The sequence below is a fragment of the Haemaphysalis longicornis genome, unplaced genomic scaffold (genome assembly GCF_048455015.1).
Source record: "Haemaphysalis longicornis isolate Haplotype H1 unplaced genomic scaffold, Haemaphysalis longicornis Haplotype H1 scaffold_4, whole genome shotgun sequence".
Taxonomy (NCBI): domain Eukaryota; kingdom Metazoa; phylum Arthropoda; class Arachnida; order Ixodida; family Ixodidae; genus Haemaphysalis; species Haemaphysalis longicornis.
Window position 1 is genome coordinate 103,126,521 of NW_027526361.1, and position 70,829 is coordinate 103,197,349.

Below are 70,829 nucleotides of genomic sequence, written 5' to 3' on the forward strand. Positions count from 1 at the left end.
CATTAGGTTACACACATTCTCGAAACGAAACAAATTTGACCGGGGCGCACTCCAAAGGAGCGCCCGAAACTTTTGCGTCTTGCTTGCCGGTGGTGTCCACGTGACTGGAAGCGGGGGTGGCGGTGTCGTGTTCGACGCTACACTTCCTACCCCTTCCCGACGTTTCCCCTGCTGCTGTTTTTTCGCCGCGTCATCTCCCCATCCTGTCGTAGCTAGTTAACGCTACGAGCACCGACGCCACCCTCTCTCCACCCCGTCAAGCGCCTTGGCTGCTGCCGCACCACGACCTCTCTCCCTACCCGGTTTTCTGTCCGCGGACATCTCCAGGCTCGCGTGCCCCGCCCTGTCAACGGATACGGAGGATGCATTTACGGGTCAGAATTAAACAGTAGCGCTGTATAAAGGTGCCAGGGCGGCAATACATAGTATAGTTTACACAGTGTCACGCGCGCGGCGTCTTTCATTTTGGTTCTTCCGGAAAGGCTGTATATGCCTGGCATTCCAGTATCTCACTCCGGGAATAGCAATTTACTCTGCAGCGCGTGTTCAGCGAAGGGAAAAATTTATAAAAATAAAACAGCTGTTTTAGGGCCCCCATGTTTTGATAAAAGACGGATAACACTTCCGCTTCAGAAATGCTTTTCCGCTATTGCAGTTGTGCTTAGAGGTGAAGACTACGCTTAGCGGGTCGGCGTAAGCTTGGTGTGTAAGCTGGCTTTCCCCACACTGTGTATTGCACAGTGAAGCTGGCCATCCACGGAAGGAGAATGGTTAACGCCCCACTTTACGGTCACCTGCGCCCCCGCTACCTCTTTCCCTGTCGCGTATGCTCTTCGCTACGTGCTGCGTCTCTCTCCCCCCTGGCATTGCGCACTGTCGCGCCCTGTTCGGCGGCCCCCTGTGCGACGCACTGGAGCCTGCGCTGTTATTAGTGCAGCCGCGCTGTAATAAAACGTCATTGTTTCTACCCACCAGATCCAGTGTGTCCTTTATCTGAAACGTAAAGCTCTAGCCAGTGTCCTGGTAAATCAGCATAGCAAATCCCCAATGTAGCTAAACCCCAACATAGCAAACCCAACCAGAGGGCCATCTTCGCTGCTGGGCAAGATGGAAGGTATCTTACTTTTAACGCAAAGCTTTACTACAGTGGACCCCCATAATACGAATTTCAAAGTACCACGAGAAAGCGTCGTATGACCGGGGTGTCATACGACCGGGGTACGCATAAATTCCGGCCTAGTAGACCGTCTCACGCGACTGGTGGGCTAAGAACTTCTTTAAACTTCCATGTTTAGCGCATTCTCGCATTATTTTCTGTCAGCTGAAATCCCAAGTTTAAAAGAAAGGAAAGAAACGCCTATGTTGTGCTCCCCCCTCTCCTCTACGGTGTCCGAGCTAGCCCACCAGCCAAACGCCGCGCGCTACGTGACACCCGTGCCATCCGGCGCTGTTTAAAGCCCGCCCGCTCGGCGCCTTGAGGCCGACGTGGTCGTGCAAATTGAGAGGTGAAAAAGCGAGTGCGAAACTGCCAAGGCTATGCGAAATGAACGATACTACAATTGCGGAGATGAAAAAAAATATATATTCCCGTACAGGCCGCGGATACCCTTTGAATGGTCCTGTGGCGTCGCTTTTGGGTCAAAGTACTCAACACATAGCTGTTTTCGTTTCCCACAGGACCCACTAGCGCGAAATAGATAAGATGATTCAAACTTCGCGAGTAAATCGCTTTGCGGCGAAAATTATAGTGCGGTCTTGCCGCAGTTACTTGCTGCGGCGGCCAGCGAGTGACCCAAAGTGGTGGCGCTAACGTATACGCGTCTCCCCCTTAAGGCGGGCGCGCGTAAATCGAGGTGACCTAGCAAATAAAGGAGCGAAGTGCCGACGTGGCTTTGAAACACAATAAGTAGAGAGCAGACATAGAGGGAGATAGAGCGTCGTGAAAGGAAGGAACTTGGATCGAGCAGGCGGGGCAGCGGGTGTTCGGTCATCGCCGTGTGGTCACGTCGTATGTGTTTTCGCATTCGTCAGCGGCTCGATTGGGAACTTCGAATTCACGATCGCCTTCCGACTTCTTGCGGTTGACGTGTTGGCGTGCTCCTGCCTCGTGGGGCCGTCGAAGGTTAGCTCCCGCTCACGAGTACCGGCCTGCTTGGTTGCGTACGTTCAGCAAGTGGTCTGGCTCGCCTGCGGGCCTTGGCACATCAAGCAGCGTCAAAAAGGTTCAGAATAAAGGAAATCGAGACGAGGCGGGGAAGCGGTGTAAAATATGGGAAAAACGCCGGTTTATCCGCGCAAGGGTCCGTCGTATGAAGCGGACCACGTGCACCCGAACGTCCTATCATCGGGGTTTTTAATGCACCGTCTCTATGGTGAGTTTGCCGGGACCGCGGTGATCCGTCGTAAGAAGCGGGTAGTCGTAAGTCCGGGGGACATATCAGAGGGGTTCCACTGTACTTTCGTCCAGCAATTTTGCGGACGATGCGCTAGGCGACCTTTTGACCGGAGACACACCCCCGGCGACACGCCCATCGAAGTGCATCGCGTGATTCTCTGGGCCCGCTGTAGGTGCTCTGCTGAAGGCGCTCTGTCGGCGCTCAAGCAGCTCAAGGCCACGTTATCAGTCGTTCTCTGCAGAACGAGCAGCGGTCGCCGCCGCCGCTGCGGCCGAGGCAGCCGACCAGCCCCGCAGCCTCCTATGCATGCGGCGCTGGATTGTGTTGGGCAACGGGACTCATTTCGCCCGGCGAAGTGAGTCGTCTCGCGCCGTCAATGAACGCCACCGCGTTCGCCCGGCCTCCTCACGTGAGCGTTGCACGGAAACGAACGGCTTTGAGACGTGGTCGCAATATAGCTACATCAAAGGTTAACCCAGCGAAACCAAGGCAACCAAGGCACAATCAGACTAAGCCAAGCCTTTCCTTTGCATATCCAAGGTTAGCTGAGCTTAGCCGCAGCCGTTTTTTTTTGTCTGCTGCGCTCACCGAAAGATTAGATGAGTGCTTCTGACAAGCACAATGGCATATATACGTCTGCGCCTAGCGCTAGTCGTTAAGTAACCGCGACGTAAGGGTTCGTTTGGAAGGCCAGTGTCAGCGCAGCAGGCATTAGTGACTTAACTGAGCTGTGCGCCATTGTTGTTGACTTAACAAATGCAAAGTAGCAGACGGTGTAAAACGCGCCCGACATCTTATCAATCTCGATTTCTTATGGGCTGCCAAAGGTGTCTTACGGTACTCATTCTCCAAGTCAAAAGAGCCGTGTAAGGAGTACCATGACATATGATATTTTGCTTTACATCTTTATGCTAGTTTTCGATCATCTCTGTCGCTAATGTCGGGTGCTGAAATGAAGCGCGTTGGCTTAGTGCAAGAACACAATCAGCTCCTTGTATTAATGTAATAAAAAAGTCTTTCGCGTGCGTGGCAAATATGATAAATTAAAGAATGCAAGGAAATAACGCGCAATTAACAAATATTTCCAAACCCTGCTTAAGAACGCGTCATGTGATTATCTTCTCTCCTTCTTTTTAAGCCTTACCAACGTCTTCGAGGAAGTTGACCAAGAATGTTTCAGCTGAAAGTCATGTGCTCTTCAGCAATAATCGCTGCGGTGTTCTTCGAAAGCATCGGCGGCCGTTCTTTGCAGACGCCGACGAACGAGGCGACCACAGGTAAGCTCAACGGGACACTAGTGTGTAAAAACCAGTTGGCCTGCATATGTACTTTAGAGTGCCGAAAATGCAAATGTACCGCCCTCAGGTGCAGCATTTCTTTAATAACTCGGAACATGTCAAAAGCCTGAAAAGAGCCATCGGCCTCTTATGCACACGCATTGTTATTGCGACGCATATTTTGGTATAGGCAAGAAGTTTCGCTGGGCACTGGGCGCCGCCACTTTTTAACGACCGGTCCGCCACCTGGCGGGCATTTCTTGGGGACTGCGTTGCAAGCAGACGATGCCGCAGTCACAAGCTGTTGTTCCGTGCCGTGCGTGGATATCAAAAGTCCCAGCGGCATCAAAAATCGGTAAGTTTCATTTATTCGGTATGTACCCTCCCCTTGCTTTCCGAGGTTTTCTTGACTGCCAACTCTTATTTCTGTGTTATTTTCAACGAGCCCCTCATCAGCAGTGCTAAGTTTAACAGTGCTTTAAATGAGCCATGAAGAGAAAATACAACTTCGTTTAATTTGAAAGAACTGGGATTCAGTATCTCACTCAGCTCCATTACAGCCACAAAAGATGTTTTTTAACGAAAAAAAGCAAGAAGTATTTAAAAACTTTCAAATTTTGCGCCACACTGACGTGTTATGAACAAGAATGACGTCATACGGGCAAACAATAAAACATAATTTTCAGTGCGTTAACTGCACGTTAGCATTCAAGTGATGCGGTCAAATGAAACTAGAGGCGCCATTACAGACGTCCAGTCATGTGTCCTCGCGACAGGTCAGTTAGGCGGCCGCCAATCGCACAAACAAGGTTCCGTGACGTCATAGAAAAGTTGCGGGAAATTGGCTAGGGGGTCGCGACTGCTTCAAACGTTTTCTTTAATATCTCCGTTATTTGTTCGAAGATTGCAATGATATTGGTATCATTGTTAACGGGACTAAGCAGTCTGTCTAATAAACCCAACTTGTATTTTGCCTTCATGACTACTTTAAGGAGAACGTTCAAAACGTCCGAGAGCTGTCAGGTTTGTCCATAAATTTCGTTCTCAACCCGCTAAAGCAGCGTGCCACCCAACGCACGCTTTGTTCTCACAGGGGTTGCCTATGAAACAACGTTTGGCCTCGCCAGCAGGGCATTCTCTGTTCATTTTATTGACGGGAAGCCAACCAAAATCAACCCGACTCACATATGCTGCAGCACAGGTACGCGAAAAAGGCGAGCCGAAAGCGAAATAGTAGCATCGCGGTGCCGGAGCACGCCAGGTGGTGTCGGTAATTAAATCGCTGTTGACGGTTCCCACCCGCCGCTGAAACGCAAAAGTTCTTTTGAGCAAGCAAACGGCCGTGAAATCTTGGTGTACCTAATACGTTGCTCCTGTGTTTGTAGCAGGAAATAGTGTTATGCGACGGGAAATATGCCTCCTGCGAATGCCTGATACACACGCTCAGACGTCAGTGGTTTGGTACATTCAGTGAATGCCACTGATCGTGCGGTACGGCAAATTTATAAGCATGGCATCCTGCTGCTGGTGCGCGAACGTGAGGCGGTTCTTAAACCAGGCCATGATAGATTCGATTTGCCAGTGCAGGGCGTAGACGTTACATGCTATAAAAGCAAAATATGTTTTAACAATATCTGCCGCCTCATAACATGCTTATAAATATGCGTAACATGTGTAACATGTTCAAAAAAACTTTTGCGTTTCAGCGGCGGGTGGGAACCGCCAACAGCAATTTAATTATCGGCACGACCGAGCATGCTCCGCCACTGCGACGCTGCAATTTCGCTTTCGGCTCGCCTTTTTCGCGTACCCATGCTGCAGCATATATGTGTCGGGTTGATTTTTGTTGGCTTCCCGTCAATAAAACGAACAGAGAATGCCTCCAGAGCACAGAAATTTGCTATAAAGATTGAGCATGAGGGTGAATCCAAAATCAGCGCGCGACCGTACTTGCCCTCGCAAATTTGCTAGGTTCGAAATCTTTCCGATTCAGCGCGACGACTCATTCACGGCGGCACTCAAGGGACGCAGGAAATTTGTGCAGCGAATAGACCCCACACATGCAGACACTTCTTTTGTCGTGGTCCACTTCGCACGTTTCTCGTACGAACACTTTGCGCTTGCGCGTAACAATCAGCGCTGATTGTGGGTGCAGCCAACAACGGCATAGTGACGCCCGGGCGGGTAGATTCTTTACATCGAAAGTACAGGCAATGACGGCAACCTGCCCATAATTAAGAAAATACATTTCAATTGGCGATAAAAAGTGGGGCGTCCTGCTGGCGCGGCGAAACGTAGCCTCACAGGCAACCCCCGTGAGAACAAAGCATGCGCAGGGTGGCAAGCCGCCTTATCGGGTTGAGAACAGAATTTATGGGCAAACCTGACAGCTCTCGGACGCTTTGAACTTTCTCCTTAAATAACTGTTAAACTTCGCACTGCTGACATACCGAATAAATTACACTTACCGATTTTTGATGCTCCTGGGACGTCTGATATCCACGCACTGCACGGTACAGCGTGTGCTGTTCCCGCCAGATGGCGCACCGCTGGCCGCAAAATGGCCGAATCGGCAAAATTCTGGTCTCTACCCGTGTTGGTGCTTTGGCTCAATTTCTGGGATGGCGCTTTCTAAACGAAGCTGATATGGCTATTGCTCTGTGCATTTTTCTTTAAGTACGCGAGCGAACACTATCGAGGCTGCACGTGTATTTGAAGGGCGAGACGTTTGGAAACGAACGTCCCGGTGCGTGTGCTATTGGCACGGGGTCAGCAATAAAACCGCACGCCCTTAAATACATTATTTGGACCCCGAAATTATACGTCTCACTTTTTGTATTATCATTTTGAGTAGATTAATTAGTTTGAGGCATCATATTCAACATCGGTGGAGTAAAAACAAAACTGAATGCGTGTATGTGTGTCTTCCTTGTGTATGACCGTCGTCAATTCTCGAGAGATAAAATTTGCTCCTACCTCTAACCTAAATTATTTACCACATCTACGACGTGCGCTAAAAAAATCGCTGGTCATCTTCATTCACGGAGCGGAATGGTTCATGAATTTTTGTAGCCGATGTTAGCTCAGTGTCCGTGCCATCCTAAATAATTAAAGGTAAATTCCCGCTAAGAAATTATGGGTTTGACGTACGCGACACATAGCAATAATAATAGCACATGGGGTGAGAACTGTTGCTAATTTCTAGCTTCACCGTGCGGCCAGACCAGCTTCCAATGGAACCTAATCTAATTCCATCCAAGCAAATCTCGCTCTTATCCCACTGCGTGCAATGCATGTATAGCAACCTTGGCGACACCAGCAAATCGCACCTAGCAGACATCGCCTAGCAGTAATAGTGTCTACACAGACATCAGATTTAATAATTGTAATTTTGAATTACGCGACACTCTCTCAGCATTTCATGCTCCTGAGAAACATCAGTGAGCAGAACAACACGCGGCCAGCCGCCCACACCTTCCTTTGCATGCGAAAACGACCATGCTTTGAAACGCAGCGTACAGCGTAGTCGCTCTACGATCGACTCCAAGGCGATCCAAGAAAATCACGCACTTTCTTATACCCAAACATGGAGATATTTCACGATGCCAAGGTATTAACATTTAGCGGAATTCACACAAACAGTACCGGTACAAATAGGCTTTCTGTGACTTAGATGTTCTTCACGATGCACCATGCATTTGTTAGCATTGGAGCAGATACGCTTTGCAACGCTACGCGAACCGGACACACCAGTGGTAGTCACATCTAATCACTAGGTATAAACGATGTGACAATATAGCGTGCTCGTCTTACGTCGGACCATAACGATCTACGATTGTCGCCGCCGACGCGCATGAGGCCGGCCAGGACGGGCAAGGAACCGCGTCTTCGGACGAAACATGTTGGCCGTCGAGCACCGTACAAAGAGGAAATGCTTTTTCACCATGTTTTAAAATTTATTTGCTTACATACGTCAGGGCAAAGGCGCGGTCACACTAGCCCGACCATCGGCCAATTCGGTCGGCCAACACCGTGTCGGCGAGCTGTCGGCGGCCATTTCGCACCGCGCCGACGCCGACCGTTGGCCAACCGTCTGCGTCGGGGAGCAATCGGCGGGGTGTCGGTGTCTGCACGTTGTCCGCCGTCGCGCTTGTCCCACCACGCCGACGACCGCGCGACGGCCCACTCCGCCGCCTCGCCTCTCCGCCGGAGATCTCTTTTTAGATGCGACGCTGAGAGTATCTCTCGTCGGCGGTCCTGTCCTTCCTGCGTGCGTCCGTCGGCGTCGTCGTCCGCACTCTCCTCCGTTCACCCCCTCTCCTCTCCGATAGCGAACACTCTCTCGCGAGAGGCATTGGCTTGGCTTGGCTTGGCTTGGATTGGATTGTGTTGGATTGTGTTGCGTCATAGCCGCGGCAGACGCACTGGCGCCGGCGCGTGCCCGAGAGCGAACTCTCTCAACATCTGCGGGTGTGCGGCCCAGCGCGCTCTCACTCCGCCGGTGGGCGGCGCTGCGCGCGATGCTGCGCATGTGCAGTACTCTCTCTCTCCGCGGTCTCCTCTCCTTCGGGCACGCTGCGCATATAACCGGTGTGCCGCTCTCCGGCGGCCTTTCGGTCGACGGTTGCTCTGCGCTTGCGCTTGAACCCCCCTCCGCGTCGCATCCAACCAGGGTTCCCGCGAGGGGAGGTGGGCGTAATTTTTTTTTTCTAGTCAAACTTGGAGTATGGCGTCACCGCTTCCGCGACTGAAGCCGTTAGTGCTTATTCGCGTGTGCGCTGCTTGTAACTTCTTGTTGGATCACTGGCAAAGAAGAAAAAAGAGCTGTGGTCGCTGCTGCCGCGGCAGTAATAACAGGTATGTTATGGATGAACCCCCGGCGCAAAATCATCCTCTGTAGCACGTAGAATATGCGTATAAATTAGTGCGTACGTCCGCGGAAATTTAACCTCCTCTAATAGAGAAGGCCTTACCATGGTACTACATTTTCGAGAAACGCGGCGCAAGAAAAGTAAAATTAATTGTTTTGGCGCCAGAAGTCACTCGCTGTTTCGAAGAAAATTTTTATTACAAAAGGTAGTTTCCTTCTCAAAATCACGCAGAAAATGGTTCGCGAATTGGATACGCAGACCATTCCCCTTAAAAAAAAAACATTAAAAAAGCTGCTCCTGCCGGGAATTGAACCCGCAACGTTGACCGAGCGGGCGCGACGCGCGAGACCACTGTGACACCGCACAAATGCTGACTTGCAGCGAAATAGCAGGTGTACTAGATGGAGGCCCATCCTTCGAGTCGTACGTCGGTGTTTACTAGCTGGTTTACAGAAGCCCTGGCTGGTAAACTGAAATTTCTTAAATAGCGCTTGCGCAGCAAGGTTCCGCGAAGCCCCCGCAATGGCTTATCGCCATCAACTCTGCTGTATCGCGAAAGCGCTCGCAAGAGAGAGAGAGAGAGAGAGAGAGAGAGAGAGAGAGAGAGAGAGAGAGAGAGAGAGAGAGAGAGAGAGAGAGAGAGAGAGAATAACTTTAATTCAAATCCACTTCGAAAGGAGGATGTATAACTTCTCCTCTTCCTCAGGTGGCGGCCAGGAGCCTGTGGGCCCCAGCGGCACCCTCGGCCAGCTGGATCATTTTCTTCTGGATCTGGGGGTCCGTACTCGGCAGCGCGGTCTCCCAACTCAGCGGTCCCGTTATGTCTAGCGATGAGAGGACCCTTTGTCGCTCCTTATATTGCTCTACCATTATATTCGCGTCGTCTTCCCCCGAGTGCGGGGGATCAGCTTGTCGTGATATGTCGCTTGACACTCTGTTATTTTCGGTTGGGCCCGAGCAGGACCAGAGCATATGTGCGAGATCCGCCCTGGCTTCTTCCCACCATTTACAATATGCATCGTACATTCCGGGGTAGCACCGGTTGTATAACGCCGGATTTGGATATCTGATCGCCTGAAGGAGTCGCCATGCCACCGCCTGCCCCCTTTATAATATTTTGCCCTCCGGCGGGTATTTATTTATTTATTTATTATTTATTTATTTATTTATTTATTTATTTAATACATACTGCAGACCATGGCTAGGTCCAAGCAGGGGGGCACAAGAAGATAAAATGCAAAAAAATACAAACAATACAAGCAAACAAGGCACTTATACAGGGGGTAATTCATTCCACTCTTGTATCGTACGCGGAAAAAAAGAATATTTGAAGGTGTCAGTAGCAGCAAAATATGGGGCGAAAGCGTTCGGGTTGTGATGCCTAGTAGTTCTTGTTGACAACGGTGACAAGAACGGAGATGGGTCAGTTGACAGTGCACCTTTGCTTAGGGAAGAAATGAAATCAAGGCGGAAGCACTTTCTCCTGGATTTGAGGCTTGGGATATTGTTAGTAAGCATTATTTGTGAGGGAGAATCAGTGCGGGAGTATTTAGAGTAAATAAACCTTACAGCTTTTCTCTGAATTCTTTCTATTTTACGGATGTTGTGATTAGTGTAGGGGTCCCAGACTATACAGGCATATTCGAGCTTAGGTCTAATAAAAGTAAAGTAGCTGAGGAGCTTGACGTTAGAAGGGGAATTTCTGAGTTTGTGTTTTAAGAAGCATAGCTTACGAAAGGCAGATGAGCAAATATTGTCAACGTGTAAATTCCACGAAAGATTGCTGGTTAGTGTGACACCGAGGTATTTATGACTGGTGACTTGTTTCAATGGCGATGTTCCTAGTGTGTATTGATAGTCGTAGGGAACTTTCTTTCGTGTTATGCGAAGATACAGTGTTTTGTCGGCGTTCAACACCATTCCCCAGTTCTTGCACCATTCAAGTATATTAGTAAGATTGGTATTAAGTTCGCACTGATCAGCACAGCATGAAACATCCCGAAACAAGACTGCATCATCCGCGAACAACCAGGAGCTTCTGTAATGGTCTAATATTTCCCTATGGCCGGTATTCAATGGCGTGGAATGCATGCAGGCAACCATGCGAGTGCGCCGCCATATCTGTGGCCAAGTGTCTGTTGCTAGGCGACGTTGTGCGCACGGCCGCCAGATCGGCACCCCTCTTTTCCTCCATGCAACCATGTGAGTGCGCCGTCACTCGTTACGTCGGGCTCCGCGGGATGGCGGTGCTTGTCCATGTCCGTGGCGCATCGGCCATGTCTGTGGCCGTTTCTAGTGTTGCCCAGCGAAGAAATTGACCGCTAAACTTTTCAACGAATACCATCTATACGTTACCAATCGACCGCTCGCGGAGGGCCAGGGGTTTCAGGGCAGATTGCATCCGCCGTCACCCTGTCTGGTTCCCTCCGACCCAGTCGGCGACGAAGGCGCCTCTGCTCTGCGGTCTCCGTGTGCACCCATACGCGCGGGCCCACAGATGCGAGCTCGGATTGTTAATCCTCGAGCTGCTTCGTGAGTGCGTTCGTTGCCCGGGAGACCAGAGTATGCCGGCGCCCATAGCAAAGTAATGGGATTCTTGTTCAGTTTAGTGATTGTACTCTCCGATAGAGAGACGAGTACTATTGTAGCCTCAAGCGACACGCGGCCTTTGGCGAAGTTCCTAATCGCCGCTTTAGACTCACTGAAATAATTGTGCCCGGCTACGACTGTGATTTTGCACTGCAGGGATAGTGCTTGCCATACTTTTGTTTTAAGTTTTACGTTAAAAACCTTATTCTTCTCTAAACTGACCTTATATTTTCTACAGGCGAGCCGATCGTACACGCATATGCAGTTTGCAGCTCCGGGGTAGCGGCGTCGCCGAAGAGCACGGCAGAAGCGTCGAACTCCAAAATACGGATCGCATTAGCGCTAGTGTTGGGGTTTATGGGCTTCACGGACCTTACTGAATTTATTACACTCCAGAAACTGACAAAATAGAGCCGCATTCATTGCGGCACGAATGTTGTCGGGGCGCAGTTTTCGCTTCTCTGTCGATTCCCGACGACGCGTCGGGCGACCGGTTTTGTTTGCGTCTTCGGTAGACAAGTCAGTCACACTACGGCGACCTTCGGTCGGCCGACTTCTCTGTGTGGCCGTCGGCGTAGTGTGACAACGCGGTCTGGCAACTCGGCAGTTGGCCGATGGATTGGCGCCTCGTCGGCGTCGCCGCCGCGTCGTCATCGCCGTCTTGTCGGCCTAGTGTGACCGCGCCTTAACTAATTTTGCATGGTGCGTGTAGAAAGACAGAAAAAAAAAACAGGCAACGCAGCGGTCTCCCCTAAGACGCGCGGCAAGGCGTTTAGAGGAGGAGGAGCAGAGGTGGGCTCGTAACACACAATTCCGACTATGTGTGTCACGGGGAAGCATTGACGTAAAGCATGAGGGAATGAGATATAAACAGTGAAGCAGTGCTTCATGTAAAAGAACGCAACGACTGTTAATAAAAAGAAAAAAAAGGAGAAGAAAAAAACGAATCACCTTTCTGAAGGGAAAAAATGGTTAAAAGGAAAAGCATGGACCGTGTCAGAAAGGGGAAGTCGGGTAGACGTCGGCTTCATGACGCGAGGGACACAGGTTAGAATCTGACAACGGCAAGCGTTTTTTTTTTTTTTCGAGGCGCCTGGCGCGCCGTTGCTTGTTATCATCATCATTTTCTGAAACCCACTGTGTGAAGTTTACTTTCCCGCAGTGCGTTACGGCGGCACATCGAACGCCATCAGTGGGGTGTAGAAAGCTTCGCTTGAAAAGAGCGTGTTCCGTGAAAGCGAACTGTCCCATGTAGTCCTATTGCTAAGATAGCATTCTGAGCACAATTTCACGCACTCTACGCACTGAACGTACCCCGCAGGCCACTCGGCTGACTGCCTAGATGCCGTCGGATTGCCGGCCAAGGAAGGCTACAGCGTCTCGAAGAAGTACCCTTGTCAACTCGAGACCTGCACCAACGGATCATGGGTAATAGAAAGGTGAGTAAGGAAGTCGGTTTAATTATTAAGGGCAGAACACTTTCTGGGATCGCCTTGCCGTCGTAGCTCGCTCGCTGGACCCAAGTAGAGCCGCACGGCGTTCCGTCGTAGCGGCTGTCGTCGCGACGTAACCCAGAGGCTTCGAAAGCCAAGCGGTTTATATAGTCATAAGCGTTCGAAATTCGTGAACCGCTGGCGCTTTCCATACATCTCCCCGTTCTTTAGCGCAAGGAAAACCGTAGGTACATTTGAGGCAAAATGTACGTGATTAACCGGCAGCGCCCGCTTTCATTTTGTTAGGAACGCTCGTCGGGTTGGTTTTTACGATAGTAAGCGACAAAAAGTGGCAGTGCAACCCCGGCACACGCGGGACGAAGAGCAAGCAAAAAAATAACAGCACTCCCACTGGCGCTATTTTAAAGAAGGCGGCCCGCGAGCACTACGAAGGCGGGAAATTTGAATTGCATTGGGTGGGGGCAGTGAGCGGATAACGGCCGGCGCTACAGCCCATTCTGGCGAATCACTGCTCTGCACTTCCAACAGCTTTAACATTGAGTGGAAGGGCTTTAATTTTTTTTCCATCCATTTTCTTGCGCAAAAACGACGCTAAGCGTCGCCGTTATTTCGCGAAATGAATGTAGTATTCTCGATGGATATCCACGTGGTGGTGGCGCGTCCAGAGGCGCTCGGTCAGTTGAAGCTACCGAAAAAGAGATCATATTCTAGAAAGACTAGCGCGTTCCCCAGGGCATTTCGGGTTCAACTCTTGTCTTGTGCTGTAATTTTTGCTCACAACACAACGTGGGCATGTTTTGTGTCAAGCTATCCTGTGTTATGGACTTGGTAGAGTTTATTTTTACCCTTACTCTCCAAAGTATCTTATATATTACTATAAGATCATTCTTGTTGAATCGTTCCAGTGAATTCAATAGCCTTCGTAGCATAATGTTAAAGCTGAAAGGAAATTTCGCATTGGTTTGGTTTAAACTACACCTGTTGTCATGCAGTTTGCACAGTTTTCTTTTACCAACAAAAACAAGTCGCATTAATTTCTTGCACTATTGCCGAAACGTGCAACGAACGTTCTTGCCGCTATGTGGTGGTGATTACGTTGACCTCAAACTGATTCACCCCGCTTTGGTTGAAAGAGTGTCAGACACAACCGACCTGTCGCATAAATCAGTTTGTGCGTAATCAATCGGCGAGCTATATGAATGATCGTGTGAAGCCGGGCCGTGACGGGTTACCCGCGTTTCGCGAACCCGTCATGCGCGCTTCTCCGTGTGAAAAGAATCCAGTCCTCTTATCTGCTTCCTTCGAAATTCCGCTACAAGCGCCTAGCACCAATCGAGCCGTCATACAATTACCTCTCTGCTATTATGTGGGGTGCCGCGTTTGCAACTCGGATGGTCGGATGTATTAAGTCTTTCCTGTTTAATCAATAAGCTTTATTAGGCATGATAAGCGACAGATTTTGCGTAGGTGGGAAAGGTCAATTACTGTGTGGGACAGTGGCACCAGAAGATTCCGGCAGCAGCTGACTGGTGTCCGGCTCCTTTACACTGCAAAAACTTCTGCCTCCAGGAATGAAGTACATCGTTTTTGTAGCATAAAATCGCCTGACAGTATCCACTTAAGAGGCAACAAGAAAGTATCGCAGAAAAGCTATTGCAAATTCTGTAGTAATCACCTTTCCAATGGCGCAAATTTCTATGCGCCGATTTAGGCACTGCATGATAATTTGTTCTTATAAGGGTGAAGCCTTGCTGAGAACTTCAACCGATTTCGATGAACGCGATCATTGTAGAAATGGCAATGCTGTGACTCAACCAGATCAGCTTTCGGCAAAATTAATCATTGCAGCGAGGTTGCCCAAATCTTTCCAAATTACTCGTGATTTGCAACAAAACTGGCTTCCAACATGACAGTGTGAGCATTGGATTGTGATGACACCGCATGCATAATGTAAATCACGAAAATAATAATAATTGTGCAGGTGCATCGAAGACGTCGATCCTAAATGCAAGGGGCACTATGGAACTCAAGGCCCTGGATCTTACCCGGAGTGTTGCGCGTACGCTGTAGCCTGCTCTAAGATGTAGAAAGGCACATCACAGGCGTACGTGCTCGTTGTGTCAAAAAGGCGTTGCGCCGAAAACTTGTAAACAATACTTTCTGGAAATGCCATACAATCCGATGAAACGGGAAATAAAACAGAAATACCACGTTGGAAATCTCAAAACACCTCAACGTAAAAATTTCAGATTTCTTTTTATTTTGACCTGGGGTTTTGAGTCGGCGTACTTCAGCAGACGGCGCAAACAGGCGCGCACACACGTGTAAGAGAGAAAGAAAGAAGGAAAAAAAGACAGACAGACAGAGAGACCGACAGACAGACAGACAGACAGACGGACAGACAGACAGACAGACAGACAGACAGACAGACAGACAGACAGACAGACAGACAGAGTCAGAGAGAGGCACGGAGTTTCATGCACTACTACATCTTACAAGGCCACTTGACAAGCTTGGACGATTGCCTCAGTCGTCTTGTGGGTCCGCTACCGGTGCTCCATGACGTCAGTGAAAAGGCGCTCGAAGGCCATTTTGATGCGTCTGTGCTGGCGGTAAGAATACAAAACAGCGCTCGGGAGAGGACTAAGGTGGAAGCCGCAGATAAAGCGCTCTATTTGTGAGTCGTGTATTCTTTGTTGGCCTCGCCCAGAGGGCCGTTTTAACTTGGAAGCAATACGTGGTACGTGCTCTGGGGGCGAAAGCCTGGTCATACATATCAACGACTTTTTCACCGCTACATAATGTTTGCGTATCTCTCTTCGCTTTCTTTTCATCATCTGTAAGCGCGAATGACTTCCAACAACGGCCACCCGATAAAAGGGAAGTACCTTGCGACGGTTCTTCGGGAGGATGTTTCACTGTAGCGCCGTGTTAGCGTCTGTGCCTTCCCTTTTGTTTCTTCGCCTTATGGCGCGAATTACTTAAGCATACTGGCACACGCCAAAGCTTCTATAGACTCAGAGTTCGGCGTGACTGGGGCACAACCTCTTCTATTCACGCGGCATCACGTTCAGGTGCCACGCGGCAAGCCCTATGCAACAAATTTTACGTTTTGGATTCATACTGCTGGCCGCGTGCAGAGAGAAAGGAGACGTAGCGCATTGGCCTTGTCGAGGCCGGGGTTCAAATCCCATGCGATTTCAGATCTGCTTTTTATTCGCTGTTTACCGAGGCGGCTACTTTCTTAACCGGGCAATGGTGGTTTTTCGCACGATGGGGTATTTACGCTTTCACCTCAAATATATGAAGCGACAAAACAACCTAATTTGGGGGATAAAATGACAAAGGTCTTGGTACGACCGTTAGTACTTAACTTGCACTTTACTCAAATTGTTGAATAACTTTACAAGTAACTCAATTGATTACGGTAAACGCTCTAAATCGGCTTTGAAAGAATATTTTTTTGTAACTCGTGTTATGTATCTGTTGTATCTTTGTTGTTCTAAATATCTGTGACATGCACCTGTTGAATTCATTTTTATTTTGATTGATTGTAGGGTTTAACGCGCCGATGCAACGCAGGCAATGAGGTGCGCCGTAGTGGAGGTCTCCGGATTAATTTTGACCACCTCGAGATATTTAACATGCGCCGAAATCTCGTACACACGGGCGTTTTTGCTTTTCGCCTCCATCAGAAAGCCGGCCGCCGCGGCCGGGAATCGAACCCGCAACCTCGTGCTCAGCAGCGCGACGCCTTAGCCACTGAGCCACCGCAGCGGGTGTTGTTGAATTCATTTTGCTGTTTCTGTTACCCTGCTAACCATGACTGTTAATCACTTTTCGCTATGTTTACTTGACATGTGCTTCAAGATTTTTTTTTCTTTCTTTCTTTCCTCTGCTGTATCTTTTGATCTGTTAGACCCCGTTGCTGTCAATAACATGGTGAGCAGCCGCCCCGTCAAGCTGCTCCGTGCAGCTTTTTGTGGCTGCTCCTTTCCGTGTACCCATCTGTAATGCAAATAAAGTTGATTTGATTGATGTATTAATTGATTAATACAGCGCCCTCACGCGATTTACTAAATAAGGCCCGTTTGCACTGCGTAAGACTGTTAACCAGCGAAGCTGTAACGTGCGACTGGTGCATACGCGTACGTTAAATGGTTCAATAAAGCCTGTCTCATTATACGGTGCGTGTTTGCGGCATTTCCTTTCGTTCCTGTTCCTGCTCGCACCCCCGGTGATCATAAACTCGTAAGTACGTACGACGCGTGGCCTTTCCGTTTCCATGTATCGTGCGGCCCGTGTCTGCCACTGCCACATTGACGCTTCCCCCGCCCGAACTACCGGCTGCTCCTGGCCTACCGTTATAGCTGGATGTATGTTTCACGCTGTAGCTCGCTCCACCCCCGCTTTAGAGCCGCAGAGATAAACGGGACTCCATTCTGTCCCCTACTTTGAACTCCACTCCAACGTGTTTTTTTTTTCATGCATGCTCATCGGGCTGCAAATGATGCGTTTTCTGCCTACATAGCATTGTCTTCGCCTAGCCATATAAAGGCTTCGCTTTATAAAACGAAACAAAGAAAAAAGGCTGTCTTCTTGGAAGTGTTCCCACATTGTTCCGAAGGAAGGCCAGTATTAGTGAAACAGAGAATCAAGCGACGGAGGAATGCGTAGCCGATCCGCAGACTTTCTGACGTTTTTTGCGTCTTCGGTGCGAAACAACGCTCCCAATACTTTCTCTTCGTACCATTTGATACAAGTTGGTGTAAATACGTATAGATGGTCACATTAGGAGACAAGCACGAACAACTTTGAGACGGAAGTGGCAGACGTACACAATAGGCATGGCGTTTTATTTCAGAGGAAAAAAGATGCATGACAAGCTCCTGCCCAAGTTCCGTGAGACATCTACATCGTCAACACTTGGAGACTATTGGAAATTCATCTTTTTTCCTGTAGATAAAGGAAAGCGTTTCACCGGCCAGCAATACTATACCAGCTACAAGAGTTTCCACAATGGCAGCTTTGCTTTTTGCAGCGTTTCCACAAGGCATGGTGCTCCCAGCATAACAAGGGCTTTAGGGATAGCACGCGAAATCCATACACATTCTGAACAGCCGCGAACAGAACGCGACAACACTACACTGATGCTTCTGGTTCCTTCGCTGAAGTGGGCGCGTTCCTCACGTATTCTTCGAACTGGCTGTATCCGGGCGGAAGCCGTGAGGCCTGGAGGATGCAAGACACCCGTTCCACGTCATCACTCTCGGTCCTGTAGTGGACAGGCGGGAAGCCGCAGCCGTTGAAGCCGCAGGCTTTGACCATACCGTAGGCGCCGACGTTGTCCATGAGCAGCCACTCGCCCACGGACACGTCGAAGAAAGGAACACCATCCTCGAACACATCAAACGGGTGGCAAGTTGCTCCCCACAGGCTTGTCAACTGGTTTCGGGGCCTTTCATACGGGGGCTGAAAAACGAGAACTTTCTGGCGTGTGGTTATCTTTAGGGCACTTTCTTCTTGTGGATATTGCAACAAGTACTTCATGCTGAAAATGATGCCATTGCGTAAGTGTTGGTACAAAATATTGCTACAAAATACGTATACCATAAATACGATGAAACTGCTCAATCACTTCAGCTACTTCTGTTATTAGGAGCACTACATCCCTAACCGTATTGAATTCATATTCAACACTTTAACCTCCGTACTTTGCTTGAGAAGGTAGGTTTGCTTGACCTTGCATGGATAGAGAGTGAGTCATGTGAACATGAGGAATTGATCTCGCTGTATTTTATTGCTTCAGCAGCAACAGATGTTTCAGAACATGGTTGCACGGGCCTCAAGCTTAGACATACGGGCCTTGGGCGGACTAAGTGCAATTTTAGGCTTTTTTTATAACTGGTTCTTTCAAAATACGGATGTCGGACTCGGTATATATACACTTCTAATTGAATGCACCAAAACAGCCAATATAGAAGCTGTTAAAAGAAACCTTTTCTTACATATAGCGACGAATACCCGATGTCCAGACGTGCGTACATATCTTTCGGGATGCAGTTTTCTTTGCTCTCGTTGACGTAGACATCATGTTGCTCTTGCACCGTACCTAACGAGGAAGAAAAAAATTGTAGCTACCTCTAAATGAGAATTGAGAGATCGTTCGAAAACAGTTTGTAGCCCATACCATCAATGGTAGCTTGCCGGGTCCTCTTGGCGACAATCTTGACGGCCAGAGTATAAGGCGACGTGGAAAAAAATTCGCCGGGCTCGGCTATAACCACGGTGCCAGCAGAGGGCGGAAAATGTTTGTCCAGCGCTGACCGCACCCCTGCGCATACCTGGTGCGAAGAACCCCCGCCATTGGTAAGCAAAATGACGAAACTTTTCACAACAAAGACGCCTGAACCGAAACAGTGGCCGGAACGTTTATCGAGAAGGAGTAACGGAGCGTGAAGAGAAACTTATACACAGCATTTTGCGCCCTCTATAATGTTTTTATACGTGTTAAAATCTAAACAATTCCTCAGTTGGGCATTGCATAAAATTGTGCCCTTCTGTCACTGTGCTGTTTTGACGCTGTGCTGTTTTGGCGATGTGCTCTTCCGTCGCGTGCGCTTTTGCCGCTGTGCTGTTCTGTCGCGTGCTGTTTTGACGCGTGCCCTTTTGACGCCTTGCTGCCATGCCGGTGCTCTTCTGTCGCGTACCCTTTCGTCGTGTGCTGTTTTGACGCCGCCCCAGTGAGCTCAGGTCAAGCGCGGAGATTCCAGGGCACCGAGATTGTGATCACGTGTCGACTACAATGTGCCTGGTGAACGAGGCAGGTGGCACTGGTTCATAGCCTTCGGCAAGTAGGTGGCACATAGCCTTTGGCACATAGCCAATGGGAAAATGTCTGCATACGGCTGCTAATGTCTGCCTTAGTCTGTGCTTACAATATATTTTATGTTCGGATATAGCCAAAAACAGATATAACGAAATGATTTCCGTTTCCCTATCTCCACAGCCACTCTCGCAGATATCGCCAGGGGTACCCATTGACACGGGTTTCGCTTAATTATGTCAGGAAACCACCGGAACTTCCATCTAGGTCTGGTGAGCGTCCTGACTGTCCTTATGACAATTTAAACCCTTCGGAGACAGTCCTCAGCCCGCGATATCACGGAGCTTCGATGTACATGAGCAGACCTCCGTGTCCTTCCCCTTGAAATGGATACAACTCCTGTACGAGAAGCACAAATGATTATGCTAAAAAAGTTAATCGGCGCTAAAACAGGGACGAAGAAGAAACGCGTAACACAACACAGTTTAGGCACTGTGTTGTGTGTTACGTGTTTGTTCTTCGTCCCTGTTTTAGCGCCGATTAATTTTTTAGCATAATGTACCAACTAGCCCACATCAAGCTTTTGACAAAGGATTTCCCAGAAGTTGAAGCTCATACATCGAAACTCGCGTTCCCGTCAGGTTATCAGTACACCCAAGGGTGTGGCGGTGGATGCGGCTCCTCCAAAGCTCCTCTCACGGAAACCACCTGGGGATCCCGTTGACGCAGCGGGAATGTCGTGGTATTGTGCACTCAACCATCCGAACTTCCACTCAGAAAGTCTGGTGAACAAAAGCCCCTGGCTGTCATTGTGGTGAAAGATGCTGTGCGGATACACATCCCAGTCCACAAGGTTGCGCAGTTTCGATGCGCAAGCCCGGACTTGCAGAGACATTTTTTCTCCCCTCTCTTTCCTGAATAAGCAAACGCTCGTATATAACTGCAATAAGTTAATTATTATGCAAAAGAAAATTCTGCGAATGTGCGAAAATTTCAAAAGGGATAAGCGGGATCTAAGAACACGACCACTCTCCGTAAAATACAACATGCTGTAAGCCGACCAAGTTTATTATTTGAAGCTTCTACAGTAGATTTACAGGAACGGGATATATAAATTACCATTTGAAAGTGTAGGCGAATACAATATACGGAATCCGAAACGAAAGGTATTGCCTATAAGGACGAATTACGGCCAGCAAACTATTTAATTTCAGTTAACGAAAGTGCTAAATATGCAAGAACTGAGTGTGAATTTTCCCGACGTGCCACCTACTTTTAAAAAGAAGTGCAGGACGCTTTTAGTAAACACAAGTGTTTCTGTGATAACTCAGTAACCTGTGTCTCTATACAATGTACTTGGGTTGTTTTACGGACTGGAAAACGGGGATCAAAACAACTTTGAAATGCGTTGATATCTGCCGAAATGCATCGCCCTAAATGAACCTGAGTACAAATTATATCTTTTTGGTTGTGTGTGTTTACTATGGTTTAAGTTTTTGTATTTGCTTTTGTGTTTGTTACGTGTAAGCTAATCAAAATGTCTGCGTGAGGGTAACGCTGGTAATGTATAAATTGATAAATGCTCATGTTCATCTTTTTTTTTCTTCATTTGCAGAAATATTCTGTTACTTTGTTGAAACTGATATGTGCACAGTTTCCATGTTTTTCTTTCTGCATTATGCTGTGAGTTACTGTGATAGAACTGTTTAATGTATTAAGTGAGTGGATGTATTAACGCGGGAAGGAGGCCGGGACTCCATGAGGTGGTTTTCGCCTTTAGCCCTCTCCTGTTAGACATGTACGCTGTTGAATAAATAAATAAATAAATAAATAAATAAATAACTCTACGGGAGCCGCATATCTTAGAAGGGGAGTGTAAGTTTTGATATAAGTTGCAACCAATCCAGTGGTTCCATTCCCAAGATCAACGTCCTCGTGCAACTCAACTGAAGCGAAGTTAGTGCATGAAGCCTGCAACAGTTTCGGCACCCGTCACTGCAGTATCAAAGTCCTTGCTCTACAGCACTGAGTCGCAAGAGCAGCGTTTTCTTGAGTGTCCCTGCTGCTGCAAACTGCCAGTGCGCATTGGTGCTCCGAACACCGCATCACGGGTCTTCCGCCCGCGAAACCACCCAGGGGACATGCCCATGTGTGGCCTCACGAGACTTCTTCCCAGGATGCCGCCCAGAGGACCTGCCAACTTGTGGCCAAACGGGGCTTCTGCTCGGAATGCTACCCAGAGGACATGCCTAATGGTGACTCAACAGGGCTTCTCTCCGAAGCTCCGGCCAGAGGTCTTTCCCAAGGGCGGCACAACTGGACTTCTGCCCGAAATGCATACCGCTGAGATGGCTCGCCCTAGAAGTGCTTGGTATTCTCTCTGTTTCCTTTTGTCCCGTTTATTAGGGCTTCGCTCTATAATCATTATATTACTTGATCCCATAACTTGGTCACATGTCTTTGTAACGTAATATCAAGACTTCGTCAAGACTCGACAATGTGAGGACCGATAATTTAACGTGTGATTTCGTCACATGATTGTAACTTGACGTCGTGACTTCGTACCATGATTCTGAAATGTGACGACATGGCTTGGCCACACGATGATGGAGATGTAATGTCTTCTTCGCGCGACTTTAAGGAGATGTCAAGTTATTTATTGTCTTTCACCTTCTATAGCCGCTTATTATCACTGGGGTATCATTTGGTACCTTATATACCACGGCGAACATTAAACCGAATGGCAACGTATTAGAGTGTCTTGCTAACATCTGCCTCTTCCAACGCGGGTTTCTCGCCTCGTGGGGGCACAATGGTTTTATATTAAATTTTATCATGGGATTACACCGTGTTTAATTGCAATATAAACTACCATAAATGGCAGTGTAAATGGACAGTAGCTATAGGTGCTGGCATTGGCGATGTTTTCTGTTATGGTGTATGAAAGACTGGTTCTCGCTCCCGATCTGTAGCAGTATTATCTTTCATTGATGATGCTACTTTGCTATGATGATGCTATGATGCTATATTGATGATGCTACACGCAAGAACAAAAGTGTGTGAATGCATTTACATATAATTTATTCATTCTTACTTGACCAAAGAGCTCCAGCTTTCGGGGGCTGCCGAAAAATCCTCCACCAATATCAAGGATACTCATTTCAATCCCTAGTCGAGCACCAAGGTCGAACAACTTCTTTGCTTGTTCAAGCGCAAACTGGTAACTGTCGGCGGTGCAGTAAGCGACGCCAAGGTGAAAGCTGCCAAGCAGGAAAAAATGTGTAAATAATACTTAAACTGAAACTCATTGCGGGTGCTAAGGTTACCGACATGTTGCGCCGCATTCCCTGTTGTGAGCGCCTCCTGTATTTCTCCCATTAGGGTACCGACCACCGCCTATCGACTCCATTCACTCTCCTCTGTGCGAAGGCTAAATTTCGATACCCAGTGCTTCGAGCAGCCTTAACTTGTACAACGTGTGCAGAAAAGATCCAATTGGAAAGAATACACGCTTAAGGCAGTGGGTATCGAACCTGGGACCCTCGCGTTATGAAGCCCGCGTATATCCAGTTCAGCTATCATCGCATTTCGGCCGCACAGCATTTCGTTTGGGTTATTCGTACAGTTGGCTTTGGACTTGGCCGCCCGTTCTCGCGCGCGCTAACACGGTCCTCTTTGGAAGAGATGTGGAACACACTGCGCGTTCGCTCCCTCGTTCCGTATAAAGCTTGCGCATCCCTTGGCATCACTTGGGATAACTTAGCATATCTTGGCATCACTCAATTGACATACCTTGTCTACGCCCATCACTTCGCTAAGCATGCGATTAAGAAGAAAATACAGCTACTACAAGGGTGTTAGCATCGGGTCACACCAGAGCTGTTGAGCCAGCTCTGCCGTTCTCCAGCCATGCACCACTAGTGCAAGCTAAGCCAATTTTTGTAGCGTAAGCTACACTGGCCGAGGCTGAGCAGTTTCGCGTGGACCTTGAAGGGCCGTTCTGCGCAAGAGCGAGGAGCATTGGATTGGATTGGATCTGGATTGGATTGGATAAATTAGATTAAATTGGAATGTACTGGATTTGATAATCCAATTCAATTGGAGTACGGGTATGTAGAGAATTGGGTCTGCACATTCGCCGGTCTGCGCATTCCAGAGGAGTGACGCCATAGCCGTGGCAGACGCACTGGCGCTGGCGCTTGCCCAGTTGTGTGCCTCCGTTGCGCAGTAGCCAAGTCTGACGCTGTGTCGGAGCCGCTTGATAGCCGTTTCGCGTAGCTCCTGGAGAGCCCTGCTCCGCATGCGCGAGGAGCAGTGACTGGACTGGACTGAACCCGACGGAGTGCATTTGATTGGATTGGACTAAACTGAACTGGACTGGATTGGATTGGATTGGATTGGAAATCATTTTAGCAGCAGTGAGCATGATAATCAGCTTATCCTAGACAACCAGGAAACCTAAGAATAACCAGCTGAATCTTAGCTCACGCTACGTATATCCTGGCATAACCGAGCTAAGCCACTGCTAATTTTTTTGTCTTTGCTGCTCCGCGGGAGAGGATAGAAATACCGTTCAGCCGTTGTGCACTGCTGCAAACTTCTTTGCAATAAAATACGAAAACCTCCACTATTCAATATTTTAAGGGAAGCTGCGTCCGTGAGGAAGGTGGCACGCATTGTTTCAATTTCTGGGCCGGCCCTGGTGTACAAAGCCAGTCAAATGATTTTTGCCGGTAGGTGGGAGAGCTCTCATCACTGCTTAGCAGCCATTGTCCTTGTAATACGGCATCCGAAGGCAAAACTGGAATTTTATTTTACGCCATCAACTACGCCTTGTGGCGTGCCGCGAGATTTTATTATTGGCTTTCTGGACGGGTATTTCCCACCCTTTTTCCTACGGGGCGGCACTTCACTGACACGGGTGAAAACAGATCATTCAGCGGCCCACAAAGAATACGGAGCCCGGAGGTGGAAATGGGGCACGCAGAACAGTTGAATAAAAGGGAGCAAATACAAATAATAGGTGAAGAGAATGATCATGAACAGAAACTACGAATACCTACACTAAGAAGAGCGGAAGAAGAAGTAGAAACTTTAATGAGCCACAATAAATTGCAGGGTGGCTTCCTAGTCTGGAAGTCCATTAGAAATACTGACACTCCCCGCTGGGTCAACCAAGATAACCTGGTCGTCTAGGCTCGAGCTGGATAACACGCTCTCCCACTGCTCACGGGAAGAGTTGGAAATGAAGGGAAGGGCGGGGTTTTGGTTGCACGTCCAGGCGATGTGATAGAGTGTGCCTGAATTGCCGCAAAACGCACACTCCGGTGAGTATTGTGTAGGGAATAGATATTTAGTCGTACTGGGTTTGGGAACATGTTTGTTTGAATTCGTGGTAATATGTTTTCCTTCCTTTTAGACAGACTGGGTTTGGCGGTGGGAAAGGTACTCCTACCTAGTCTATAATATTGGGTTATTTCATGGTACGTCTCAATCGGCGTTGGACTGTGCTTCCCCTCTGAGGGCCGCTTGGTGAGAGCGCGGGCCAACGCATGGGCTGTGTCATTGCGCGGGGGATTGGTGTGGGCAGGGATACACGACTCTGACCGTACGAGAGGGAGGGGTTTCGCTCAAGAGGTGCACTGCGGTTGGATAAACTGCGCCAGCCGCGTAGCTTCTGAAAGTCGTTTGACAATGGGGGATTACGGTAATCGCGGTGGTTTCGGTTATAGCCAAGCCATCGCCACTTCTCCTAATTTCTGGATGGAGCCGGTCTTGATTGGGAGACTGGTGAGTGGTTGATTCCTTGAGGTGACTACTGCTAGCTCTGCTCTTTGGTATCGCTGGTACGGGACGGCATCAGTGTACACTGCAGTGGAGTCTTTGCAATACCTTTGTCGAGTGCCGCGGTTCTGGCTTTTCTTCTTTCCTAATGATAATCAGGGTGCATATTTTTAGATGCGACTGCATCTCATTCTTTCGCCTTGTCCCTGCATCCGGCGTCGGCGTTGTTGTCGGCGTCCGCCCCTCCTCGCCGCGTGAGCTGCGCTCTCCGCCACTCACACCCTCTCCTCTCCGATAGCGAACACTCTCTCGCGAGGGGCATTGGATTGGCTTGGATTGGCTTGACTTGGCTTGGCTTGGATTGGATTGGATTTGGATTGGATTGGATTAAGGTGCATTGTGTTGGATTGTGTTGCGTCATAGCCGCGGCAGACGCACTGGCGCCGGCGCGTCCCCTCACCATTATGCGCGCTATAAAACGCGGTGCCTGCGCCGCTCGGCTCCATCGTTCCAGCGCCATTCCTCCGCTGTCCAACGCTGCAACGTGAACCCCTATGCGTCGCATCTACACAGGGGTTCCCGCGAGGGGAGGTGTTAAATTCTTTTCGGAGGTTTGGGACGTAGATGTTCTTTCTGATTTCTGGTGGAAGCGCCTGTGGTTGTTGCCGCGCCTGAACCTGCCATTGATATGTTACCAACAGTAGTCCCCCGGTAGGCGACAAACCTAATCGCAGTTTATGGCTGGCCTGGTGGCCTAACTACGTTCCTCGGCCGTGTGGTGAAGGCCGAGACTGAGCAGCTGGGCCGTGGAGGTACTCATGGGTGCGCCCAAGGCCTGCTTGTAGGCTTTTCGGATAACTACCTTTATTTTTTGAAGTTCTGCCATGGAAAGGACTGTGTAAGACGTTGCGTACGTTATCCGGGAGATGACAAATGCTTGCACGAGTCGTATTGTGCCCTCCTTCATGCTGCGCGGTCTGTTGGAGATTCTGCGACTCATGTGCGTTACTTGTTCTGCTGAGTGCTTCAGGTAGTTCACCAGGATAGTGTTCTTAATATCTGCTTGAATTACCAGCCCGAGAATTTTGAAGTGTTTGCAAGGGTAGATACCGTGGCCGTTCAGTTTAATATAAATGTCACTGGAGTTCTTAGCGGTGCCTTTTTTCCTGACTTGCAGCAGCTCCGATTTTTGCGGGGCGCAGGAACGGCCGCGTTCCTGGGCATATTGGTTAACTACGTCGGCTACTTGTTGAAAGCTGTCCTGAAGGCCACCCCGCAAATCAGCCAGTCCAAATTGTGATGTCATCTGCGTACAAACCGTGTTTCATATTGGCAACCTCTTTCAGTCGTCTCGGAAGATCGAGTAGTCCTCTGTTGAAAAGGAAAGGGACAACTGACCCCTGGTGGGTTCCCCTGTCTCCGAGGCGAATAAGGTCGGAGATAAGACTTCTCCAACTCTGAGCACTGCCACGCTGCTCGAGAGGAAGTCCGCGATGTAGTCGTGTGTCCATTGTCCACATCCCGTTCCGGCCAGGCCCTGTAGTATTACACGGTGTGTCACGTTTTCGAATGCCCCCCTGAGGCCCATGGCGAGGATGGCTCTTGGGGAGTGGCGGGAAGCTGGAACTAGGATGCCTTCTTTAAGCTGGATCAGCACGTCTTGTATTTCAAAGTGCTTACGGAATCCGTACGTGGCGTTTGGCATCAGGCCTGTGTGGTCCAGGTGTGTTTGAAGCCTCCCGAGTACGTTGCGTTCTAAAATTTTGCCCACACACCAAGTGAGAGATATCGGCCTCAGGTTATCGATGTGGGGAGGTTTTCCCGGTTTCTGGATCATCCGGACTTGCGCTGTCTTCCATGTGATGGGAGTTTGCCAGAGCGCCAGAAGGAGTCGGAATGGTCTTTGAGGCTTTGCATTGCTCTGTCGTCAAGGGTTGCCAGGAGTTTGTAGGCAATTTTAGCTTGCCCAGGTGTGCTGGCTCACTTGCTTTCGGCGATGGTGGCTCGAACCTCGTGTTGCTGGATGTCCCGGTAGAGTAAGGGATTTGTCGTCCCTGTGTATGGTAAAGATGGAGCTCCTTTCCCGGCCTTGAAGTCTTTGGTTGTGTTGCGAAGTTGCCTTCCCACCGCTGGCAACTAGTCGTTACAGTTGCCAAGGCCTCCCAGCAACGGGGTCCGTCGCCTCCGTCATGCGAGGTAGCGGGGTGAAGAGCGGTTAGCAAATCTTGCTGCCTGGGTAACGACGACAAGAAGCCGAAGGAAAACTTCACTGGTTTACTGCATGGCTTCACTGGTTTACTGCACTGGTTTACTGCAGCCAAACAGGAACAATGCCCTTTTTCGGGCGAGGTCGCAGTACAGGACTCGAACAGAGTGACAGCATTGATTCCCTGCTCCAAAACGAATGCATTTCTGCGCTTAAAACTTCGTAGTTATATCCAAACCGCTAACATTCAAACAAGTTCTCCCCCTCCTTTTTGCACACGGCGCGAACATAGTACAGACACACACAATACTCTTCCAGAGTTCGTGAGGGGTCGGTAGTAGCGGCGCACGCTGAGTCTTAGAGAGGGGAGAGAGGAGTTCTCCCCTGCGGTGTCTGCGTCCTTCGGGCATGTCGCTGCACGCGGCATTTGCCGTCGCCGAAGTTTTAATCACGCCGACATGAACGTTCTTTTGCGCCGGCCGCTCTGCGTCATGCTGGCATCTGTCAGAGGCAGGCTTGCACTCGCAAAACTTTGGAGGATGCGCGAACGTGGTTGCTGCGCGCAGAATCGTTACAGTTGTAAGATATCGTATGAGGACTTCGGCCATGCTTTGGTAGGAAAGGAGCGTTTTAGTTAAGGTGCGGATTCTTTCACCCCCGCTTTTGGGAGGGTCAACGAAGTATCGAAGCAACCGCTATGTCTTCCGGGTGGATAGTGCTCCATGAATACCGTCACACATTTTCAACCGGCTTTTGTTGCATAGCGAATTTGGGTACTCCGCCGCTTCCTTTTTAAGTTGTGCTATATGCAGCTTGGGTTTTCTGTTATGTCCCGGCTTTTTACTTTTCTGCCTTCACGTAAGGCTGTGGCGAGCTTCCCAAATATGTAAAAATTTCGAGTCGATGTAGGGGATTTGGTAAGAAGTGGCTATAGTCTTTGTGGAGATCTTCATGTCTTAAATGTGTTCATCGGCCCACGTTTCTCAAGAGAGGTCCGGCATTAGAATGTCGCGTTCCGTCTGGATTTGGCGGAATGTCCCAATCACTGATATGCGCCGACCCAACACGGGCGTTGTATTCCATACCCTTAAGCTCTATTTTGATAATGTCATGATGTGACCGTAAAGGTTATGTTGTGCTTATCCAGGTTGCTTCCTGGATGTTGCGGGTGATTAACAGGTCAGGGCGAGTGTCCCTTGTCACACTGTTTCCAGTCCTTGTGGGTGTATTGAGGTCGTTGGTGATTGCAAGTTTCTGATATTCTATGGTTTTTACAAGCTCCAACCCTCTTTTATTGCTGTAGCAATAGCCCCACAGCTGATGAGCAGCGTTAAAGTCCCGTAGTATGAGATTCGGGGAACCACCACCAATTTGACGCGCGGCTTTGTTGGTGTCTTCAATTCGTGACTGCTTTTTGGTAGGCCGGCAGTATATGCTAAGTATGAACAGGCTCTCTTCGTTCTGGAGAGCCTGATACCCGGGAGGAATCTTTGCATGACACCAGAAAGGCGTAAGTAAGCTCATTGACCATGTTGGTGCCCAAGAACACGAGCCTACGTGCGTAAATACAAGCAACATGGTGGCACGCGGGTGCTACATGAAGGAAGACAATGCACAGTTAACTTAGGCGCTGCAGTTTGGCACGGGGGTGAATTTTGAGAGTTTGTGGCCCCATAGATGACTGAGACATGGCTGCCAGTGTCGCGGAAGAAAACCAATGGGTAAAAATTGGTGCCGCAGGCGAGCTGAAAGGGGGCAAAAAATGCGTGGCACATTAAAGTTAGTTAACCTAAAATTAGCGACTTAAAACGTGGCACGGCGCAAGAACAACAAAGGAATTTCAAGCATGCGATTGCAAACGTCACTATTGTGAGTAGAAACGACTGTCAGCAATTACGAGGACACCCGAGCGCTCCCCATGGTTGTGTGATTGCGAAAGCATTGATAACCAACTCTGTGTCATGTCCTCCCAACATCATCATCATCATCATCCCCTTCCCTTTGCGTCTTTTGTTCTCTCGGTTACTATTACGCAGCACTTGCTCGCGTTCGCATCGCCTAACAGCTCATTTAGCGGGAACGAACGTTGGTATTCGCATAAGGGCTACTTCGAAAGTTCTCACGTTCACGTTACTCATGTAGGCCTGAGTACATGCCTCAAACACATGTTTCTAAGTCAAAGGGCACAACGAATTCATTTGCCACACCGTCAGTCGGCCACGCAGGATCGCCGAGCTGTGGTGGCGCAGTGGGCGTGTGCTCGCCTCACTTTCCGGATGTCCCTTACTCCGAATCGTATCTACTCCCACATATTACGAACGCTGTTTCCTGTTCAATTACCCCGCTTTGTGTTCCTTGAGCCGTCGGCAACTTTGTGTGCTGCTTGTGTGTCAGAATTGCCGGAATGTCTACCCAGCGAGTTAACTAGGGTCGTTGCATTAATTAGAACACTTCAAGGTCAAAATTGTGCAGACTCACGCAACGCCGACAACAGTGTGGCCCAATTCGATGGCAGTCTTGAGAACTTGTTCGGCACCGGCGAGCGGACATCCGAACTTTCGATCCATTTTATTCACTCCAATTTCCAGTGGTCGGCCTGCGAATCTCAAAAGGAGCCTGTAAACGATGCGTTTCGGCGTTTTAAAGGGAATGGGAAGAAAACACAAAACTTTCTTCAGTTTGAAATAACTAGCCTTTGGGACCTTACTCTCCATTGCAGCAACGAAATATTTTTTTAAACCGGGCATACGCCAGAAATATTAACCCTCTTTCAAATGTCGAGTTGCACTGCCGTGTATGGGTAAGAGTGAAGTAATGCGGGCATCAGTAAAAGGGCAGTGTGATGATTGCCATCCCCGGGCCACGAGAGTGCGCCAGGAAACGACGGGGGCCGTCGAAAAGAAGACGACGACTAGCGGGTCCACGCGGAGGGAAGAGCACGAGAGGGGAGTGTGCCGGCGGTAACCAGGGACGAGACAGGGCCAGTACTTCTCGGGAGGCGGTTCGAGGCAGGCCAGGAGCGTTCGTGCACCGGGCTCGGAGAACCGTCTCGGGGGCTGTTCCGGGACTACTCTGCCGCGACGAGAGCTGCCTGTTCCCGCTGGCGAGGTTCCGAAGCGTGATCCGGGCCGAGGTTCGGGGCGAGGCCTAGAGAGGCCAGGCACGAGCGCAAGCATCGGCGTTCCGACCGACGACCACTGCGATTCAACAGGCGACGGTCCCCCGACGTTCCACACATGCCATCGACATAATCCCGCCCAGCGTCGAGCAGACGGGAACGTGAGCGTGTCCCCTCGTTTTCCGTTTCGCACGAACTTTGGTTTGGACTGGTGTTAGCCATTCCGCCGCGTCGCCCGCGTGTTGTTCTCTGTTGTTGCCGTTAGTTCCCTAGTGTTGTTTCTTCGGGTGTTTGTGTGTCCTTCCCAGAATATATGTTTCTTACTTGTGCTGAGCCCACGGCATCACTTGTCGTTGATCCTCCTCCGCGAGCCTCACACCCGCCTGCTTAACACGCGGCCTCACAGGCAGTTATCACTCGGTTAACTGCACGTTAACATTCACGTGATACGAACAAACAGAACTGGAGGCACTTCTACAGTCGTCTACTCGTTTCTGTGCGCTGGCTGTGGTCCACGGCTTCCAATCGCAATAAACAAGATTTTGTGACGTCAGGCAAAAAAATGTCGGAGAATGGCTGTGGAGTCAGCACTAGGTGCACCTGTTTTTCTTATTTCTTCGGCAATTGTTTGTTTTTTAGGTTCGCCAAAACATCAACCGACGAGCTTGCGCAATGCCCCAGAGGCAGAGATAATGCCGATATGGAAGCGCACGCCGAGACTACGCGGGACGGGATCGGGGCGGACCCCTCGCTGGAGCCGCCCAGCGTCTCCAGAATACGCAAGAAGTCGGCGACGCCGTCTCAGCGCTTTTAAATGCAGAGCATTTCAGTAACTCACGATGTCACCCGCGTTGACGTCCGTAGTCGTAATCCGCACCGTCGTTGTCCGCAGCCCTCCCCCTACACTATATAAAAAAGTTCCAACGCAGGCGTTAACGTCATCGACGGCGCCCATTAGTTTACACACCGTCGATTTCCACTACAAAGAATCCCGGGACGCTCGCCGCCGAGTCTGTACACAAAGCAGCCGCGTCGGCGGATTGCCTCGAAAGCGCGTCATCCCTATTTCATATTTGCCGCGCTTTCGAGGCGCTTTTTCAATGAAAGTGCTACGAGTTGTGCCGCGCCTCCACCAGATGGCGCCATGGGTCCCGCGACCGATAGAAGACGCAGTGAAACATCCCCCTCGCGAGGGGCACGATCAAATGCAGAGCATTTCCAGGGGCGCACGACGTTAAGTATTTTGCGTTACGTTAATGTTGTTGCACTTGTGGCAACTGCTGACGAGAGAGCGCTCGTCAGCAGTAATTTGAATGAGTCAACGATATAAGGCGCGTTCGTAGAGTTCCATTCTGCATCGGCTTTGTGGCGCAGTGGGTAGAGCACCATGTACATTGCGTTCCGCCCGCAGGGTCGAGGGATCGAAACCCGGCGCCGGATAGTATTTTTTATATATAGTAGGGAGGGGTGCGGTGCGGACTATACGGACGTCAACGCGGGTGACATCGTGAGTTACTGAAATGCTCTGCATTTAATATTGTCATTATTGTTAACGAGAAAATCAGCCTTTTTAATGTAAACATTTATTCCGTCCTTATGACTCCTTAAACTGTGTTCCGTGCATGGGCGTGAAGGTCAATACCGAGTACTGCGGGCCGTATTCATTCAGTGGCAACATCCACACCCCCCTCCCCTTCCCCACAGAAATTAAACTTAAATTTCTCTTTCAGAGAAACTGGTTTGAAGTAGGGCTATGCGCAGTGCGCATCCTCAGAGCCAAATCAAGTGCAAATAAAGTAGCTATGCTTCATAATCCAATAGACATCAAACAGCAAAATGTTCAAATACATGTTGAATGTTTAGCTTATAAGGACCAGAATGCACCGAAAAGACCTTCTTAAAGGTCCTACCGTTATATTACACTAATGTCATTGTTAACCCTTTCAGCCCTGAATTTTTTCTTTCTGTATGAAAAATATTTTACGTGGGTTTTCTTTATTATCTGGATGGTACAAGCTTACAAACTGAAAATTGAGCTTCTAATGCAAGTATTTAGCTATTTACAGGCATGACATCTAATTAGGTAATCAGGTAATTAAAATTTAAATTTTCAGAAAAAACTGTTTTTTTGCTTGTTTTCATAAATGTTCTAAAGCTGTGAGCCCACGCACAAAAAACACGGCTGGTGGTGCAAGTAGTTTTAGATTTTCAGCTATTTCATCGAACTGGGACTTCGGTCCTTGGGGTCGCACTGACGCCAGTTTGGTCCTCCCTGCAACGCCTTCCTCTTTCTAGCAATCAGCCTTAGCAAAAAACGAACAATGGTGATATCTATCGATCGAGGCATCCTTGGAGAACTATTTCCCAGAAAACTAGCTTTTTTGGTTTTGTTCTCAAATTGCTAGAAATTTTTTGGTTCATGTCCTAAATATAGGACGCCAGGGCCGAAAGGGTTAAATACAAGAACGTAAAAGGGAATATCCCACCGTGATTTTGGTAATATGTAAGATGCTTACAAATGACTATTTTGCCTGAAATGACGCTTTTTCTAAAAGGGATTTTATGACAAAACTTTCAAATGATACGTCCAATGCACTATGAGTGATCCTAACGGATAAAGGGAAGAAATGCTGCACTCGAGTACTTGTACTCCGGCTCTTCTCGAACGCACCATGGAAAGAAATAGGGAACACTGATACCTGGTGAAACGATAGTACAGTGGAGATGTCCAGGCAGTTTGCTGGGAACCAAATGAAGAACGGAAGGCAGTGAGCAGTGAGCGGAGTTCTATTCGCGTAGTCGAGTTAACTCAATAAACATCGGAAAGCGTCTATGGGTAGCGAATCGGAGTGAATAGGAGGCGTGAGACAGGCAGCGAGACCCAAAGCCGATAAAATAGCATCGGCATAAATACGAAAAAGTGGCCCATTTCTTAGGGATTGTAGAAGGGTTCCCCATGGGGCAAACTGAAAGGGCAAGGGGCCGGATTTCAAGGAACACGTTGGCTCAGCAGCCAGATTGGTGCGTCAAAGCAGAAAAAAGGAAGCGGTAGGATTTTCCTGGTGAAAAATTGGCACTGTAATTCTGTTCTAGGCTCTTTTCTCGAACCATGCAGAAGTGCATCCGCAGACGCGACGAGCGACAACGAGTTGAACGTAACCGCTTTAACGAAACATCGAATGCATATATACTCGTCATAGAGACCGAACATTACGCGCTTTGTTTAAGTGTATTCCTATTTGAATGATTTGCTGATAAGATGCAATTTGCTCATAACATTATGACTGCATGCAATCAGCCGGAAAGAGAGGAAAGGCGTGACGTTAAAAATATCCCACGAGACCACCCTCATGTTTTATCGTTGTTCTGCGCTTGAAAGTAAACTCGTTAAACTATCAACCTTCTCGTACCTTATGTTAGCTAAGCACTAAGTTCTTCAGTAGCTGGCGCATAACATCGTCCTGGGTATGGTTTTTGGACACTGCACTCTGCCTTGAAATTAGGTGCCCGATTCTTAAAAAGTATAACTCCAGATCCATGCTAATCTGTCAGCATATTTATCTATTTTTCTTGGCCATACGCACTAAGCCGGCCAGCTTTGTTACTCGAAAAACCGCTTCTATAAGTATCAGTTACGTTTACCTAAGTTTTGTGGATAATCTGCCGTCCCAGAATGCACAGGCATTTACTGGGTTAACCGTGTGCACTCCGGTATTCTAACCTAGTTGGTTGCCCTGGTTCGACGGTGTGCATCATTTCAGAGCTTTGAACTACGGTGTCCACACGGCATGACACCGTGTTCGCAAGAGATTCAGTGTGAATAACGGATTGCATTCTTGCGCTATAAAACCGGGGTATGTGACGACTGTAGGTAAATTTGACGCATTTGTGCGCCTAAATAACTGTAGGGAGCTTTACAAGAGGGCTAAAGTACCGTGTTCGTTACGTTGCGTTTGGCCCAGAAGCTGCGACGTCAGCTCATATCTTTAGCATTCCTGTACACATATAAGAAAACTAAATGGTGCCATTGATCTCTCTGGGCTTTTTTTTTTTTTCGTTTGTTGTTTCGATGCGTCAGTAAATATCAGAATTTCCAACCCCGGATCCGGCGTTGAGAGAGTGGGACGGAATTAAAACCCCTAACTCTGTTCTTTCGTTTCCCCAGTGGGACATTTTTGTCCTACAGCGCTCGAGAAATCGTTCAGAGAAGGACATACGACCTTGCATTCTTGTCCGAAATTTTGTTCAGTTCCTCCACGCAGTCGAAAGTCATCAAGGTCACTCCAACGCTTTTGGCGTAGTCAAGGTGGGAAACTTGCTTCGCAGGGTTTGCGTACACAATTCGTTTCGGGTCAACGCTAGACTTAAGAACCCACTCAATCTCTCGCTGAAAAAAATAGAGCAAAAGACAAAGCTTGTTCTGAATAAGAAGAAAATTTGGAAGATTCAGATACTACGTTACCCATACCTAGTAGTAGTTGTGGCCATGACATGTTCGTTAAAAAGTCCGGCTCCTAGCCTATAGTTGTTTTGGCTTCGATAAACGACATCTGAGCATCTTCATAGGTACGACCAAAAACGCACTGACATTGTGGTATTTCTGAAAGGGGTAACCACTGTATGATACTCTCGTTTATGATTTTCTGCGTTAATTTAATTTTTTTACTAGCACTCTCTAAAAGAAATACCCATTCCTTGGCCATTTAGAGTTAGTTCAGGCCGCGCAAAATACGTGGTATAAATAAATGAGGCCAATTTACAATGCTTTGTCGATATGTCCGCTGGGCAGCTCATTCTACAACAGAGTATTCTAGAAGTTACAATTTGGAAACCGTAACTACGATTGTTCGGCGTCTTTTCTCACCTTGTTTGAACAGTCAAAATTAAAGCCTTCCTTTGCAAGGGTTTTCATAATCACAGGATCCGTGTTGGCCTTTACAGCTGAAAAATGAGTGCAAAGTCGTCAGCAGGAGCGATTTCGTGTCTGCTTTCGCATTCAAATCTACAGAACTCACCGGTACGCGAAAATACATTTACTGGTGGCTTTCCGGACGAGTTGGGTTTGTGGGGATCCTGACGCCCTAGCCATTGCGCGATCACTGGGTTTGTGTCATTACGCGGCGCTCTTCCCCTCTCTCCTCCAAAATTCCGGCTCGTCTTGGCGCCACTGCGTAGAGCCGAGCCGTCTCTCAAACTCTTGCGTGAGGTGAAGCCTGCAGAGACCGTTGCGGCGATAAAACACTGTCACGCAGCGGGCGCTCCGCCCTGGTAGCGGAGCTAACCTCACCTCATTGGTCCGTTTGAACGAGGCCCGAACCCGACTCTCGCGGAGACGCGAACGCGCGCCCTGCGCGGGGGTCCGTTCGGGGAGACGCTTCCAGGACGCCGAAGGCGTTGGCCGAAGGTATGTGACGCTTTCTTTACCAGCCGGCTGCCACTCTGTGGCGCCGGCGAAAGCCCACCAGCCCTTCCGGCTGCGGCCCGTGCCTAAGGCTGCTCCTGTTGTCCCTACGCTTGCATATAGTAAGGCCGTACCTACCACTCGACGAACACGCCGTGCGGTACGCGCCTGTGAGCGAATGGGCCCCGTCTCCCTCGCTGCTGCGAGCCGATCCGGCCAGCACGGCGATGCGCGCGCGCACAACGTGCGAGCACCCCGGAATTTGCCCTGACAGAAGAGCCCACTGGCTCTGCGCCGACGAAACGTGCGCACTTGCGCGTGGCGCCCCATCGCCCCTTTCACCTAACGGGAAGTACGTACCTGTACTGTAAATTGTGTAATTGGTACTGTAAAATATGTGACTAGAATGTTAGTATAAAATAAACGTCTTCCCTCCGTGCCCTGGGCATATTCCTTTGTCGCCCCTTTCTCCACCTGCCCAACAGAGGCGGTGTTAAGTTGGCGCGATGGCGTTGCAGTATCGTGAGCGTGCTCAACTAGCTCGAACCCACGGTGGTTCCTCGCAGTGTGCATGAGTGCTTGCCCTGTTCAATGCTAGGGTTATGCATATTGCGAGGTAGAGAGACCACAAACTGGCGCCCAACGTGGGGCCATTGGCTCATTAGCCTTTGGCCGCTAATTAAGCTGAGTACGCAACCGGAATCAGTCTTGATGCTTATCCGCTAGCGGTAGCTGCTACGGGGACGAGGCGACTGCCCCTCCGTACGCGAGTGTGCGTGCACCCATCGTTAACGCAGCCCCACGGGGCAGTGCGACGGTTCAACCGCGCCCCACTGGAGCGGCGGTATACGTATTCCGGGAGAAAGGCCACAGCCGCCTCTCGGAGTAGTGCACGCGAGATATATGCTTGTTGCCGTCCCCTGAGAGTAGAGCACGAACGTGGTAGTTGACGCGCTATCTCGTGCTTCGTAATATATCGGGATTCATTGTCCAAGTGTGACTTTAGCCGGCGGCGCAAAAGTGCGTGCGCCCGGAAGGAGGCGAAATTGACACAGCCGTTGAGTGGAGGAAGAGGGCCCAGAGTTGAGAAAAGCCGTGCGGACACCCCTCAGAGAGGGGCAGGCGCTTTTCGCGAACTCCGTGGCGCCGGAAAGCGGACGGGCCTCGGCTGTAAAATCAGGAGGGGGAAGCGATGCCCGTTGCAAGGCGGTTGTATTGAGCCGAAAAGAGCTAGTAGCCGGCCAGCAGAATGACCCGTTTTGTCGCCGGATGTGCGACGGTCTCTGGGAGACAATTTTTTTTGTTTGATTTTTTTTTAGACGCCGAGACGTAGCTTGTCCTGCTGCGGGCGTGCGCCGAGATGCTACTTGTCTTGTAGCAGGCGCGGGAGGGGGGCTGAAGTCAGCGTGTGTCGCCGACGCCCCGGGGGTGTTATTTCTGCTGGACGGTGAAGGACTCGTGCTTAACTACGTAGCCACCGATGATGAGGCAATTGAACCATTCAATGTGGTAACCCCATAAGTCTGAGTTGCGCACTGCTGCGCTAAACTCATGACGAACCATTGACCGGTCATTTAGGCGGCTCCAACGTTTTTGGTAAACTGAGTCGCTCCGTGACCTGGCCCGGGACGAGGCGAGACATTTTCGCTGTTGCCGATCTTGCCATGTCTGTCCAACGGTGGAGGCGCGCGGTGGAAATTTAAACCGCCTGGAATTATGAAACCAATTGGCAGTGTGCGTCCTTGGCAGGTAGTCGCTTGCGATTTGAAGGGACCTTTGCCGAGAAGCAAGCTTAAAACTTATACGGTGTCACGGGCTGACTATTTGGCGCTAGAGCATAGTGGCTCTGCGCGGTGATGACAAGGCACCCAGGCTTATCCAGGCTTCTCTCGGCCAGCTCATCAATATAACGTCACGAAGAGGTCACCTCAGTAATTATAGCACACTAAAGGGCAGGTACTTTCGCCGCCCGTGCTAACCACTTCTTTCAGTCTCAGTCAGCGCGGCCGCCCTGGCCGTCCCAGCCTAATCTGTGTGGTCAGTTGTCTCTCCCCTCCAGCAAAGCTGTAAGCGCATGTTTTCTCTTTTTACTCGGTTTGTAAGAGTGTGCATATTACGTGGCACTGTCTGTATTAGTGTGTCCCCATTTGGGCGTTGATGACTGCACGTAATGTATCTTGTCCTAATTTGTTTTGTTATTGTTTAGAGCACTAGTTTAATTGCACAGGGTGAGGAAGTGTTCCGCTTAGTATTTTGAGCGTTGTACCACGTGATGTAGCATGAACCTATTTTGTTTGCTTAGTTTCTGGGTTCGGTACGGTTCGTGTGTTAGCCTCGTTGAAGGCGTTAGGGTTGTTTTCTTTTTTATGTATGTGTGTGTGTTGTCGGTGCACGATGTAGTGTTTTCTTTTTCCAGTGCTTTAACGTTATTTATTTGGTACAGGAACCCCTTAGTCTGCGCATGCGGGACGAAGTGCTTTGTACGTTCTTTTCTTTTTTGCCCCTTTTAGCAGTGAGCAGGGCTAGTTCTCTTCTGTTTTTTTACTCAGGCGCAGTCTTGACGAAAGAGCGAATGCCGAAAAGCGGCGGCTGGGTCGGTCGCGGGAGTGCCCTTCGAGGACTGTCTTTGGCTTTCGCGCGCAGCCAGGGTCGAGAGTTATAGTCTTGTTTTGAAGGTGTCGGATTTCGGCCGTCCGCGGCCCCTGTGTTCGGGCGAGCAGCGCGTACTGGAGGCCGTTGCGTGAACTGTGTGAAGTTTGGAGAGCAGGCCAGACTTTGGGGGACCATATACTCAATGCCAACGGGAGGTTGTGTTTTCCTGGAAAACGCGGGCCGGACGTACGCTACGAGTGGGGCGCACCGCGTGGTGGCGAGGGGGCACGAACACTGTGACGCGCATGTTGTGCGGATATTCGTGAGTGCGTGTGGTGTGTGCCTCTGCCGGCTTCAGCGAACCCAACGGTGCATTCCGCGAGTGGCTTCGGCTTCGTCCGGTGCGGGCCGCCGTCACGTGGTGTCTCGTCGGTGTGGTGGAGGGTCAGCAGGTGCCCGTTTCTGGAACTTGACCGAGCCCGAAACAGTTACGCTGACTATGGGGGTTCAACGGCATGTAAGGCTGGCGAATGCAGCCGGGCTGCCCGGCACCGACGAGAGCGGGACTGGCGGCCGGTTGCGAGCTGCGGAAGAGGTGCCCTCTCCAGATGTGGACAATGTGGTGCCATATCGGAACCGCACCATGCGTCATCGGCACCACGGCTGTCGTCCGGCAGCTGCCTCGCTCGCGCTGGGCGGCAGCCACCACCAGCGACGGGTCGTCGCTCTTTGGCGGGGCACCCATCGGGTGCCACGCGAGGTCTACACCTGAGCGGCGCCATCGCGGTCATCATGGAGGGTCAGCAGGTGCCCGTTTCTGGAACTTGACCGAGCCCGAAACAGTTACGCTGACTATGGGGGTTCAACGGCATGTAAGGCTGGCGAATGCAGCCGGGCTGCCCGGCACCGACGAGAGCGGGACTGGCGGCCGGTTGCGAGCTGCGGAAGAGGTGCCCTCTCCAGATGTGGACAATGTGGTGCCATATCGGAACCGCACCATGCGTCATCGGCACCACGGCTGTCGTCCGGCAGCTGCCTCGCTCGCGCTGGGCGGCAGCCACCACCAGCGACGGGTCGTCGCTCTTTGGCGGGGCACCCATCGGGTGCCACGCGAGGTCTACACCTGAGCGGCGCCATCGCGGTCATCATACCTGCCGGCTGGCTGCTCAAGCCGCATTTCCTCCTGGCTGGTACCCCCCCCCTTCACGGAGCTGCTGTCTCGACGCTACGGTGAGGTCGTTCCGGCACTGGTGCCCACCATCTTCCTTTCTTGATTGACCACTACGAACGTTTCCCCGAAGAACTTTCGTGCTCCCAACCGCCGAACTTTGCACAAGCCCCGCGGAACGGTGTCTCCCGAATTTTTTTTGCAAATATTTTCGCACCGCAGCGTAGTTTGTATAGCATACCTGTGCCGTCTCTTTTGTCCTAATTCTTTATCGTCGTAGTGCGTGTTTCTTTTTTCTTGTAATCCTATGTAGCATAGTATCGTCCTGCATGTATGTACTATTATTACCATTATTGTTATTATCATAGTGTCGCGTTCATTGTAATTGTATATTTCAATAGCTTCATTTTGTGTATGCATGTGGAACCGATTATGTATCTCAGTGTCGCGTGTAGTTTCCTGTGTGTATCATTCGTGCTGGAGGGGGGTAGTGTTGGTAGTGTAGTTTGTAAATATTTTGTATGGGCTGGGGACTGAGACTGCCCTGTGCATGCATACTTTTCTACTCTTCGCCGTCTTTTGCATGCCTGGGCGATGGCCGGTCAACTCTTCTCAGACCGGCGAGGGCATTTAAGGAGAGGGGAGTGTGGGGATCCTGACGCCCTAGCCATTGCGCGATCACTGGGTTTGTGTCATTACGCGGCGCTCTTCCCCTCTCTCCTCCAAAATTCCGGCTCGTCTTGGCGCCACTGCGTAGAGCCGAGCCGTCTCTCAAACTCTTGCGTGAGGTGAAGCCTGCAGAGACCGTTGCGGCGATAAAACACTGTCACGCAGCGGGCGCTCCGCCCTGGTAGCGGAGCTAACCTCACCTCATTGGTCCGTTTGAACGAGGCCCGAACCCGACTCTCGCGGAGACGCGAACGCGCGCCCTGCGCGGGGGTCCGTTCGGGGAGACGCTTCCAGGACGCCGAAGGCGTTGGCCGAAGGTATGTGACGCTTTCTTTACCAGCCGGCTGCCACTCTGTGGCGCCGGCGAAAGCCCACCAGCCCTTCCGGCTGCGGCCCGTGCCTAAGGCTGCTCCTGTTGTCCCTACGCTTGCATATAGTAAGGCCGTACCTACCACTCGACGAACACGCCGTGCGGTACGCGCCTGTGAGCGAATGGGCCCCGTCTCCCTCGCTGCTGCGAGCCGATCCGGCCAGCACGGCGATGCGCGCGCGCACAACGTGCGAGCACCCCGGAATTTGCCCTGACAGAAGAGCCCACTGGCTCTGCGCCGACGAAACGTGCGCACTTGCGCGTGGCGCCCCATCGCCCCTTTCACCTAACGGGAAGTACGTACCTGTACTGTAAATTGTGTAATTGGTACTGTAAAATATGTGACTAGAATGTTAGTATAAAATAAACGTCTTCCCTCCGTGCCCTGGGCATATTCCTTTGTCGCCCCTTTCTCCACCTGCCCAACAGAGGCGGTGTTAAGTTGGCGCGATGGCGTTGCAGTATCGTGAGCGTGCTCAACTAGCTCGAACCCACGGTGGTTCCTCGCAGTGTGCATGAGTGCTTGCCCTGTTCAATGCTAGGGTTATGCATATTGCGAGGTAGAGAGACCACAGGTTTTTTCTTATACCGGAGCCACAGCGGATTGCACAACAGACTTGGGGTGTTTTTCTCACAGGCTTTTTTATTACCCCTTCCAGAAATAAGAACTCAGCCGAGGAAATTCCCGCCGAGCACAGAAAAGCACCGAGGCATAATGCCTGTTCGCAAATAGGGCATGAATTTGGCCGTTAGCGTTTACCACCCAAAATGCAATCCGATGTTGCTTCCCATGCACTCCAGCGGCCGAAGAAGGTAATCAGCTATCAAAACCAAGACAAGCTTTGAAAAGTTCGCATACTGTGTCTCACTAATGCTATGTTTAACGCTAGCCTTGACGGTGTGATGAAATTATCTGTGGTGGTAATTCCCCAAACAATTATCGCAATTGCCCGCTTGAAAACGAAGCAGCTCCATACGAACAAGTGGATAGAACATCCTAAGCGTTGAAATTAGCAAGAATGGTTTCTGGTGTGAGAATTACACAGCGCCTACCCTAAGAAGCGAAACTTACTACTCCAATCTATTTCCTTCAAAACTTCCTGGACACAGCCTTGCAACTCTGTAATGAACTATTTTGGCAAAATCAATAGAAGTCGTCAAAACATACACTGGGTACCTTCCCATTTTCCCACAGCCCAATTCAAGTCAGAATCAATGGATGCAAGAAACCTTTTGCCCAAGACAGCAGTAACACAGGAACCTCACAAATTCCACTTTATTGTACGTAGAGTTTCCTGTGAGATGGTACAGCAGTAACATGAAAATACCATTAAAACATAGTCAAAGTTATTCAGGAAGATTCTTTCCAAATTCTGGAAAAGGCTGTGTGCATTTGGTTCATTACATTTCTTAATCACGACAAAAAGGTTGCGATGCAGGATGGAAATAAAAACTCATCTTCCTATACTAAGGCCACCGCTTAGATTTGCTCTTCATGACGGAGAAGTTCATCACCGCTACAGAATGCTTGGTTTCAAATGGACAATTAAGCGACCTTATTTATGCGCTAACACAAGATACTTAATAATCCACAGCTGCCACGTGCCAGGCTCCGTCTGGCGATCGAGTGAAATGGTATGCCACCCTCGCTGGTCCTTGCGGCTTAAGTTACACAAGGACAAGCAGCTCCGCGTATGAACAGCGGTGTGATTAACAAGTCATTAACAAGATAATTATTATCTTCCTGTGCTCTATACGACTGAGTTTTTTTAACGCGGGCAGACTAATATGAGCTCAACGTTTGTTCGTAAAATGCAAGTTTTACAGAGATCTCTCACCGTAGAAGGGGATAACTCGAGGCAGCTCTTTTTTCCAGATTTCGACAAGGCACTTCAGCTGTCGCAAGTCACACACATAAAAGGCATTATCCTCTTCCTGCAAAGAAAAAAGAAATAATAGTAACTTTTTGGTCAAACTAATTTTGATACAATGCTTGGTTTTTTTTTTCTTTTTTCTAGTCGCAACCAGCTGAAGCACGCTAGCAAGTGTAAAGTGTGTGGCTTCCACAATTATTTTTACACGACTTGGCGGCTATTATTGTGCTCATATTGCATCCACCCTAATAACCTGTAATAAAGTATGGTTGCGGCTTTAGAGATTTAGCGCTCAGAAATGGTTGATTAAAAACATCACGCCCGCAACGTGTCTTAATTCACAAAATGATTATCCAGCTTCGAATTAAGAGAGCCGAAATGAGGCTTGCGTGCAATGGGAAAACAAAATTGATGCTCCCTTTACCTCCTAACAAACTTAACATAAACAGGAGACAGTTGATGCGCGACATCCATCCTGCACGTGTCCGTCGTAATTTGAAGCCGCCTCAATATACGTTGAGTTGCTACTGAATGAATCTCATGTTCAAATTAACAGGGAGTGGCTACGGTGGACGCGCTTATGTGGGCTTACCTGTGTTTCCACGACTTTCATGGCAATATCCCGAACGCTGCCCTCAGAGTGGACGAAGAAGCTGCCAACATTGCTTGGCTTCATTTCTGTAACACTTGCAAAAGATTTGAAGGTGAATATTTTGACAGACTTCTGTCTGGTTGGGAAGTTACTGAACTGAGATTTAATTATGCTCCAACCAATACAACCAATACACACCGGCCGCTACCTTCATTTTAATTCGGCCCACCCCGCTAACCATAACGCCTCTGTTGTGTCCTTTATTTAACAGAGCTGATGCAATTTTCTCGTCCGAATCCGAACGTAAAAAAGAAATAAGCCGTATAATTGCGGACCTCCAGAGAAACGGCTACCCGAAAAAGTTCATTCACTCCGTAACCCGCCGCAAAGAGCATAACAGGGTGACAAACTCTCCAAGGACATCAACCGCCGGAACTCTGAAACGCGTGCCGGTGCTGTATCCCAGGAGCGAGCGAGGCCTTGGCCCGCATTTTCAGAGGAGTAGGAGTGCGCATCGCCCACAAGCCTTCGACAACCATAGGCCGCCTAATCCTCCGCCCCAAAGACCGGCCGACAATAGAGAAAGCGCCAGGGGTCGTTTACCGCATTCCGTGCGCTGAGTGCAACGCCTCGTACATCGGTGAAAGCAAAAACCTACCGGAGAGGATTAGGCAACACAAAAACGACGTACGGAAACAGACTAGAGAACGCAGCGCAGTCGCCGACTAGGCCCGTTTACATTGACCCGACGAGGGCGCGTTGAGTCGAAATAAACAGGTTTTTTGGACTCGACACCCCCATGTATAAGCGGGCGGGGTGGGTCAGAGAGCCGTCGCGGCGAGTCCAGTCAACTCGGAGGCAGGGGGTGGGTTAGCTCGCTCGTCGGGCTGAGTCGGAGGGGCGCGGGGAGCAGAATACCGTATTTGCGCGGTTCTAACGCGCCCCCAATCGTAGCGCGCGGGTAACTTCGCGCAGGAAAATTCTAAAAAAAAATGTGACACTGACGGTACTGCGCAGATGGAAAGACATGACACCACGTACCTGGAAGAGGGAGATTTTATTTGGCATGCAGCTCTAGAAGCAAAAAATGAATTGCGCTTCACAAGGTTGCTTATCCAGCTGCTGCTGGAAATAAAGTTATAGCGGGGAACACTGAAGTTGCTTGCGATTTCAAGTGCCTTGATCTTCATAATTCTAAGCGTTAGGGGCTAAGCAGAAGCACAAAAAAATGTGCAACAGCTGACCAGGGTAAGCGGCATGCCATTGAGGAATCAGTGTCACTCACGTGGTGTTGACGGATTGTTTTTATTGGATTGAGTTGGATTTTGCAGGTACTTCGTGTCCGTTGCGCATGGCAATGCTGCTGGTCGTTTTAAAGCCTATTTCGGTTTTGAGCCCGATTGTAAGGCGCACACAAATATTAAGCTACATTTAAACAAGAGAGGGTGCGCGTTAGAATCGTGAAAATACGGTAGCCCCTTTTCCGTGAACCCCGCCGCTCCCCTCACCTCGACTCTTTGGACGGGGTTCATATAAACTCGGACGCGTCGAGGTAAGCTGAACCCGCCACTCAACTCACCCCGCCCCCGTCGCGTCCATGTACACGGGGCTGTGAAGTGGCCGACCACAAAACTGACTTCTCCGGAACGGCCATCCTCGAAAGGGAGACGAACTGGAGGAAGCGGCTTTTCCTTGAGTCGTGGCATATCCAGCGAACCCCTGGAACCTTAATCGCTCGCTTGGCACTCTCCCTTCGGTGTACACACACGGATTCCGTGCCGCAGGGAAGGGCTTTGTGCGAGACCAGCAAAAGTGAAAGACTATAGCCCCGGATACATGGACCCGACGAGGGAGGGTCGAGTCGACTGGCGGGTTCAGCTACCTCGACACCTCACGCGTATATATGAGCTCCATTCAAACAGGCGAGGCGAAGGGGCCGGGGGATTGCCGGAGAAGGAGCTACCGTATTTTTACTATTCTAGCGCGCACCTTCTTTTGCTAAAAGCTAGCCTTAAAATTTGTGCGCGCGTTACAATCGGGCTCAAAGCCGAAATAGGTTTTAAATCGGCCATAAACATTGCCATAGGCACGAGGTCCTCCCAAACTCCAACTCAATTCAATAAAAAAATCCGTCAATATCACGTGAGTGAATTTCGGCGCACTCATTCCTGAATGACATACCTTGGTCAGCTGTTGCACATTTTCTACTATTGCAATTATCCCGTCACACGTAGAATTATGAAGGTCAAGACACTTGAAATCGCAAACAGCTTCAATGTTTCCCACTATAGTTTTATTCCCTACAGGAGCTGGATAAGCAAGTTTACGAAGCACAATTTATTTTTGGCTGACACAGTTGCACGCGCAAAATGAAATTTCCTTCTTGTAGTAAGTAGTGTCATATATTTTACGCCTGCGCGGTAAACCGACGTCCAATTATTTCTTTCAGATTTTCCTGGGCGGACCTACTCGCGCGGTACAATCAGTGGCGCGTTATAATCGTGCAACTACGGTATTCAGCTCCCCACGGCCCGCCGACTCAGCCCGACTAGCGCGTCAACCCACCCCCTGCCTGCGAGCCGAACGGACTCGCCCCGACGGCTTTTCAACTCAACGCGCCCTGGTCGGGTCATTGTAAACGGGGCTTATAAGACGCAACTGCAGCGGGGCCCCAGTCACCCCTGAAGAAGAAGCCGAGCCGGCTTCGAAACGTCGGGTTTTGTCTATGTATTGGTTGGAGCATAATTAAATCTCAGTTCACTTGCAAACGATGTGACGGGCCGTCCTGTTGATCAGTTATCAATTTTTAACAGAAGAGCTCTTTAGGCCGACGCAGCTCTGTCGAGCGTACACAGAAAAACTCGTGCACACGTGAGCCCGTGCCTCGGGGCGACGGCCCGGTGTCCCGCCGCGAGGCGCCGGAAGCAACCTTCGGGCAGTTGTTTCCGGAAAAACAAAACAAAAAAAAACACCGACCACAGCTGAGCGCGTGCATCGCGGCGACCGCCCGGCGTCGTCAAGGCTTGCGCGTGGGCTTACGCAACATGAGGAGCTCCCACCTTCGTCGTCGTCGTCGTGTAGTGACCGGCGCGCCACGGGTCCACCGCGCCGATGACGATGAAAGCGAATGTGTCAAGGCATCCCTTATCACATGGAGACGGCCACCGGACAAACTCACAGATTAGTGGAGGTCTACCGGGGAGAGGACGCGCTACACGAGGATTTGCCCTACTTGGCTATGCCGTCAGAAGACGACGACAAAAGGGATGACGGCGATTGCTACTGAATAAAATACTCTATATACTTTATTGGTCTTTGCTTTACAGTGCCGTCCAAAATGGCTTTGCACTGCTGGGGTCCGGCTGCTCCCTCCCTTTTTGGATCCTCTGTTAGTGTGGGGGAGAAGCTAGGTTGACCCCAGCTCTGCTATTTCTCTAGCTTTGCACCACTAGTGCAAGCCGCGCCAATTTTGAACGCGAAGTTTCAGTGTCCCTAACTGATGCCGTTGTACGCCAATTCATCCGGCAGGAAAGCCAACTTTCTCTGACGATGATGATGAATGATCGTGGGTGAAGACAAAGAAAAAATCAAGCAGCCCGCCAAGTAACGATGCAGACAGTTGAACGCAAAGCTTTCTTGTGATGGATTCTTGGTTTGGAAAATCCCACACTGCGAGCATGTGCTACTCTGGTGGTGCGCACCACTTTTGTAGAATACCCACAGCAACTTTCGGGTGTGCAATGCGTAGGCCGAACGTTCGGGTTTGGGGTGCGCGGCGAGAATAGGTACTTGCTGCTTGGCGATCTCTTCGACCATGTCGAAATGAAGCGATCGGATAGACGCCGGCTTCACAGCGCGAGAGACCCAGGTTCGATTCGTTCCACGGAAGACGTTTCTTTCTCTCACTTCACCTTGATCATTCGTCATCGTAGTCACAGAAAGTTGGCTTTCCTGAAGGGCGCGTTGTGGTACAACGGCATCAGCGAGGGCACTAAAGCTTCGCTTAAAACGCTTCGCGTGGCCGCAATCGAACCTGGGCCCCTCGCGTTATGGAACAATCGGCGACTATCCGATTGTTTCATTTCGAATTGGTCGAAGCGATCGCCAGACGGCAGGTACAGATTACCGCCGCACACGCCAAACCCAAACGCTAGGCCTACGGATTGCACAGTGGAGAGTTGCTGTGGATATTCTAGAAAAGTGGTGCGTACCTTCAGAGTAACACATAACCGCAGTGTGGGATTGGCCAACCAGAGAATCCTTCGCGTTCAACCATCGTCATCGTTATACGGAGGGGGGAATGATTTAAGAGGCGAAGCACCTTAGGAGCTCGGGCTGTCGGCGTCTCCTGTCGTCGTCGTCGTCTCGTGTCGTCACGGTAAATCAAGTCAAGCAATGGTAAAAAAACAAGATTATAACGAATAAAATTGGTTCAAAATGAACAAAAATAATTTGAACTGATTTAAAATACACGAATAATCAGGATTTATTTGCATTAATAAATTAAATTTCTTAACTCCCATCTCAAAATTGGCTTCAAACGCCAGGTTTTTCCCTGTGAAGCATTCTTCGTGTGACATGAAGTCTGTCTCTCATTTAGTTGCTTATGTCTGGTTCAACGCAAGAGATGGCACCACCGCCTCAGCAAGCGCGCGATTGCTCCTCCCACCGGCGCGGTTCCGGCGCCCGATCAGGCGCGCCGTGAGGCAAGAGAAAGGCAACGCCCCCCGTTGGCTCCAGAAACGCTCTTTTCTGCGATGGACGCTTGCCCATTAGCAACGATTTGCCTGTGGGAAACACCACCTAACACTGCCTGCTTCGATCCTCCTGAAGTTTCACGTTAGTGGAGATGGCCTGGAATTTCAGGTGCGGAGTACTTAGGACCGCACAATGTCCGTCCGCGTCCGTGCGCGTAGCATTTACAATCGCAAAAAATCACACAGCCACCGGCAGGATTCGAGCCTGTGTCTGGTAGAGCAGACAGAGTTAGTCTTACCCATTGGGCTACGACCGTGAGTTATAACCCCAGATCCAAATGGCTTACTCCCTCGCCTGTAGCGGTGCGGAGTAACTTAGGACCTCCCAATGTCCGTCCGCGTTCATCCGTGCGCACAGCACCATCAAGCGAAAATCAAGCGAAATTCGATTTGACCCGTGAGTTGCAGTTTAATTTAGGGAATAATCAAGGTGCAACTCACGGCTGAAATCGAATGATGGTCGGGGCGCAAATCGGGTGTCACTCGGGGCGCAACTTGGATGTCATTTCGCGTCCCCGTACTCCGCACCCTCGCCATCGTCCGCGGAGTAAAGATGCTGCCTTTTTTTTTAATTTTTCACTTAACGTAGCCCCTTAGATCGTTCCCACGACATACATTTCACACCGCACTGGCCGTCCACACCATACGTCGGTCACTTAATTATTACGAAACGCACTGGAGATGTACTGAGGCTATGAAGCCAAACACAACAGCACGCCTCGTACCTTGGGTGAGCGCAAGACCACAACAAGCGTCGCCTACAGGAATTTCTAATGTACCCGCCGCGGTGGCTCAGTGGCTAAGGCGTTGCGCTGCTGAGCACGAGGTCGCGGGTTCGATTCCCGCCCGCGGCGGCCGCTTTTCTGATGGAGGCGAAAAGCAAAAAACGCCCGTGTGCACGAGATTTCGGCGCACGTTAAAGATCGAAATTAATCCGGAGCCCTTCACTACGGCGCGCCTCATCGCCTGCGTTGCGTCGGCGCGTTAAACCCTACAATCAGAATCAGAATTTCTAATGTAGGTCAATATGTCGCACGCATGGGGTTTTGTGACTCACTTCCATCAGAAACACAGTTTCGGCAAATGAGAGGAAAATCTACAAAGTCGTGCATAGAAGCGAAGCTTCTTCGGAAGTATGGGACCGCGGTGGGCCGCGTGTTTCCAAACGCTTAGCTGCACAGAGCCCCCACGTTACATGTGGGATGTCTCCTGCGCGCGCTATCTTTTTGAGCGCCTGCTAATACGAGCCCACCGTTCGGGCTCTGTGGCCTTGATGATGGAATGAAACAGAGTAATAAACGACGAGGGACACAGAAGAAATTCACAAGACGGGTGCTGAGTAACAGTCATTCCATACGCGCACCGATTATAACATGGTTTAAAGAATGTAGCAGGAAGATACGGCGTGAATGTCGCTTTCTCAGCCCCAATCAGGCTTAGCCGTGTTTTCCCGGTCATGCAGAGGAAGATAGATCACAAGCCGAGAAAATCAAAAAGAGTCTGCAACATCAACCACGATAACAAGTTTGTGCCCTGTCGTACGGGCGTTGTGTACCGGTTGCCCCTCAATCGCGGAAAAGTGTATACTGGGCAATCGGGTAGATGTGTTAACACACGCCTGCGGGAACATTGGAATAATCTAACAAAAGACACCTCTTCCCTCTTATCAGCGCACTGCCGAGCGTGTGGCTGCAACCCGAATTTCGATGAATGCGACATTTTGTTCACACATAAGGACCAGCTGACACGAGAGGTTGTTGAAGCTTATCGTATCAACAAGAGGCGAGCCGGATGTGTAAGCCAGCCAGCCTTATCTGACGCTGTACGAGCCGGAAAAAGCTTTTTAGATGCCACCTAACTCTGTGAGCGCGGTTATCAGGCCTTCGCGCGGTTTTATCAGAGGTTTCAAATTTTGTTTGTTTTCAGCACGTCAGATTGTACGTGTCGGCTACAAACTTGTGTTCCTTTCCAATAAAATACTAGTTGCGAGACTACGTCCGTCTTGTGAATTTCTTCTGTGTCCCTCGTCGTTTATTGCGCTTTACATTCCATCATGAATACGTACCCATTCGCCCAACTTTCTATTTTGTGGCCTTGATGTGGAGTACTGCGTAGTGGCGCTAACGGCTTGGGTTCGAGTCCCAGCAGGTTCAGTATATAGGTTTTTTTCTTTCATTGCATTGTTTTTTCCAATATGTTTTCTAAACTCACTTCTACGCGTTGTTCTTGTTGATAATGGTGATTTGTGATTTGGTATATTTTACGTCGCTTTAGGTTTGGGCCGCAGCAAATGACCACGTTGAATTAATGTTCTCCATCGCGCGAACAGGTGTGTCACGTGGGTGCTCTGAGCAGCAAAGCGTTTGGAAATACGCCGGTGGACCAGAAGACGCACAACGTCTTACTAGAAATATTTCACTATCGGCTATCTTCTGTGATTATGGAAGGCCTTTTTCGGTGGTATTCTCGGACAAAATCTACTCAGTTCTTCGTCCCTACAGTACTGGCTCTACTACAACGACGCGTTGAAAGGGGCCAGCCATAATGACAAAATGCAACTTTGGTTCATTAAAAAGACTGCCTAGTCCGGATAATAATGATGCTACTTTTTTGGCAAAGATCAAAGAAATAATCAATATATCAATAAAAAATGAATCAGGGGCAACTCCCCAGCCAATTTCTGGCGATTTCTGTATGACGTCATAGAATCTTGTGTGTGTGATTGGCGTCCGCCACCAAAGCCGTACGCCAAGAGACATCACTGGGCGACTGTAGTGGGAACGCTCGTTGCATTTGACTGTATAACTTAAACGCTAATGTGCAGTTAACGCGCACTGGTAACTATGTTTTAGTATTGCAGTTACGTATGCGTCACTGCTCCTCACAACACGTCATTACGGCACGAAGTCTAACCTCTTTTTAATGTTTTGCGCATTTTTACAGTTAAAACTCGTCCTTCGTGTGTGTGTGTCTGCGTGTGGGGTGGGGGTTGAGTGTATTAAAAAAGCTCCTTTTTTTCAAATTAACGTAAACTGTATTTTATCTCCATGGCCCCTTTAAGCGCGTGCAGCTTGGCCAGCGCCCCTTCGCTAAGGACGCCCGTCTAGTCCTCTAACCCTCACCCGTCCTTAATCGAGTGTACAGCGTGCCTCCCTTCTGGTATAATTTTCCTAGAGCACGAGTATACATAACATGTATATCTTGGCTTTAAAACAAGGACATTAAACGGAGACCCATGGTTTGGCCATTACCATGCAAGCGAGTACTGCTATTGAGAACCGTAAGTTGTAAAAAGCGTACCTTGCAACTACGATCTGGTTGGCTGCTGGCCCGAAACGAAATGCGTATGCGTGCTGCTAACGAGGTCGCTCCGCTTCCTGAATTTTTTTTTTTTGCAATTTCTGTGCCAGATAGCACATCTGGCTTTGTTTTTCGCGCACGTGTGGTGTAGCTGTTTGATTACTCTGGATTGGAAGCCGGGAGAGCTACCCGGTATGTTCTGTATGTCGCATTCAAAACTCCGAAAATATTCCAGTGTTGGGCACTTCGGAAACATAACAAGGACGTTTTAAAAGCATAATGGAGGAGGCATAAACGTCCTTCTAAAGCAGTCATTGCTGGGAAAGCGCCCTCATTCCAGGACCCCTTGAGTCTGTCCGGATTATGGTCGTTAGGGTCCGTGCTGGACAGGGCTTTTTCTAAGTGCTCAGGGAAGGTGAAAGGCGGGGTTAGGTGGGGTTCTTCTCACAACAACACATAATAAGGGGTAGTTTGGGAGCCTTGCAGAATCGGCACTGCGAGGAGTAGAGGGTGGTGGCAAGAATTTGGGCTCTAGTGAGGTGGGTAAATATGTTAGTTTTGATGCCTCGGAGGTGGCGTTCTCGTTGTTTAGTCAGGCGTTTGTGCGCAGGGGGTTATAGTGTTCATTCTAGACGGTAGTGCTAGGTAATGCTAGGTGAACGGCACCAGGGGAAAGCACTGCCCCTGCTCCCCGAACTGCTGGCTTGCCGGGTGGATCAACTCTTGCGCACGCTGGTGGGCAGCTCTTTTGTCAGACACGGCGGAGTGGGCTGGAGCCTTTGGCGAAGGCAGGATTCCGTCTTGAGGGAGGCGAAACCGTTGCATTGCGGGGAAAGAAGAAGAGGGGGACAGGGGTGGGGGGAGTGGGAGCAAGGGCTGGCGTGATGGGGGCAAGTGCCGCTTTCGCACCCCTGGCGACGCCCATGGCTGGAGCCCAAATTAGCATTACGGTATTTCGAGGAGGATGCTGGAAAAGAATTGTTCATAATGAGACAGACAACCTATAGGATAGCTTTGATCGAAAGTTTTGACACTTAATAGCTTAGTACAGTTATAGCGGAACTGCTGCGGAAGAGAATATATGTAATAGTAAAGGCGAGGTTTCTCTTCCGCCTCCTCCTGTCGTTTGGGAGCATTAAACTAGTACACTGCCATAGGGCCACTGCCATCCACTTTTTTCATTTCGGAGACTGCTCGTCTGCCATGCTAAAACTATTCCGATTATCCTGACTTTTAAGTTTTCCTCTTTTTGTTGCTGTTTCTCTGTCTCTCTTGAACTAAGGGTAATTCCTTCTTCTGCTCCCCTATTTTCGCTATCTCATTGATTAGAATAAAAAAAAGAACTCTTCTAGTCAATCCCCTTAAGTGGGTATGCATTTCCTAAATGAGTAGGAACAGGTTTGTGGCTGCTGTTAGCCGTAGAGTTTGTGATGCTCCAGAAACAATTGAGCACTGTATAAATGACTGCAAAGACGCCATATTGTTCTGAGATGTGCTTCAACGGACACTCCAAAAAATTCCGTCATCTCCACGAAGTGAATGATGATGAGGGGGGCGAAGCTCCAATGCTTATCGGTAAAAGCGTGAAACATTCGCCCGCACATCATTTGAAGACTCGACACGTTGTTGTAGGGGTGTTTTTATGTACACTTATATACATGGTGTTTATTATTTACATATCGATGCAATTGTATACACTTCTATACACACAAGATGTTATGATTTACATGTCGATGAAATTATATACAAGGATTACATTACTGATTACAAAGCTGTGGAAAGCGCTTTCCTTTGAAGATTACAATTTTGTGGTCGGTGAAGTACGTGGCGAGAGGATCTTGCCACACATCATATAAAGACTCGACACGTCAAGCTTTCCACCGCTCCGTGGACAAGCCCGTCGACGACGTCGATGTTTGTGGTGGTTATGTAGGGGTTGTTTTGGACGATGAGAATCTCCATGGGTAAGTTGGCGAATTCGGTGTGTGACATTTTAGCCACCTTGGCCGTCGCCTTCTGCAGAGCGTCTTGTGTCGTGTACCCCCAGTACGTGTCTTCAGCTCGCAGGCGACGAACGACAACCTCTTCTTCTTCCTCTTCTCCTTGTTGGGTAGCAACGAACGCGTTGAACGTTTTGTCCTCTTCGGCGAATCTTTGGTTGGCCAATCCCTAGGGGGATCCTGCCACAATCATCATTAAATTGCCGTGCCGTTTACAGCAGCAACGAGGGGCGGGACAGGGCCCGAGCAAGAGGAGCTTCGCTTCTAAAATATTTTCACTTAACATCCAGAGTACGCGGTGCCTTCTAGCTCGTTCCTATGAACGTGTCTTATGACCTGTTTTTCTGATGGCTCTACAAAGCTGATGGAAAGCGCGCATGTTAGACAGAAACACTGAGCCAATGGCATCATCGAAGTTGCACTTAAGTCAAATGATAATTCAGCTAAAGGGAGACCATGACCAAAATGATTTGAGACCTGATGGTGTGCATCACTTCCCGTACTAGCTGGAATTGTCAATGTTTTGTTCGCCGAACTCCAGCTTACGCGTTTCACCGTGTATGTTAAGTGCCAAGATGTGTAACTAGTTCTTGTATATATGTATTTTTATATTTGTATATACCATGGAATAAAAAGAAAGAGAGATGATATCACAATCGATTAGATGCCTGTGTCATAACGCGAGGAACCGAAGTTCGATTCGGAAAAAGGCAAGCGTATTGCATTTTCTTGGGGCGCGGCCTCCCCACACCTGCTCGTCGACTCCTTACCTCATCGCCAGTTTCTCTCGTACTCCTTGGCTGGCAGTTTCCTCCTCTCCACTTTGCTGCGCCAAGTTTTCAGCGACACCAGGCACAGATGGAACTCAAACTTAAGCAGCTCCGCTGTCAAAATAGCCGTCTCGACACGCCCGACAGGGAGCTTGTTCCATGTTTTGGTCCAAGCTCAACTAAAACTCAACTACAACTACAATACTCAACTACAACACGCCAATCGCGCGACAACAATTTCAACTCACACCCTATGAATAGGGTTGTTCTTTTCAGGGCAAAACCCGAGTTTACCCCATTTTCATACCCCGAACATGTTTCAGGAGATTCGGGTTAAGCGCTATTCCTCCCCGAATGGACCTTTTTTAACGTAGCGATCTGCACAATCCTGGGCTGACGGTCCGCTGTTCTCAACCACTACTTGCTGGATGCAAGACCCATAAGCACAGCTTTCGAACTCGTTGAGAAGTGGCATAACTCTTACGCTCGCTACCTCAGGCTGCAAATGCTGCAGTGACATTGTTGTGCATAGCTAATGGAAGCTGTGATGTCGAGAGAACTTTCTCCCAGCCGAGGTACGTTCAACGATCGGACACGTCTCGAATAGAGACCGACATGTTGCGCATGCAGATGATAATGCACGTAAACACGAAGGTGTAAAAATTCGATGACCAGCTTTTTGTGAATGAAGTGTTTCATTTCTTAGAAATTATCAACGCTCTTTACAGTCATCATTACAAATCCCTTTCTGAACAAACGCCGAATCTTAGACTGTGTTTTGTACAAAACCCTGATGTCCTCCCGAAATTACCAGCTTGAAAATAACACAAATCTAAACGCGCTCGAGTTAAGAATCTCTAGATACCTACCGATAAAATAAACTGAGTATAAACTGCTTAGTAAATTTGTAGATTTAAGGAAAAAACCCGAATTTCCGAATGGTTTAGAAAAAAAACCAATTTCTTCCCGATTATTAGTTTGAAAAATAGCACCCGGTTTTTACCCCCGATTTCAAAAAATATCTAAAACCCGACGACGAACTACTCTAACTACGAACCACACGTGGCGGATTAAATTGCCCACATGAGGAGACGGGGAGACGGGGAGAAAGACGGTGTACTCAGCTAGCAAAGTGGCGGGTCTACCACCGGCGCTCATTCAAAGCCTTCATGCGAAGTGCTAACCGCATAATGTCTGATAACGGCATTCAAGTGGTTTGGATTAGCGGCGAACGCAACAGCGTCTGAAGAGGGGGAGGGCGTGGAGGGCGCTCCTTGGCGGTGACGCAAGAAACAAAAGTGAGGGGGAGGCAGTGAGAGAGCCATAGCCGCGCGTGCCGCCCTCCTCCTGCTCAACCTTCGCCAGACGCTCCTCTCCGTTTTCCATCTACCGTCGCTGCTGCGTCACTCGGTCAGTGGATGGCGCCCCCGAGAAACCCAGGTAACGGCTAACAGAGTCTTTAGTTTCACTCTTTGTAGAGCCACGTGTGTGAATTCAAGTCACATCGCATGAGTAATCCTTGTGCGTGTCGTTTCCAGCTTCGCAGTCCAACAACTTTCACAGCGTGGATGGGATCCAATTTTTTTCGCCTATGATAAAAAAAATGCTTAGTCGGTTTCACCCTGCATCTTTCTTGAATTTAAGCAGTTAGGCGATTCATTGCTATAATAAGAAAATGGGGAATCGTTATAATAAGAAAATGGAGATTATTGTAACAACATAACAATAAAAACATCAATCAAATGAAGCAAAAAACCGCTTAAATCGGCATTTGATAACAAAATGTGGCAATTTCGCTATAGTCAATTCTGTAAACCTTTGTTCGTTGCAGAATATGAAAAGAAAAGAAACGGAAGCTGAGGTACCGAAGACCAATGGTCTGCCAAATAAAGAAGAAATCTCCCTCAATGAACTGAAATGTAAAAAATAATAAAGAACTGAAAATATATCATTGAAACCACAGAGCACTATACAAGTACACTCTCAAACTTTAAACTAAGTTAAAATATAAAACAACAGAACAAAAATAAATGTCTTTATGTTAACGCACAAAATCATAAATTCCTATCTATCCAGCACCACGTGCAAGTAAAGTGTAAAAAACACAAGAAAGGCGCTGTAGTAAGTTGACGAGTTCTTTCAATGCCACCAAATAATTTCAAGCATGGGGCAGTAGATAAGCGGCGTAAAATGGTCGCGCGTTTGTAAGCAATCCTCTGAATTTGATTGGTTTATTGTAGGGTTTAACGCACCGACGCCACGCAGGCGATGAAGCACACAGTAGTGGAGGGCTCCGGATTAATTTTGACCGCGTGGGATCTTTAACCAGCGCAGCAATCTCATACACACTGGCGTTTTTGCTTTCCGGCTCCATCAGAAATGCGGCCGCTGCGGACGGGAATCGAACCCGTGTCCTCATGCTCAGCAGCGCAACGCCTTAGCCACTGAGCCACCGCGGCTGGTCAATCCTCTATTTCCTGTAGCGTTTTATTACCTCGCTATTAATCAACCAGATCAGTTCTTTTCGACAACATGCAACAGGCTGCTGCATAGACGGATACAATAATTTGTAGGTCGGGGTAACTTTGGGAACAAAGAAGGATGTCATCGCAGAGACACGGGATTTTACTTCAGAAAGAAAAGAACTAGGTGAAGACTCTGCAGAAGCTGCGGGCACCAAATGCATCGCGAACACTTCGAGGCTGACAGAAGCTGATCCTTCTGCATGGCGTTGAGGAAAGGCGTTTCACCCGCCAGGAATCTCGGCCCAATTGGAAGATCTTGTCCAGTTGAAAGATTAGTTGAAAGATATGCACATGGTACGGCGTCTGTTTGATGCTTTGCTAGGGCAAGTAGGGCTACAGTTGAAGGGAGTACGAGTTGTAGGGCGCCTCGGGTAGGCACGCCGAATGCGTTGTTCTCAGAGTCTTTATTGCTTCAGCTTACAGGCGAAGAAAACATCACCACAGTATACTTTTTTTTATGGTTCCTCCATTAAAGTGGGCGCATTCCTTAGCGCTGCCTCAGGTTGGCTGTAGCCGGGCGAGAGCTCCGACGCCTGGAGGATGCCGGAGACTCGTTGCACGTCTTCTCTCTCGGTCCGGTAGTGCACAGGCGGGAAGCCGAAGCCGTTGAAGCCGCAGGCCTCGGCCATTCCGTAGGCTCCCGCGTTGTCCATGAGCAGCCACTCGCCCACGGACACGTCGAAGAAGAGCACGCCATCCTCGATCACATCAAGCGTGTGGCAAGTTGCACCCCACAGGTTTGTCAACTGGTTTCGGGGCCTTTCGTACGGGGGCTGGAAGAGGAGAGATTAAAAAAAAATCAAACCCAGTTCCACCTAGCGTGAAATCTGCTACAGCAGCCAATGTATGGTTCTCTTGCGTCGGCTTGAGCGTGAATTGGCGCTCGCCGGAGAGCGCCAGCGCCATCGCCGCACAAATCTACGGTTCGCGCGAGGAAATCAGATGCTAAACGTCTGCGGCGGGAGGCTCCCTCCCCTCTCCATCCACTAGGAGGAGGGAGAGGAATCCGCCCATGCGAGACCACTCCGTCTTCTATCGGAGGGTCTGGGAACCTGCTCCTACCCCTGCGTGACGCACGACCAACAGCAGTCTAACGAAAAGGCTCGACCTTCAGCATCTCCGCCATTAATGAACGTTTAGTGAGTCGTGGTTGTGCCGTAATTATGTTGGGTGGCATAGCCTCAGCCCAGGTAGGTTTGGGCTTTGGCGGCAGCCCTGACACGAGTGACCACAGCGATACGGTCGGCGTGGTGAGAGCTGGTCAGCAGGCCCTCCCAGTGTTTGGGAGAAGGTTTCGGATTTGGGGTGAGAGATTGGGGGCGCAGAGGGGGAGGTGGCAATTCCACAATATGCGGTAGGTTATTTTAGGAGAATAGCAGAAGTGACGATTGAGTGGGTGGAAAGTTCAAACTTTTTTCCCGTTGTAATGTTTAGTGGGAGTCGACATCAGAAGATTTTGTTACTACTGAAACAAGTTGTGGCCGCAATTAAGGTTGTGTAAAATAATACCTTTAACTCTTAACACCTTCAGGCCATAAAACTAGGCATTCGGTCTTACCCCTGTTGTTGTCAGCTCTACTAGGTTACTAACTGTCCGCATACATTCTCGTGGAGTATTTATTGGTGGATTAAAGAAGTTATAATGTATGTTCTGATGTAACTGAAGCAAGTCGCTTTAAAGTTTCAAACTCCACGTCGCTGTATTTTTATTCGTCCATAACAATTAATGTAAAGCGGGATAGTTTCACAAAAATGGCCCATATATGTGTCTGAAGCTGAGATGTTAGAGCTTGGGATGAATAAAATGCAGTTCGTGGGTGAATTTTCGTAACTGCATGCTTCTTTACAATTACCGAAACGGTGGATGTTTACGCAAATTTCAGGTCTATTCAAAATAACCTGTCGTTACATAGTTGCTGCTAAGCGGAACCATGTCTCACACTCAGCGGCGAATAGGCGATGTCCAGGAACTTGTACATATCCCTTGGGACGGAGTTTTCTCTGCTCTCGTTGACGTAGACATCATGCTGCTTTCGTACTGTACCTTCGAAGAACCAAAGAAAACAGTGTATAGCAGATGTTGACTGGAGTTGTGAGATAGTGCAGAAGCATTATTTACATTAATCGGCCTTTCAAACAATATAGATGACGAGGCAAGGAAACATCACAACGCCTGCTCAACGAACCACTCCAAGAAGTCGGTTGAGTGCAAATAGGGGCAGTGTACTATGTACTGTTGTCCTGGGGTAAGTGACATTGAGTATTCGGGAAGACGCATGAATATGAGACTCAAATAGCATAACAATAAGTACCAGCTGATTAGCCATCCATAGAGGCATTTCAATCACTGCCATCGCTGCCCGTGCCTTCGTGACGTCAAGAAGGCGAAGAAAATGGCTAGCCGCGCGGACGCAAGGCTGGATAGAGGGTTTTCGAAAGTCCTTGTCATTTAAAAGCAAGTTGAATAAAATCGTATCAGAATTCCGTGGTGGCCTTTCAGAAAAGTAAGGTCGAGATTCTAACACATGCGTAGAGGAGAGGAATGGAGGAGAGATTAGTTTGGGTGGTTGGGATGGTTTTCAATCGTTCATTTAATGGGAGTATACCTCGGTTTTAAGTAACCGCTCCAAGGTTTTGTTGTATATTTAAGAGAAAATTTGCACAAATAAAGCAGCTGTTCGCTTACCGGCTTGCGTATGATTGTCCCTGTACCCAAGCTTCAAACAAGTGCGTCAAAATGAGAAGGGCCAAACCATTCTCAAGTAATGGGTGGGTCGGCATAATATGACCTCAGGCAGCGGCGTAACCTACCGTGTTTTCCTCTAGAAGTTCATGGCCAGGAATCCAGAACGTATGGATACTTGCTGGGCTTTCCAGCTTGATCAAAATATGCAGTGCTGCCACTTAAGACGCCCCAAACTGACTAGGCAACAACAGACGACCCTGCATCGAGCGCAGGCGGGATCGCTTGCGCATCCCGTACTGATGAACCGCATGTACCCTGCGGAATACGATATGCTCTGTCCGTTTTGCAAAAGAGAGAAGGGCACCCTGCCGCACCTCTTGGCAGAGTGCACAGAACTCAAGACCCCCTCTCCTTCCCTTCCCCACAACACCTCCAATCCCCAACCCCTTGAGCTATGGGAGACCTTGTTGTCCAGCCCCGCCCTGCCGACTCAGCTCGCACTCACAGACAGGGGCCAGGAGCTGCTGGGAACATATGGGTCCCGTAACTAGGAATTCGGGAACCACCCTGTCTGGTGCCAGCGTGCACCACCGATTTCTTTTTGGGCTCAGTAAAAGTTGATTCCTCCTCCTCCTCCTTCTAGATTCCTGGCCATGAACTTCTAGAGGAAAAGACGGTAGGTTACGCCGCTGCCTGAGGTCATATTATGCCGACTCACACATTACTTGAGAATGGGCCAAACCCTCCAGTGCAAGGCGGTACAGAGACATATGGGAACATACATATACTAAGCATAAAAAATACCCACTACCCCAACCCCGCGCTCAACACTGGAGCTTTGCTATTCGGAGATTGGCGACTTCGTTGTTTTTACCCACGACCATCATTCACAAGACAGACCCTACAGTAGGCGACCACAACTGTAAGTTCTTGGGACCACCCGACACTCTTTACCACACGGTATGGCGAGGAACTCCCGGCAAATCCGGAAGTATATATAAAGCTTTGTAAAAACGTGCTGGCAGCCAGGGCCTGAAGGACCATCGCCGCCTGGCGAAATAGGTAAGCTGACAGCCCAAGGCTATGGTATGCAAAATAACGACGCTAGCCACCCCTGGGTGACATGAGCAGGATCGGTGGTTCCGTTCCCTGGTAAATAAACTCCAATTTCTCTCCTTCTGTCTCAATGTCTGCCTCCTATATAGAATTAAGATATATCTCTGGTAAGCATTGCAGCAATAGACATAGCATCATCGCTTTTCAAAAGTAAATGCGGCCTAATAATTATTGTATCCGTTAGTGGGAGTAAAAATATTTCATTTCAACTTAAAGAATAGAATTACCATAGAACCTAGCCCCAGTCGATTGGGTGTTTCCAAATACGTACAGATAATACACACGCATAAGGAAAAGTGTCTCAACAACAGGTGCATGAATCCAACATGCATGCCAGGGCACTTAAGCAAACATGTGTGATTCCAGAAGACTAAGAAAATATAGCGAGTGAGTAAACCCTGTACTCGAGTTTTTTGAGGGCGTGAATATTTTTGTTTCCTGTCATTGTGAGCGCAACATGAACATCGCTGAAATAAAATCACTCGGAATGTATAAATTTGGCTCTTAACAGGTCTAACAAGTCGAAACTATCAGAGGTTTCTGTACCACTAAAATTATGTCGACCAACATGCATACCGTTGTTGGGGAACAAAAAATAGTAACATTTTATTACAATTTCTAGATGAACATTTCAGAAAGGTCGTGAAGTGTAACCCCTACCATTAGTGGTTGATAATCGGGTCCTTTTGGCGACAATCTTGACGGCCAACGTATAAAGCGACGTGACGAAGAACTCGCCCGGCTCAGCTATGACCACAGTGCCACAGGAGGGAGGGAAATACAAGTCTAGCGCTGATCGCACTCCGGCGAAGACCTGCGCAGTCAAACACCGGCGCAGTGCAGGCAGAATAAGGTTATATTTTACACCGAACATTCCTGATCCGGCAGAATGTGGGTTTAGAGACTGGCCCCATAGCATGCATAATTCTGCAAGAATTTTTCGTTAAATCAAAAAAACTCGTTGCAGCACTTAAGTCTTCTGATGTGGCTTGAATAAGAAATCATTACGGCTCTTGTTAGAGAAACTTGTCAAACTTGTATACCGGTCACATTAACCTAACGTCCCTGCAGGACTTGACCACATGGCGTCGTCACACGATTCGGTACGTGACGTCATGACTTGGTCACGCGACTTTGCAACATGACTTTATGACTAGTCAAGTCACTTGTGAAATATCGTTGTGACATGTCACGCGCTGTCATTTTAATTTATTCTTGCTGACTACTTATGCCCTTCGAGAAACTTCGATGGCCATTGATTGCCCATGATGGACCACTGACTTACATACTACTGCGGACATCAAACGCCAGCTCTGACGTCTCATGGATTTGGTACCACCTGTTACGCACAACGCCGGGTTTCTCGCGTCATAGAGCACGCAATGCCTGTTTACAAAAAATTATAATGCACTGATTCCTTATAGAATTTTAGTGGCAATCATCGTGAAAGGCACTGTAAATGTGGGATAGAAGGAAGTCGTTCAATATTGCCTTCCACAGGTGGCGCCACCTTGTTAAATTGGACGAAACAAGAAAAGTATGATCCGTTATTTCAATATAATTTGTTTACTCTTACTTGAGCAAGCTGGTCGAGCTTCCGGATGCTTCCGAAAAATCCCCCGCCAATATCAAGGACACTCATTTCGATGCCCAGATGAGCACCCAGGTCGAACAACTTCCTTGCTTGCTCAATCGCAACTTGGTAAGTCTCCGCCATGCAGGAAACGCAGCCAAGATGAAAACTGTAAAGCAGAGGAGAACCTCTAAATTCTTCTCGTACTTAAACTTATTTTTGTTGTTCTTGTTGAAACGCATTCTTTGAACAACGACAAAAAATTGCGATTATCGAAGTGCTGCAGAAGAAGCAGGACCAGGAAGGAACGAGAAAGAGGAAGAAGAGAAAGAGGGTGGTGGTGAGGAATACGGTGATGAAGAGGATGATAAAAAAGATTAAGATGATGAAAAAAGAAGGATGATGAGGAAGAGGACGAGAAAAAAAAATTAATTTAATTTATAGGAGAAGAAGAAGAAGAAGAAGAAGAAGAAGAAGAAGAAGAAGAAGAAGAAGGTGGGTAGGAGCAGGTGGAGAAGAAGGCAGAAGAAAAGACCATCGTTTTTAACGGTACATAACTTGTTATAAAATTAAACATTGCCACAAATCACATAGAAAATGTATGAACTACTACGACCCACATAATATCAAAACATTTATGAAACATTCTATGCTTCACGTAACATTCGTTCACGAATCGCAACATTACTATTTGAGCTAAACCTACTGCCACTGAAAAACTTCAAAGCAGGAGCGGTGAAAGCTCACGCAACTCCGACAACAGCGTGGCCAAGGTTCATGGCAGCTCTGAGAACTTCTTCGGCGTCGGCGAGTCGACATCCAAACTTTCGCTCTACTTTTATTTCTTGTGGTCGCTGTCCTCCCATTGCGAACCTGAAAAGTAGCCTGCAAGCAATGCGTTTGCGCTTCAACTGTGTCTCTTGAGCGCACATAAACCCTACAGTGTGGCACAAAATAAGTAACATATACAATATTTTTTCAGCGGCCGCATAGCTAGAACGGCAAAAAGAAATGCACGGTTAATTCCTCTTTGAAAGCAGGAACCCTTGCGAAGTGAAACTGCACAGAGGTCAAAGCTGTTAGCAACAATGCGCGAACGCGTGGCATTCGATGCGTGCAGCGCAGCCGGCTAATAGCCACCGGCGGGACCAGCGAGATATGGGGACGGCGCTGCGGCAGCTAGGCATGCGAAAGCTATAGCCGATGCTTCCTTGTATTGGAGGGAGGGGTTCGACGCCGAAAGTTCCTCACCACGACCACCGCCAACGCATATATTAAGTGCAATGCACTTCTTAAGCGACCCTGAACCTGCGTCCACCGGCGATGTCCGCGCACGTGGAGATGGGCGCGCGCAGCCTGGCCGCTGACATGGCACATACCCACGTGGGGGATTGGCCAGGAATCTCCTCGTCTTCCTTGGCAACGGGGGGAGATGGGCGCGCGCTGCCTGGCCGCTGACATGGCACATACACACGTGGGGGATTGGCCAAGAATCGGGCGTGAGAAGGGCTAATGCACCTGCTTAAAGGAGTACTGACACGAAATTTCAAAGCTGAGATCCGCTCTAGCAATCAAGTACAACGACAACACAAATAGGTGTCTGTGAATAAATGCATCTTTCTTTCTTTGTAGTTGTGTGTGTGTGTGTGATCTCTCTTTCGCGAACATTACCGAACCGCGCAAATTCAACTGGTGCATTCGCACTTCCACATTCTTCCCCTCGGGGAAATGCGGGGACTTTTTTAAACATTATCTGACGCTGATAACCAGTGAAGTCTACACAACCTACGTTAGAATGGCTGTGCCTGACCCACATTCCACTTTTTTAAATGCAGAGCATTTCACTAACTCACGATGTCACCCGCGTTGTCCCGTCGTAGTCCGCACCGTCGTTGTCCGCACCCCTCCCCCTACACTATATAAAAGAAATACTATCCGGCGCCCGGTTTCGATCCCTCGACCCTGCGGGCGGAACGCAATGTACATGGTGCTCTACCCACTGCGCCACAAAGCCGACACAGAATGGGACGCTACGAATTCAAATCGTTGACTCATTCAAATTACTGCTGACGAGCGCTCTCTCGTCAGCAGTTGCCACAAGTGCAACAACATTAACGTAACGCAATCTACTTAACGTCGTGCGTCCCCGGAAATTCTCTGCATTTGATCGTGCCCCTCGCGAGGGGGATGTTTCACTGCGTCGCCATAAATTAACAAAGGAATTAAACTAGGGATTCTGCTTAAACTATAAACTCTGCAAATAATATTTTTTTTATCGGGACCATAGCAAAGGCGAAAACAAAACTGCACTGGTTATCACCGTAAGATAGCGTTTAATATCGGCTTTAGCGCGGTCGTGGTGAGGGAATTTCGACGTCGAACCTCGCCCCCCCCCCCCCCCCCCCCGGAAACGACGAAGCATCGGCAATAGCTTTCGCATGCCAAGCCGCCGCAGCGCCGTCCCCTAATCTCGCTGGTCATGCCGGTGGCTATCAGCAGGCTGCGCTGCACGTATCGAATGCCACGCGTTCGCGCGTTGTTGTTAACAGTTTTGACCTCTGTACATATTGTGCCTTTTGAACACGGAATTCAGTACTAATTGAGAAATTTGCTAAGAAATCTTTCGAATGTAATAGTCAACAACCTGGATGGAAAATTGAACAATTAGCACGTGACAATATAATACCCCGTGGGGCACTAATAAAGAAATGTAACGCGTGCGAAATACGCCTTTATTGGTGCAGTTTTCCTCTGAATACCATTTTATAGCTGTTTTCCGGCTCCCGAAATCCAAATTTACTTTGTGTGACCTTCATTTTTCCAACTAGAAGGCAGATGGGAGTAGAGTCACACATCAGCATTTTGTGAATGCACCAGTGAAAGCCCACTAAATTCTGATAAAATAAAAGAGCAGCAACACTGACCGGCAGTTCGACGGAAACTTACTCAAGAATGCCATGTCGTGAGCAGCCAGCGGAGCTTTCGACTCCCAATATGCGCGACATGGCACCATATAGCGCACGCGAGCAAACGGGCCACTTTTACGCTGTCGCCTACATATTTGGCCACTGGGGTCGTGGACGGGCATTCGAGAGGCAGGTGGCACCAACAACTGGCTAACAGGACGGAATTTCGAAAAGAGCAATGGTGGAGGTCGGGCCGCCATCTCAGCGTATGGTGCGGGGCACGTGCAGAATGCTTAGCTTGCAGAAGGGCACCCGTGACTTCTCATCCGATAACTTTCATAAAGCCACGAGCCAGTGATGAACTCCACCCAATAACGGCAGGCTCACATAACACCTTTCGTGCTCCTCATCCTGCTCAAAACCATCTGTCTTTGTCCCTATGAAGGAGATACCAGAAATCAGCAGGAGGCCCAATATGGTCTCAGCCGCTCTCAAGAATTAACGAGCCACAACGTAGGCAAAAGAAATTCATCATAGCTCCTGTAGAGATTGACCATATTTTTCACGTACATCTCTCTCAATTGTTGGGAACTTCGAAATAAGCATTTGAAAACATAGTCCTCGATGCCTTTCTGAACGGGCCGGATCTTCGCTGCATCAGTATTCGCAGGGTAAACTTTCTTAGACAATTTCATGATGCGTGCTATGTATCTAGTGAAATTTCTTCCAGGTTGCGGCGTGCGTCCGCTAAGGCGCTGGGCAACGCGAACTATCGGTACGGCTGGGCGATGGAATACTTCCTACAAACCCGTTTTAAAAGCCCGCCAGGGGTGAATGCCTTCTTACCAAATATTTGCCACTTCCGCGTGGTAGAATACGCTGTTATATTGCATCGAGTGGAGTACCTCGTTACGGTTGCCAACGATAAACCAAACTACATGCACATACGTAGTCGAATGTGCCAAAGTCCTCTGCTGGAACACGCAAAATATATGAAAAGCTGAGGCACCTGCAGTTGTTGAGCGGCGTTGACATTAACAGGAATACGCGAATTCGGAAGTCTGTAACGTCCAAGTTCTACGGCTGCTGAAAATTTGCCTCGTACCTCGCACACCCCACCTAATTTTAATTATGTCTACCAAAAAAGCACCTTAACTTCTGCTGTTGCTCTTGTCATGAAAAATAAAGTTCCTTCCACTCTGGGAAAGACGACTAGCGAAGCTGGGCACAGTCCAAGGAATGAACGAAATAACAAAACGTTTTGTTTGTAATTTGCGATTGAGGATACTTCGTAGTTAACTAGATTAAGGGTACCTCGAAGGACTACAACCTTATTGTAGTGAGCAAGTATGGGGTTGTCCGCTTACCTCCCGTAGAAGACCATGTATTGAAAGCAGCTCTAAATTTCACGATATTTTCAACTTCAATGTGAGCAGCTTAATTGCAAAAAGTAAATGACATGACATGTACTGTTGCATTTGTCAAGACGGCTAATTTTCATATAAAATGTTTTCGATAACCTTTGATTAAGCAGAGTTACAGCCGTTTCCTGAATTAAACTATACTGCCTCCGTAGATGCTTATGAATTGACAGCGGCCGGGAATTCTGTAGCGTTTACCCGCCGCGGTGGCTCAGTGGCTAAGGCGTTGCGCTGCTGAGCACGAGGTTGTGGGTTCGATTCCCGGCCGCGGCGGCCGCTTTTCTGATGGAGGCGAAAAGCAAAAACGCCCGTGTGTTCGAGATTTCGGCGCGCGTTAAAGATCCCCAGGTGGTCAAAATTAATCCGGAGCCCTCCACTACGGCGCGCCTCATCGCCTGCGTTGCGTCGGCGCGTTAAACCCTACAATCAATCAATTCTGTAGCGTTTACAACTTCAATGTGAGCTACCAAATTCAGACAAGTGAATGAAACTAGGCCTTATGGTAGAGTCTTCATAGCGGCCAAGTTAGCACACTTTTTTCTAGACACGCTAGATTGAGAGCTACAGCGCATACACCGGAAAGTTGGCCTTGCCGCAAGGTTCAAAAGTTTTTTTGTGGACGCGACTTTGCACCCAGGCACTGTATGCAGAAAGCGAGGCATAAATCTTCGCTGTAACAAAGATGGGTGCATTCGGTCTTTTGTAAAATATAATATCTGAGGAAGGTCCGAATGGGCAAGGTAACAGAACATAGCGTTCCTCCGGGTGAGTATTTTGACGTCGGAAGCAAAGGAATTCATGAATCGGCGGCCGTTTTCTCTTGACAGCAGCCGTCATCGTCACACGGCGACCACGGCGAGCACTGAGTGAGTGTGGGCAAATTTTGGTTCGTTAAATAAATGGCACAGCTACATTTGAATTGCTGAATATGTCGCGAGTGTCTGATGACAGCTGCCATCGGCAGTGGCCAATCTCCTTGAGTCGGTAAGTTGACGGGGCAGCCAAGTTTAAACGGCTCTGACCTTCTCACGGCAGCTGTCTTGGTTGTTTGTTACCAAGAAATCAATTGGTCACTCCACTTGAGTGAGCATGAAGCTACTCCGGTTTCTCAAAAAAACTGTTTCCCTCCCTTTGCAATTTCTGCCTCACGCCCGGCACCCTGTAGCTCGAGGTATGGGAGGGCCAACAAACTCAAAATCTATCCCCTGTTTTCACCTATCGTTTGAGCAGTGGGTGGCTTGTCTGGTCGATCCGGACCTTTGACACCAGCAAGAACTGGTAAAGAGGGCCTGGACGGCAATTCGCAGCCTGCGTATTCCGAAATAAGGATGTCCTCCACCGGGCGAGTGCCCTGCCATCAGCACTTACGCTCAATAAATGTTTATTCTCTCTCTCTCTCTCTATCTATCTATCTATCTATCTATCTATCTATCTATCTATCTATATATCTATCTATCTATCTATCTATCTATCTATCTATCTATCTATCTATCTATCTATCTATCTATCTATCTATCTATCTATCTATCTATCTATCTATCTATCTATCTATCTATCTATCTATCTATCTATCTATCTATCTATCTATCTATCTATCTATCTATCTATCTATCTATCTATCTATCTATCTCCTCTCTCTCTCTCTCAAAAACAAATGAAAGTATAAAGCAAGCGCGTTTGACTCCCAAACAGCTATGCACAGCTTCCTGAAAAGCTCTGAAACAAGAGTCAAGGACACGAGATTAGTGCTGTAGTTATGGCAGAATACTACACCAAGGTTTCCAGATACTGTCTTAGTGACAAGAGCTTGCGCTTACGAATGTGCAAGTACTTCTCGGAATGCTGGGACAAGCTATTTCTTCCAGCAACCGGAAAACTACATACCAAATGTGTATCACCAGCGTGTCGCACCCTTTGGACTTACTGGGAGTCAACTATTTCGACAACCAATTCTTCGAAATTGGGTGGCAGCAAGTGATGGCCATGAGCCCGCAATGAGTTGTTACCGCCTCTGTTTATATACTGTATAAACATCCCCCTGATGTCACACATAGTTAGTGAAGAGGAATAATGTGAGTACTTTTTAGCATTACTCGAACTCCACTCTTTGAGCGAACTTTTCTTTTTAAAAAACGTTGCGGCAAGTGTTCACCAAGAGCCCGCAAAAAACGTTTTGCTTTCTTTGCTCCAACACTTGCGCCGACATAATTCTTTTCAGCTGACAGCCATTTTAGTAGCCGTATCAACTGACGCACGCTGAGGCGGGACGGCGTCTTTATTGCACCTTGGGAGATACATTGCTTCCGCCTTAAAGTGTGGCTTGGCTGCTCGGAAGCTAAATATTTTGGGACATGTCGTATCTACATGAATCATCCTTTGCGACAATCTTCCCGACCGACTTCCCGCTTCGTGTGGTCTTACGTACAGTTTTCTCAAATCAACACCGATCTTCGAAGTTTCATCTGCTTGTGTTCGTGTTTGCGCCTGTCCGTCTAAAATTTCTCCACCATCATTACATATCTGACCCAGCATCTGAATGAAGCCGAAGAACTTGTCCACTGGCCGCCTTCTCACGGGAAACGATTCGTTGGGCTTTGCAGCGCTTGCTTACGTGGGCTACCATTACGCTTCATTTGGTCCGTTCCTTCAAATATAAAGCCACGTCCAAGTCAGTCAATGACTGGCATCGACGTGACAACACTGTTTTGCACAATCAAACCAAAACAGTCTTCCACGAATACGTTTTTGTCTATGGCAGCGATACTCTTATGAACGTTGAACGAATTAATTCTGGCAAAAAAAAAATGATTTGACGTCGCTTTGGCATTGGGGCAATTTTTACCCTGTTTCTACAGCCATCCGTTCTACGTCGTGGCGGACCATCACGCCCTGTGCTGAAGGTGGTAACACAAACATCGCCCCTGCCAAGTACTCCGTTGGGCTTTTCGTCTCCAGTACTGCGACATTCGCTTTGTACATCGGCCTAGACGTAAGTATATTGACGCTTCTGCTTTATTTGGCGCTAAGGTGTCGAAACAAGACTGCCTATTTACGATGAACAGCGTGCTGGCGTCCCTAAAGATGCGTGACATGGATGTAGAGCCGCCTAAACATCCCTGGATTCTCAATAATCGGAAGTATCTTTCAACCAAATAAACACTAACCACCTACATGAAAACTAGTAACTCATCGGCAGCCCCTGAATTCAAAACATTGATTTCCGTTGTCTACGTGGTACTGCTTACGGCTCACCAGCGTTTTGGTGTGAACAACAACCTGGCTTCTTGTGCCATAAAACCGACCTTCCCGGCTGTAGTAATTAACAGGCTACATTTGCGGCGTGCTTATACCACTGTAAGGTGTTGAACCAGAGCATAAAAAAGCGTGTTTGTTACGCTGGGTTTTACTCAGAACCTGCAGGATCAGCTGACACCTTAAGCTCCTCCAGTCCCTATACACCGAAGTTAAAAAGTGCAAGTTTTACCTCCTAGCTGCCCTCTTTTTTGTTCTGAAGAGAGTGTACACGTAGGCATTTCCAACTTCGTATCTGGCGTTCAGAACGAGAGACGCTATTGCATATCGGAATTTTTTCTCTTCTCTTCAACTTGTTAACCTATTTGGGCATCTAATTTTTGTACTGCATTCAACAAATTCTTTACTCGCGGAGATGATGACCTTGCATTCTTGTCATTAATCTTGTGCAGTTCCATCACGCAGTCAAAAGTCATCAAGGTGACTCCAACGCCTTCGGCGTAGTCAAGGTGCGAAGCTTGCTTCGCAGGATTTGCGTATATAATCCTTTTGGGGTCCACTCCGGAGTTCAGAACCAACTGAATTTCCCGCTGAAAAAAACGGACGATGGAAGAAGGAAGAAACTTGCTGTAACAACGAAGCACTTCGTAAGTTTCAGGTATAACATAACCTAACCCAGGGTATAATTTGCGGCCGTTATGTTTTTGTTAAAAATTGAGGCTCCCATTTATTGCGCCTACTGCGGCTTTGAAGAACGACACTTGAGCAAATTCATAGATCAGACTGAAGCGTGCACTGACATAGCCACGTTAGCTCAGGGGATATCGGGTGCTCTGGTTCTCTCGTTTATCACCTTCTGCCTTGCCCAGTACCCCACAGAAACAACCGAATAACCCCTTGCATGAGCACAGAAACGCGTAATTGGCGAAGATTACGCATAGAAAATAGACACGTTCATCGTTGTGATAACGTAAATCGGTATAATTGATCAAAGAGTATCTTGAAGAAAATTAATACTGATTAAATGTTACATCACAAACAAAACGTCGTCATTTAAAATGTATACCTTTTACCCTACGCCACACGACGAAGACAAGAATAAAAACCTATGAAAGCAACCGGAGCGCCTAAAATTAAAAAAAAACAAAACGCACCAACTGTGTAACGCAGTGTGGGCTCACAAATATCTCTAACTGACGAAGTTAATATATTAACTAGTTCTAAAAGGGTAAAATTTACACTGGGGGTCGAACAAAAAACTCGAAATAAACAGATGCGGTGCAAGTATTCTTACGTATTAATAGACAATTCTCCGAATTTCGTAACATAATTTTTT

General features: G+C 48.8%; 3 protein-coding genes across 4 annotated transcripts in view; 1 reads left to right on the forward strand and 2 right to left on the reverse strand.

The window, feature by feature from the left end:
• Positions 1-2,651: 2,651 nt before the first annotated feature.
• Positions 2,652-14,800, forward strand: LOC144180469 (uncharacterized). The gene is made up of 4 exons (XM_077708810.1): positions 2,652-2,805; positions 3,535-3,673; positions 12,455-12,572; positions 14,569-14,800. Exons 2-4 carry the CDS (start codon positions 3,568-3,570, stop codon positions 14,672-14,674), a joined length of 330 nt encoding a protein of 109 aa, XP_077564936.1. The 5' UTR covers positions 2,652-2,805; positions 3,535-3,567; the 3' UTR covers positions 14,675-14,800.
• A 2,623-nt stretch (positions 14,801-17,423) lies between these two features.
• LOC144179206 (ornithine decarboxylase-like) lies at positions 17,424-51,299 on the reverse strand. 2 transcript variants are annotated; one of them, XM_077707469.1, is made up of 10 exons: positions 51,245-51,299; positions 43,188-43,273; positions 42,560-42,656; positions 35,386-35,462; positions 34,742-34,908; positions 29,882-30,019; positions 22,508-22,673; positions 18,778-18,931; positions 18,596-18,699; positions 17,424-18,059 (listed from the first exon to the last, which is right to left on the reverse strand). In XM_077707469.1, exons 2-10 carry the CDS (start codon positions 43,269-43,271, stop codon positions 17,730-17,732), a joined length of 1,317 nt encoding a protein of 438 aa, XP_077563595.1. In that variant the 5' UTR covers positions 43,272-43,273; positions 51,245-51,299; the 3' UTR covers positions 17,424-17,729. The 2 variants fall into 2 exon arrangements, with proteins under 2 accessions (XP_077563595.1, XP_077563594.1); XM_077707468.1 differs by having other exon boundaries at positions 43,188-43,281; positions 51,245-51,280.
• Positions 51,300-56,938: 5,639 nt separating this feature from the next.
• The window catches only part of LOC144179902 (ornithine decarboxylase 1-like), a 19,491-nt gene continuing 5,600 nt past the window's right edge, over positions 56,939-70,829 (reverse strand). Inside the window, exons 4-9 of the mRNA XM_077708325.1 lie at positions 69,917-70,083; positions 62,662-62,799; positions 61,918-62,083; positions 60,996-61,155; positions 58,480-58,577; positions 56,939-57,312 (exon numbers count right to left, since the gene is read on the reverse strand). Of these exons, the coding sequence (XP_077564451.1) occupies positions 56,995-57,312; positions 58,480-58,577; positions 60,996-61,155; positions 61,918-62,083; positions 62,662-62,799; positions 69,917-70,083 (1,047 nt within the window). The 3' untranslated portion in view covers positions 56,939-56,994. The remainder of the gene's footprint in view (positions 57,313-58,479; positions 58,578-60,995; positions 61,156-61,917; positions 62,084-62,661; positions 62,800-69,916; positions 70,084-70,829) is intronic.

Excerpts from the sequence above, each read along its gene's own strand:
- LOC144180469 (XM_077708810.1), top strand. The coding sequence starts at position 3,568 with ATGTTTCAGCTGAAAGTCATGTGCTCTTCAGCAATAATCGCTGCGGTG. Across the intron at positions 3,674-12,454 it reads GACGAACGAGGCGACCACAG|GCCACTCGGCTGACTGCCTA; the intron begins GTAAGCTCAACG and ends CGTACCCCGCAG. Across the intron at positions 12,573-14,568 it reads GGATCATGGGTAATAGAAAG|GTGCATCGAAGACGTCGATC; the intron begins GTGAGTAAGGAA and ends ATAATTGTGCAG.
- LOC144179206 (XM_077707469.1), bottom strand. The coding sequence starts at position 43,271 with ATGAAGCCAAGCAATGTTGGCAGCTTCTTCGTCCACTCTGAGGGCAGC. Across the intron at positions 22,674-29,881 it reads CACACTGTTGTCGGCGTTGC|CTTTCACCTTGGCGTCGCTT; the intron begins GTGAGTCTGCAC and ends CCTGCTTGGCAG. Across the intron at positions 18,700-18,777 it reads CCGGCAAGCTACCATTGATG|GTACGGTGCAAGAGCAACAT; the intron begins GTATGGGCTACA and ends CTTCCTCGTTAG.